The sequence below is a fragment of the Nomascus leucogenys genome, unplaced genomic scaffold, assembly GCF_006542625.1.
Source record: "Nomascus leucogenys isolate Asia unplaced genomic scaffold, Asia_NLE_v1 000680F_127822_qpd_obj, whole genome shotgun sequence".
Taxonomy (NCBI): domain Eukaryota; kingdom Metazoa; phylum Chordata; class Mammalia; order Primates; family Hylobatidae; genus Nomascus; species Nomascus leucogenys.
In genome coordinates this window covers 6402-67349 of record NW_022096122.1, presented here as the reverse complement: position 1 = coordinate 67349, position 60948 = coordinate 6402, and the positions used below count along the sequence as shown (strand labels likewise).

General features: G+C 49.3%; 1 protein-coding gene across 1 annotated transcript; it reads right to left on the bottom strand.

The window, feature by feature from the left end:
- Positions 1-4269: 4269 nt before the first annotated feature.
- P2RY8 (P2Y receptor family member 8) lies at positions 4270-33126 on the bottom strand. Its single transcript, XM_030808649.1, has 2 exons — positions 32852-33126; positions 4270-5448 (listed from the first exon to the last, which is right to left on the bottom strand). The coding sequence occupies exons 1-2, from the start codon at positions 32876-32878 to the stop codon at positions 4342-4344; spliced, it is 1134 nt and encodes a 377-aa protein (XP_030664509.1). The 5' UTR covers positions 32879-33126; the 3' UTR covers positions 4270-4341.
- Positions 33127-60948: the final 27822 nt, after the last annotated feature.

Below are 60948 nucleotides of genomic sequence, written 5' to 3'. Positions count from 1 at the left end.
CTATCTATCTATCTATCTATCTATCTATCTATCTATCTATCTATCTATCTATCTATCTATCTATCTATCTATCTATCTATCTATCTAATCTATCTATCTATCTATCTATCTATCTATCTATCATCTATCTATCTATTTTATCTATCTATCTATTTATCTATCTATCTATCTATTATCTATCTATCTATCTATCTATTATCTATCTATCTATCTTTATCTATCTATCTATCTATCTATCTATATCTATCTATCTATCTATCTATCTATCATCTATCTATCTATCTATCTATCTATCTATCTATCTATCATCTATCTATCTATCTATCTATCTTATCTATTATCTATCTATCTATCTATCTATCTATCTATCTATCTATCTATCTATCATCTATCTATCTATATCTATCTATCTATCTATCTAATCTATCTATCTATCTATCTATCTATCTATCATCTATCTATCTATCTATCTATCTATCTATCTATCTATCTATCTATCTATCTATCTACTATCTATCTATCTATCTATCTATCTATCATCTATCTATCTATCTATCTATCTATTATCTATCTATCTATTCTATCTATCTATCTATCTTATCTATCTATCTATCTATCTATCATCTATCTATCTATCTATCTATCTATCATCTATCTATCTATCTATCTATCATCTATCTATCTATCTATCTATCTATATCTATCTATCTATCTATCTATCTATCTATCATCTATCTATCTATCTATCTATCTATCTATCTATCTATCTATCTATCTATCTATCATCTATCTATCTATCTATCATCTATCTATCTATCTATCTATCTATCTATCTATCTATCATCTATCTATCTATCTATCTATCTATCTATCTATCTATCTATCTATCTATCTATCTATCATCTATCTATCTATCTATCTATCTATCATCTATCTATCTATCTATCTATCTATCTATCTATCTATCTATCTATCTATCTATCTATCTATCTATCTATCTCTATCTTATCTATCTATCTATCTATCTTCTATCTAATCTATCTATCTATCTAATCTATCTATCATCTATCTTATCTATCTACTATCTGTCTATCTTTATCTATCTACTCTATCTATCTCTCTGTCTGTCTGTCTGTCTAATCTATCTACTATCAATCTATCTATCTAATCTATCTTCTATCTATCTAATCTGTCTATCTAATCTATCTACTATCTATCTATCTATGTAGCTATCCATTTATTTATCTGTCTATCCTATTAGTTCTGTCCCTCTAGAGATCTCTGAGTAATGCAATGGTGTTTGTTTGTTTGTTTGTTTGTTTCCAGCAGGATAAACAGACCAAGACAAGAAGCCTATGAAGAGGATAAGACATTGGATCCAGCATAAAATGTGATCTGTGTTTAAAATGCAAGTCCTGCAGAAATCAGAGACAGAAACACTTTTGCCCTGTGCACTGGGCAAAAATAGAAGCAGCATCAAAGCTCATGATTTTTTCTTACGTCTTATTTTTATTTTTTACAGAGATAGGGTCTCACTGTGTTGCCTAGGTTGGCCCTTGAACTCCCGAACTCAGTCAGTCCTCCCGCCTGAGCCTCCGAAAGTGCTGGGATTACCGGCATGAGCCGCCACGCCTTGATGGAGGCTGAGACTTTTTGGAATCCCTCCCTCTCTCCATGTCCTGCCAAGAACAGAAGAAAAGTTTTCCATCTTAAAACACGTGTGTGAGTCAATAGACCTGTGTTATCTTTTCACTCAAAGCTCAGCCGGTGAACAGACTGAGTCAGCTTCCAGGAAACATCCGCGGCTGTAAGAGGGGGTGTCGGCTGCCCTCCATAGCCAAGTGTCTGCAAAAATCATCATAATGACAAAAAAAAAAAAAATCGACGCATTTTGCCTGCTTGCAACGTCTTCATTTGCTGGGGGACGTCAGGGTTCTCGCACGTTGTCGAGGAAGGATATTGTCTCAGCTTCCTCTGACTCAAGCTCTCATTTTTGTTTACAAGGCAGTTCAGGGATCGTCCGTGCGTTACTGTGAAGGTGCTACTCTGAGGTTTTTCACAGTTTGTTTTTTTTTTTCCCTCATGAGACACACCCAAGGCCCACGCTCAGCACTTGCGGTGTGTGTTCCTGTGGGGTCTCTCGCTGACTGAGGACTTTCGGTCCTGGATGCTTCTGTATCAGCTTTGCTTTCTAGGGTTCAGCTTTCGGACAGTCTAGAGAAACCGGGGGTTAATTTTCCTCCTTCTGTGGAAGTTCTGGGTCTCTCACGCATCCTCCAGTTCCTTCTGGAGGCTCTAGGGGAGGATCCTTCTTGCCTCTCCCAGCTCCTGGGGGCTCCAGGCGTCCCTGGGCTTGTGGCCGCATCACTCCAGTCTCTGCCTCCACCTCCACGTGGCCTCCTGCTCCGTGTCTGTGTCTCCTCTTCTGTCTCTTAGAAGGACACCTGTCATTGGATTTAGGGCCCACCTTAATCCAGAATGATCCAATCTCAAGGTCCTTAGCTTAATCGCATCTGCAAAGACCCTATTTCCAAATAAGGTCTCACAGACTCCGAGCATTAGGATATGGACAAATGTTTCTGGGGGCCACTATTCAATCCACTACAATTGTATCCACTTCCTTCTGGGAGGCTCTAAGGGAGGGTCCTTCCTGCCTCTCCCAGCTCCTGGGGGCTCCAGGCATCCCTGGGCTTGTGGCAGCATCACTGCAGTCTCTGCCTCCATCTTTATGTGGCCTCCCCCTCTGTGTCTGTGTCTCCTCTTCCGTCTCTCACAGGGACACTGGAGGGGTTCACTGTAAATGCAGGATGGCCTCGCCTTACTTCATTACATTTGTAAAGACCCGATTTTCAAATACGGTCTCATCCTGATGTTCTGGGTGGACACGGGTTTTGGGAATGATAATTCATTACTAAACCATCTCTGTTTTCCCGCCACAGTGATGACGGCAGGAGAGAGGCACCAACAGAGGACCTCTGAACAGCAGCTTCAGCCTCCATCAGTGTCCCCAGTGCACAGAAAGGGAGGGGCTGGGCATCCGAGGCCACTCACTATGGAGACGCAGAGGCCCTGAACAGACAGGCAGCGTTCCCACTCCCACCTCCAGACTGGTCCTTCTCGCCCAAGAGAGCCTGGGATCCAATTGCACGTGATGTTCCGACGCCCCTGGGGAGTCAGAGCTCTTCTTTGCCCTGAACCAGCTCAGGTATTGGGGCTGGTACAGACACATCCCGTGTAGAAGACAGACAAAGACACGGCCTGCTCACCACCCACACAGCACGGAGGGGGCTCAGCGGCTGACACCCCTGTAGGTTCCTGGGGTCCACACCTGCACCTGCTGCTCGGTCTGCAAACGGTCTCATGGGCAGGCCAGTTGCCTGCTCCCCGGACTCCGGATGGACTTGCCGTGGCTGAGGCTGTCCGTGGGGGAAAAGGACGCAGAGAATGGGCAGGAGGTGGGGAACTCCCGAATGGAGCTGCACCCTTGGGTTGGCGTGGCCTGGGGGCCCGTCTCACGGAGCCTCCTTTCCACACCTGGGCCTCCCGTGGTCCTTGTCCTGAGTCAGGGAGGCCTGAGTGCGTTCCAGGGACCTGATGGGACATCATTCCCTATCAGGGACTCACAGAAGCAGAATAGGGGTGGGGTCCCACCAAGCCGGGTCAGAACAACTGTGCCAAAAATCACGGTGGTCAGCTCCAGGGTGGGGGGTGGGGGGAGTGGGACGTGGGGGCGCGTGGGGAAGTGGGGACACAGAGTAGCTGACTTGCAGGGGTCTCTGAGAGAAGAATTCCAAACACAGCAACCGCAGTGCTCCTGAGTGAAATAAACAGAAATTTCGGTGTGCACCAGGCTACGGAGACCAGAACCTCTCGGGGGAGGGTGGGGAAGGCCAGAACCACAGCTAAGCGACGGTGTCAGCAAGGAGAAGAGCTGGGAACGGGGCTCGCAGGTCGCCCCAGGAGGATATCCAGAAACGGAGTCGGGGAGGCAGTGGGGCTGGTGGAATATCCACGCTCGGGTAGGGACAGCTGTGAGAAGACGTGTCCAAGGAGCTCGGGGGTGACACCCCGGCCCTACTAAAAAAATACAAAAATTAGCCGGGCATGGTGGCACGCGCTGTCCCGTGGCACAGAGAGGCAGAGGCACCTTCTGCAGGATAACAAAGCGCCCTGTGCACCGCTGGGCCTCGCTTGTTTCTCTACCCTGAGTGAAGGCTGGAGACCCTTCCTCACCGGTGCCTCTGCAGTGCCTGGGAGCGAGATGCAGCTGTTCTCCCCGAACCTCTGGCACCGTGGCCTCTCCATGCGCCCCTGGATCTCCAAGCTGCTCCCCCCGGGGACTCAGAACACGCTCTCCTGCCTCTGGAGGCCGGGCCTGGGGGCCCCCTCCACCCCTTCGGGGTGCGCACCGGCCTCGGAGCGCACGGAGGTGGTCCTGGCGGAGAAGAGGCTCTCGCGACGCGTGTCCAGGGGGTCTCCGGGCACCCGGCGGTAGCCCAAATACTCCCACAGGCGCAGCTGGAATTCCCGGGACGCAAAGTAATAGACAAAGGGGTCCAGACAGTTGTTGAGGCAGCTGAGGCACAGGGTCAGCTTGTACACGTGATAGTAGCTCTTGCCATAGAACAGGCGGCCCACGATGTGCGCCAGGAGCACGAAGTTGTTGGGGGCGAAGCAGGTGACAAAGGCCAGCAGGACCACCGCGGCCAGGCCCACCGCGCGCCTCCGCTGCCCCCGGCCGCCGTGCGCCTCGTCCGTGCGTAAAAGCTTGAGGATGGTGGCCGTGTAACAAGCCACGGTGACCACGAACGGGATGAGGAACAGCAGGATGAAGATGGTGAAGAGGAACAGGGCCCACATGGCCACGCTGGGGAGCATCGTCCACTTGAGCACGTCGAAGCAGGTGACGATACCCAGGGCGCGCACCGGATAGGTGAGGTCGGTGCGCGCCAGCGGGGACAGGGCGGTGAGGAGCAGCAGCCAGGTCCCTGCGCACGCGGCCACCGCGTAACGACGACGGCGCCAGGGCTTGGAGCTGAGCGGGTACAGCACCCCCAGGAAGCGCTCCACGCTGATGCATGTCATGGTGAGGATGCTGGAATACATATTTGCGTAAAAGGCCACCGTCACCACGTTGCAAAGGAGCACCCCGAATACCCAGTGGTTGCGATTGCAGTGGTAATAGATTTGGAAAGGCAGCACGCTGGCCAGCATCAGGTCCGTGACGCTCAGGTTGATCATGAAGATGACAGAAGGGGATCTGGGCCCGATGCGCCGGCACAGCACCCACAGGGAGAAGAGGTTGCCCGGGATGCTCACCGCCGCCACCAGCGAGTACACCACGGGCAGGGCCACCGCGATCGCCGGGTTCCGAAGCATCTGCAGCGTCGCGTTGTCCGGGCCGGTGCTGTTGGGGACTTGCATCCTGGAGGGGTCCTCGCCCGGGCTCTGCAAGGGAAGAGGGTGCACGGGTCAGGGGTGCAGGGGAGGGTCAGGGGCGCAGGGGAGGAGGTGGCTGCCGGGAGGGCTCCTGAGTGCCGCAGGGTCTCCCGTCTCCTCCATGCCTCCCTCCCTTGCTTCCTCCTTCCCTCTCCTCCTTCCCTCCCTCCCTCTCTGCTTCCTTTCTTCACCCTCTGTCGTTCTTTTCTTCTTTCCTCTCTTCTTCCCTTTCTGCTTCCTTCCTGCTCTCTCCTTCCTTCTCTCCTTCCCTCCTACCTTCTCTTCTTCCCTCCTTCCTTCCTTCCCTCCCTCGTTCCCTTCCTTTCTCCTCTCTCCCTCCCTTCTTCCCATCCTTCCTTCCCTCACTCCCTCCCTCCCTTCTCTTCTTTCTTCCTTCCTTCCCTCCTTTCTTCCTTCCCTCCTTCCTTCTTTCCCTCCCTTCCTCCCTTTCCCCTTTCCTTCCTACCTTCCTCCTGTCTTTCCTCTTTCTCCTCTCCCCTTCCTTCCCTCCTTCCGTCTCTTCCCCCTTCCTCCCTTCCTTCCTCCCTCCCTCCTTTCCCTCCTTCCTTCCTCCCATCCTTCCTTCTCTTCTCTCCCTCCCTCCTTTGTTCCTTCCCTCCCTCCCTCTTTCCTCCCTTCCTTCCTCCCTCCCTCCCTTCCTTCTCTTCCCTCCCTCCCATCCTTCCTTCTCTTCTCTCCCTCCCTCCTTTGTTCCTTCCCTCCCTCCCTCTCTCTTTCCTCCCTTCCTTACTCCCTCTCTCCTTCCTTTCCTTCCTTCCTTCCTCCCTCCCTCCCTCCCTTGCTTCCTTCCTTCCTTCCTCCCTTCCTTCCTTCCCTCCCCGCCCTCCCTCCCTCCCCTGCTTCCTTGGATCAGGGAGGTCACTGGAGACCTCAGCCCATGTCAGAGGCTGAGACTCAGAAGATCCACAGTGGGGCTTGTGGCTCCCCTGGGCAGGTTGAACGCGTTGTCATACAAACCCTCACCACTCACTCAGTGTCCCCCATGGATGGAAACCACAAAGCCACCGTCAGCCCCCAGGGTGGTCTTAATGGGAATTCTTGACACCCCAGGAGCATTAGTATGGGTGTTAGTCCTTTCATCTCAGGGACATCCGCCCACAAAGCATCTATCAGCAGAAAACACACAATCCGAGTGCCAGGAGACCAACCCACAGCCTCCAAAGTCTTTCTAGCTTTTAACACCCATCTCAACCCACGGCTCCTCCCTGCTCTTTCTTCCTCCAGAGGAGACCTGTGACTTCTTACCAACTGCTGTACAAACAGCTTCCTCAGACTGGTTTTAAAATGGCCCAGAGTTTTCGTTTCAGTTTCAGGGAGAAGTTTTCTGCCCCTCCGGTACGTGTCCAGGTGTGAAAGCTACGGTTATGCATGTGTCAGCACCGCCCCCCACGGCCAGCTGGGCACCTCCAGCCACCTATGGCTTCCGGAGGAAAAGCAGACCCTTCCTTCTTGGGGTTCCGCTTGGTGTGGCTGTGGGGGACGTCTGGAAGGAGAGACGCTTTAGCCGTGAACTGGAGATGAAAAAGTGCCTGTCAAAGGGACACTATTTTTATTTTGAGAATGTAAAGTGAACAGAGCTGGAAACAGGGGTGCCCTGGAATTGCTCTCCCGTTTTTGTTTGTTTTATAGAGATGGGATCTTGCTTTGCTGCCCAGGCTGGAGGGCAGTGGTGCAAACGTAATTCAGTGCAGCCTCCAACGCCTGGCCTCAAGCAATCCTCCTGCCTCAGCCTCCTGAGTAGCTGGGACTACAGGTGAGAGTACTACCATGCCCAGCTAATATTTTTATTTTTTTCAGACTTGGAGTTTTGCTATGTTGCCCAGGCTGGTCTCAAACTCCTGGCTTCAAGCAATCCTCCTGCCTCAGCCTCCCAAAGCGTTGGGATTACAGGCGTGAGCCACCACACGTGGGCTGGAATTTGCTGCTTTAACTCACCAGGTAGGCAGCTGTGCCTGGCACACATTTAAACACCATGTGCTGTTGAAAGTCCTAAATGGTGGCCTCACCCAGCCACCCTCATGTCTGTACCTGTGTGGTCTGAGGATCCAGCAGGCAGCCTCTTCACAGCTACATCTGTTGCAATTTCGAGTCTGTCCCCTGTGGCCACCGGACAGCCCCCAGGGCAGACAGACAGACAGGACTGCTGAGCAACACGGATGATTAATCAAGAAATTACCTCTAACTGATGCCAGCTGCCCTGACACAGGAGGCACTGCCTTGCGGTTTGGGCCCCGCCGAGGCTCAAGGGGCAGGATGGAAATTTTAGAAAATCAGCACAATGTTCGTTCTTGGCGGTGTCTGGCCTGCAGAGGCGGCTCTCCAGAAATATCTGGGCACTGAATTGTCTGAAGCAACAGACCGACCACAGGTGGGCACTCACGGGCTCTAGGTGGGACCCTCCTCTCCCCTCCCCTCCCCTCTCTCCTCTCTCCCCTCCCCTCTCCCTCTCTCCTCTCTCCTCTCTCCTCTCTCTCCTCTCTCCTCTCTCTCCTCTCTCCCCTCTCCCCTCCCCTCTCTCCTCTCTCTCCCCTCCCCTCTCTCCTCTCTCCTCCTCTCTCCTCTCTCTCCTCTCTCCCCTCTCCTCTCCCCTCTCTCTCCCCTCCCCCTCTCTCCTCTCTCCCCTCCCCTCTCTCCTCTCTCCCCTCCCCTCTCTCCTCTCTCCCCTCTCCTCTCTCCTCCCTCCCCTCTCTCCTCTCTCTCCTCCCCTCCCCTCTCTCTCCTCCCCTCTCTCCCCTCCCCTCTCTCTCCTCTCTCCTCTCTCCCCTCCCTCTCTCTCCTCCCCTCTCTCTCCTCCCCTCTCTCCTCCCCTCTCTCTCGCCTCTCCTCTCTCCCCTCCCCTCTCTCTCTTCTCTCCTCTGTCCTCTCTCCCCTCCCCTCTCTCCTCTCTCCCCTCCCCTTTCTCCTCTCTCCCCTCCCCTCTCTCCTCTCTCCCCTCCCCTCTCTCTCTTTCTCCTCTCTCCTCTCTCCCCTCCCCTTTCTCCTCTCTCCCCTCCCTCTCTCCTCTCTCCCCTCCTCTCTCTCCTTTCTCCCCTCCCCTCTCTCCTTTCTCCCCTCCCCTCTCTCCTTTCTCCCCTCCCCTCTCTCCTTTCTCCCCTCCCCTCTCTCCTTTCTCCCCTCCCCTCTCTCCTTTCTCCCCTCCCCTCTCTCCTTTCTCCCCTCCCCTCTCTCCTTTCTCCCCTCCCCTCTCTCCTTTCTCCCCTCCCCTCTCTCCTTTCTCCTCTCTCCTCTCTCCCCTCTTCCCTCTCCCCTCTCTGCTCTCCCCTCTCCCCTCTCCCCTCTCCTTTTTTCTTTTCGCAGTCTGTCATCCAGGCTGGAGTGCGATGGCACAATCTCGGCTCACTGCAACCTCTGCCTCCTGGGTTCAAGCGATTCTCCTGCCTCAGCCTCCCGAGTAGCTGGGATTACAGGCATGCGCCACCACACCTGGCTGATTTTTGTATTTTGAGTAGAGACGGGGTTTCACCGTGTTGGCCAGGCTGGTCTTGAATTCCTGACCTCAGGTGATCCACCAGCCCTGGCCTCCCAAAGTGCTGGGATGACAGGCGTGAGCCACTGCACCTGGCCAGGTTGGACCCTTTTTCTTATGCTTTGCAGGAAAATGCACTCCTGTCTGGCAGCAATGCATCCAGCAATGTTTCTCACCTGTTGAGGGTCTGTGTGTATTTCCCCCAGCCCTCTCACTTATTTCTTCTTAAAACAGCTTTACTGGCTTGGTGCAGTGGCTCACACCTGTAATCCCAGCACTTTGGGAGGCCGAGGTGGGTGGATCACCTGAGGTCAGGAGATCAAGACCATCCTGGCTAACACGGTGAAACCCCGTCTCTACTAAAAACAAACAAACAGAAAAACAAAAAAAATTAGCCGGGCGTGGTGGCGGGCGCCTGTAGTCCCAGCTACTCGGGAGGCTGAGGCAGGAGAATGGCATGAACCCGGGAGGCGGAGCTTGCAGTGAGCCGAGATCGCGCCACTGTACTCCATCCAGCCTGGGCAACAGAGTGAGACTCTGTCTCAAAACAAAACAAAAAAAAACAGACACAGAAAAAAACAGCTTTACCAAAATGTGAGTTACATACCATAAGCTTTCACTCATTCATACAGTTCAATGGTATTTAATATATTCACAGATGTGCAAACAACACCATAATGCAATTACAGAACGATTTTCCTCCCTAAACAAAACTCAGAACCTGGCTGGGCATCATGGCTCACACCCGTAATCCCAGCACTCTGGGAGGCCGAGGCGGGTGCATCACCTGAGGTCAGGAGTTCGAGAGCAGCCTGGCCAACATGGTGAAACCCTGGTTTCTACTAAAATTACAAAAAAAAAAAAAAAAAAAAAAAAATGGGCCAGGCAAGGTGGCTCACGTCCGTAATCTCATCACTTTGGGAGGCCAAGGTGGGCAGATCACCTGAGGTCAGGAGTTCGAGACCAGCCTGCCCAACATGATGAAACCCTGTCTCTACTAAAAATACAAAAAAAATTAGCCAGGTGTGGTGGCTCATGCCTGTAATCCCAGCTACTCCAGAGGCTGAGGCAGGAGAATCGCTTGAACCTGGGTGGGAGGCAGAGGTTGCAGTGAGCCAAGATCATGCCATTGCACTCCAGCCTGGGCAACAAAAGCAAAACTCCATCTCAAAACAAAACAAAACAAAACAAAAACCCTTCAGAACCCCACAACTGCTAATGCTGTTCTTTCCCATTCCCAGCCCCTGTCAACCTCAAATCTGCTTCCTTTGTCTGTAGATTTGCCTATTCTAGACATTTCATAAGAATAAAATTCTACAATATGTGGTCTTTCGTGTCTAGCTTCTGTCACTGAGCCAGGGGTCTTCAAAGTCCATCCACACTGCAGCCTGTGTCAGAGCTTGAGTCCTTTTAGTGGGTGCATAATTGTCCACTGTATGGATAGACCACATTCTGTTTATTCATTCCCCTGTGGATGGACATTCTGATTTTTTCTGAGTTTTTTTTTTTTTTTTTGAGATGGAGTCTTGCTCTGTTGCCGAGTCTGGAGTGCAGTAACACAATCTCGGCTCCCTGCAACCTCCACCTCCTGGGTTCAAGCAATTCTCCTGCCTCAGCCTCTGGAGTAGCTGGGGCTACAGGAACCTGCCACCACGCCTGGCTAATTTTTTTGGTAATTTTTTTTTTTTGAGAGGGAGTTTCGCTCTTTTTGCCCAGGCTGGAGTGCAATGGTGTGATCTCGGCTCACGGCAACCTCCACTTCCCGAGTTCAAGCAATTTTCCTGCCTCAGCCTCTGGAGTAGCTGGGACTGCAGGCACGCACCACCGCACCCAGTTAATTTTTGTATTTTTAGTAGAGACAGGGTTTCACCATGTTGGCCAGGCTGGTTGTGAACTGCTGACCTCAGGTGATCCACCCTGCTCGGCCTCCCAAAGTGCTGGGATTACAGACATGAGCCATCACGCCCAGCCCATTTTTTTTTTTTTTTTTTTTTTTTTTTTTTTTTGTAATTTTAGTAGCCACAAGATTTCATCATGTTGGCCAGGCTGGCCTCAAACTCCTGACCTCCCGTGATCCGCCCACCTTGGCCTCCCAAAGTGCTAGGATGACAGGTGTGAGCCATCACGCCCAGCCCTTTTTTTTTTTTTTTTTTGTAATTTTAGTAGCCACAAGGTTTCATCATGTTGGCCAGGCTGGCCTCAAACTCCTGACATCCCGTGATCCGCCCACCTTGGCTTCCCAAAGTGCTAGGATGACAGGTGTGAGCCATCACGCCCAGCCCATTTTTTTTTTTTTTTTTTTTTTTTGTAATTTTAGTAGCCACAAGGTTTCATCATGTTGGCCAGGCTGGTCTCAAACTCCTGACCTCCGTGATCCGCCCACCTTGGCCTCCCAAAGTGCTAGGATGACAGGTGTGAGCCATCACGCCCAGCCCATTTTTTTTTTTTTTTTTGTAATTTTAGTAGCCACAAGGTTTCATCATGTTGGCCAGGCTGGCCTCAAACTCCTGACCTCCCGTGATCTGCCCACCTTGGCCTCCCAAAGTGCTGGGATGACAGGTGTGAGCCACCATCCCTGGCATGTTCCTGATTCTTGGCTATTGTGAATAAAGCTGCTCTCCCCTCATTCCCAGCCCTGGGAACCCCTTTCTAAAGGGTTCAGATGCTGAGTGCAGCGATCCTACAGTCTTGTTGGGGGGTGGACCTTACAGGGTTGGGATGAGAAAGAGAAAAAAGGCGTCTCCTCGTGGGCAGCAGGGATTGCATGCCGCTGACAGACACTTTTTTTGCCAGCTATTGTTTTCTGGCTATAACCACCCCTCTTTCCTGAGTGCTGGGGGCCGTCCCAGCTGTTGAACACACCGGGGAGTGAGAACCCAGCCCTAAGGAAAAACAAGCCAGCCCCGTGCTTGTCATCTGCTCTCCTTTCTGGTTTTCTGGGGGTGTTTGCACCACCCAGTTTGTGGTTCTTTTGATAGGGCTGTCTCAGGAGGCCCCCAACCCCAAAGGCAGCAAATGGCACTCTGTTGGAGCTGTGGTGCTGGAAGACAATCAAAACAGACGCTGGCTTCAATTACCTACTTTGATTACATAGGAGGAAGTTGTCGTGGGCCACACCCTGGCTGATACTCTTGTTATTATGGCCATTTCTTACTTAGAAATAGGGTCTGCGTCTATGTCATTAGTGAAGTCACAATGTGGTCATAATAGAGTAGGGAGAGGCCCTAATAAAATTCACCGGTGTCCTTAGGAGAAAGAAATTTAAGCACAGACACAGAGAGAAGGCATGGGAAGATGAAGACAGAGACGAGAGTGGATGGATGGGTAGATGGGTGAATAAATGGATGGATGGGTGGGTAGATGGATGGGTAGATGCATAGATGGGTGGATGAATGGGTACATGGGTGGGTGGATGGATGGATGAATGGATGGATGGGTGGGTGAGTGGATGAGTGCATGGGTGGACAGATGGATGGGTGGGTGGATGGATGGATGGATGGATGGATGGATGGATGGATGGATGGATTGAGTGGATAGATGGGTGGGTGGGTGGGAGGGTGGATGTGTGGATGAATAGTGGGTGGGTAGGTGGGTGGACAGGTGGATGGATCAGTGTTTAGGTGAATGGATGTGTGGGTGGATGAATCGATGGATTGATGGGTAGATGGATGAGTGGATGTATAGATGTATAGATGAGTAGGTGGATGGTTGGGTGGATGGATGGGTGGATAGATGGATGACTAGGTGGATGGGTGGGTGGATGGATGGATGGGGATGGGTAGATGGACAGGTGGGTGGAAGGGTGGATGAATGGTGGGTGGGTTTGTGAATGGGTGAGTGAGTGGGTGGGTGGGTGGATGGGTGGATGGATGGATCAGTGTTTACATGAATGGAAGTGTGGGTGGATGAATTGATGGGTTGATGGGTGGATGTATAGATGAGTAGGTGGATAGGTGGGTGGATGGATGGGTTGATAGATGGATGAGTGGGTGGATGGATGATGAATAGATGGTGATGGGTAGATGGATGGGTGGGTGGAAGGGTGGAGGAATGGTGGGTGGGTGTGTGAATGGGTGGGTGGGTGGGTAGATGGGTGGATGGATGGATCAGTGTTTATATAGGTGGATGTGTGGGTGGATGAATTGATGGGTTGATGGGTAGATGGATGGGTGGATGTATGGGTGGTGGATGTATAGATGAGTAGGTAGATTGGTGGGTGGATGGATGGGTGAATAGATGGATGAGTGGGTGGATGGGTGGATGGATGGATGATGAATGGATGGGGATGGGTAGATGGATTGGTGGGTGGATGAATGGTGAGTGGGTTTGTGAATGGGTGAGTGGGTGGGTGGATGGGTGGATGGATGGATAAGTGTTTAGATAGGTGGATGTGTGGGTGGATGAATTATGGTTGATGGGTAGATGGATGGGTGGATGTATAGATGAGTAGGTGGATGGGTGGGTGGATCGATGGGTGGATAGATGGATGAGTGGGTGGATGGATGGATGCATGGATGAGTGGATGGATGGGTGGGTGGATGGGAGGGTGGATGGGTGGATGAATGGCAGGTGGGTTTGTGAATGGGTGGGTAGGTAGGTGGGTGAATGGGTGGATGGATGGATCAGTGTTTAGATAGGTGGATGTGTGGGTGGATGAATGGATGGGTTGATGGGTAGATGGATGGATGGATGGATGGATGAGTGGGTGGATGGATGGATGGATGGATGAGTGGGTGGATGGGTGGGTGGATGGGTAGGTGGATGGATGGGTGGATGGATGGATGAGTGGGTAGATGGGTGGGTGGGTAGATGGGTGGATGGATGAATAGATGATGCATGGATGGATGCTTCTATCCACGATGAAATGCCAATTGTTTCCAGAAAATCACCAGAAGCTGGAGCAAAGCTTGGAACAGATTTTCCCTCAGATCCCTAATGAGGAACCAACCCTGCCAATACCTTCATCTCAGACTTCTGGTCTCCAGGATGGGGAGAGAATGCATTGCTGTTATTTAAGCCACCACATTAATGGTAATTAGTTACGGCAGCTGTCGCAAACCAACACACCGAGAAAAGAGAGGAAAAGCTTTAACCAACAGACGTCAAAGAAATTAGAGAAAGCGTCATCATACCAAACAAAAGAGAGGAAGAACCTTAAAAGAAAGATAAAGCATGAAAAGCACAAGATTATAGGATAAGAGAAAGAAATGAGGAACAAGCCAATGGGCCTCAGAAACTCAATGGAAGACCAGGATATCAAGACGTGAAGACATAAAGATGGCACTGCAAAGCAATAACAACAACGTGTATTCATGCAGTCCCCCTTTCTTTGGTTGACTTACTGTTGAGAAATGTCCAACACTAGCAGAATGGACCATATAGATTATCATGTGATTTGCCAAAGCCTAGGAGGAATGGCCGCATAGGACCCTCTCCTCACCTGCCATGGTAGCATTGAACCACTAGGGTAGGGAAGGAAGCAAGGCTCAGAGCTCCCTGGTCAAGCATCTTCCCTGCAGGGGCCAAGACATCTTCTTGACCTTTGATATGTGGAACTATGGCACAGGGGCTGCCCAGAGCTCTCCATGACCCGGACATCAGACCCCTTCCAGCTCCAGGAGGGAGGAGGTACAGGCGTACACCTGGTGCTGACCTACAAGAGTCATGGGAAGAATACAGCTTTGGGACACCTCCTATGACCAGGTTGTTCAAGATTTTACAATGTGGTCTCAGGGTCACTGTTTACTGCACCCAGACGTGTTTGAGCAAGAGTCCTTGATATCGATTTAGAAATATAATGGGTTGGCCAGGCGGGCGCGGTGGCTCATGCCTGTAATCCCAGCACTTTGGGAGGCTGAGGCAGGCGGATCACGAGGTCAGGAGATCGAGACCATCCTGGCTAACATGGTGAAACCCCGTCTCTACTAAAAATACAAAAAAAAAAAAAAAAAAAAAATTAGCCCAGCGTGGTGGTGGGTGCCTGTAGTCCCAGCTACTCAGGAGGCTGAGGCAGGAGAATGGCATGAACCCGGGAGGTGGAGCTTGCAGTAAGCTGAGATTGCACCACTGCACTCCAGCCTGGGTGACAAAGTGAGACTCTGTCTCAGAAAAAAAAAAAAAAAAAAAAGGAAAGAAATATAATGGGTCATGTAGATGTTTGAGAGGTAGGCAAGGGTGGCTGATGCCAGGTCTAGAAGAACAAGGGTCACCTAGAAGGCTTCCCCTACCCTCAAGAATAGTTGGAAATGTAGGCGACATCCCTGGTTGTCACAATTTAAGGAAGGATGCTACTGGGATCTGGTGGGTGGAGCCCAGGGATGGTGCTCAACACTCTACCGTGCACGGGAGGGTCCCCACCACAGAGAAGCATCCAGCCTCAAATATCTACAGTGCTGAGGTTGACAACCTGGCCTGAGCATAAGAAATTCGGTGGCTCACGCCTGTAATCTCACAACTTTGGGAGGCCGAGGTGAGTGGATCACCTGAGGTCAGGAGTTTGAGACCAACTTGGCCAACATGGTGAAGCCCTGTCTCTACTCAAAATACAAAAATTAGCCAGGTGTGGTGGCGGGCGCCTCTAATCCCAGCTACTTGGGAGGCTGAGGCAGGAGAATCACTTGAACCCGGGAGGTGGAGGTTGCAGTGAGCTGAGATCGTGCCACTGCATTCCAGCCTGGGTGACAGAGCAAGACTCCATTTCAAAGAAAAAAAAAAAAAAGAAATTCACAATCTGTCTATCCATGAATCCATTTGTTGATCTATCCCCTGTCATCTGTCCATCATCTATCATCTATCATCTATCTATATCAATCATCTATCAGTCAGACAATCGTCTTGCAACTCTTGATCTATCATCTATCTATATCAATTATCTATCAATCAATCATCTGCCTATCAGTCTTCTCTCTATCAATGACTTATCTATCTAGCAATCATATCTATCATCTATCAATTATGAATCAATCATCTTTCTATGGATCTGTCATCTATTCATATCAATTACCTACCAATCAATTATCTGTTAATTACATCTATCATCTGTGAATCAGTTATCTAACAATCACATATACGTGTTCATCAATCATCTATCAATTATTTATCTATGCATCAGTTGTTTATCCATTCAATGGTTTGCAAATGTGAAGGATTCAGGTATCATAATTGAGAAGATGCTCCTGGCATCTGGTGGGTATAGATCCCAGGGACACTGCTCAACACCCAACAGTACACAGGATGGCCCCACCACAGAAGATCATCTAGTGTGAAATGTCAGCAGTGCTGAGGCTGAGAAACCTGCCCTCAAGCAACTGTGTGACAAGAGCAGCCTTCAACAAACACACAGAGCTCAGGAGTACTTTCCAAAGAATGTCTGCAAGAGGCTTTCAGGGAGAGAAAAGACCCCAGGCAGATGTTCCTAGCAAGGAGCTGGTGTCATGGAAAGGGACAATGGTCTCATCATGGTTAGTGACCAGCTGTGGATGAAGAGCGATTCCTTAAAATGCCTGCACGTGCCCCTCATTGCCTTGCCATCATGGACCTCCCACCCCATCATAGAGGAGGAGACCTGGTCTTCAGGAAGACAGATGGAACATGAGCTAAAGCATCTCTTGGGCCCCTGAGCTGGGGTGGGGTCAGACGTCAGAGCTCTGGCCAGAAGCGATGACAAAGAGAAGTTCTTGACTCATGTGGAACCTTCCACTGGTATCTCCTGTGTCCAATCTTAAGCATTTCTCTGTATGATGGACACCAATGCTTTTAAAATGAAAAATGGTGCTGGCAGGCGTGTGTGTGTGTGTGTGTGTGTGTGTGTGTGTGTGTGTGTGTGTGTGTGTGTGCGCCCACAGCAGGGAAGCAGAAATTATTACCAACATCTCTTTTGCAAACAGGGATCATATAAACTAGAGAGATTGCAGAAGGCAGACTGTAGATACGAGATTGCAGAGAGGTTGTAGGGTGACAGGTCCCCTCGGGAGGGGGAAAGTAGGAAGAGAATTGGAGGTTTTCAGTATGGGAAGCTGAAGTGGCACAGGTATCTTTTATTTATTTATTTATTTTTTTTGAGAAAGAGTCTCGCTCTGCTGTCCAGGCTGGAGTGAAGTGGTGCGATCTCAGCTCACTGCAACCTCCACCTCCCGGGTTCAAGCGATTCTCTTGTCTCAGCCTCCTGAGTAGCTGGGACTACAGGCGCCTGCCACCACGCCCGGCTAATTTTTTTTTGTATTTTTAGTAGAGATGGGGTTTCAGCATGTTGGCCAGGCTGGTCTCGAACTCCTGACCTTATGATCCGCCCACCTCGGCCTCCCAAAGTGGTGGGATTGCAGGTGTGAGCCACTGCGTCCGGCACAGATATCTTTATGTGACCATAGATAGCAGGGACTGGGAAAACAGAGAGGCTAGATGGTGGGCTCAGGGTGCAAAGACTATCATGGAACATACCAGAAGCCTCCCGCCCCCTGCTGTCTGCCTTTCTGGTGGTCCCTCCCCACTGAACTGCAACTTGTCCTAATAAAATCAGGGTTGATACCACCACTTCCAGGATCCCAAGTTCCAAGTCCCTTCAGCTGCAGAAGCAGATGCAATCTCTTCTGAACTTCCAGACACCATTGAGTTTTCAACTTTGGTTTAATTTTTAGACCTTCCAATTACAGAACACACACACACACTTGTTATGAGTAAAAGAATAAAGAAAAATAGAGAGTTCTGTATTCGTGTTTGTCTTCGTATCTTTCCCCTCCAGGTCCCACTTCCCTTCAGAAGTAACCTCTGGGAGTCCCTTTGCTCCGGAACCTCCTTTCAGACACAGGTAAGTTTTATTTTGCATAGTAGGACATACACCCGTCACCACCTTTGTGAATGTCTTGTGGTGTCTCTAACCATATGCCCCACAGTGAGGGGATGTGGATGGATCAACTCTGCTTCAGCCTGTGCTTACACACACTCCTCTGTAAGTATTTTTGTGCATGCCTGTGAGAACATTTTCTAGGATCGATTTCTAGGAGAAGAACTGGTGATTTGAAGGGTGTGCATATTTTAAATGGAATGCATGTATTAGAAAGGAAGTAAGATCTAAAATCAATAATTTAAGTTTCCACCTCCAGAAACTAGAAAAAGAAGAGCAAATTAAATCTAATGGGAGAAGAAAGAAATAAATCACAAATATTAGATTAGAGGAGAAATCAGTGGATTTGAAAATAGGAAATCCATAGAGGACAGAAATCAGTGGAATTGAAAACAGCAAGTCAACAGACAAAAATCAACAAAACCACAGGCTTGTTCTTTGAAATAACAATCAATGAGACTAATAAGCTTCTAGCCATACTGTAAAGGAAAGAGGTGACATCACTACAGATCCCACGGACATTAAAAAGATCATAAAGAAATATTATAAATTCTGTGCCCATAAAATTGATCACCTATAGACGAAAAGAACAAAAGGATAAAATCTGACAACTCACACAAGAAGAAATAGCCAATCTGAGTGAGCCTATATCTCTTAAAGAAATTGAATTGATAATTTAATAACCTTCCCTAACAAAAGGCTCCAGGCCCAGATGGGTTTACTGATGAATTTTCCCCAACATTTAAGGAAGAAGTTATATTGATTCTCTACAATTCCTTCCAGAAGATAGAAACAGAGGGAATATCACCAAATATCCACCCAATAAATTTCACCAATATGTGCTTACACCTAATAGAGAAGGGTAACAATTATTCTCATACCATCATCAATAAGGGTGACAGCAACTTGCCTGAAGGGTGAGAGGTTTCAACTCATATTTTCATCACAGCAACAGAGGTTGACATGTTTCTTTCTTTTCTTTCTTTCTTTTTTTTATTGGCTGAGTCAGACTTTCCCTCTGTCACCCAGGCTGGACTGCAGTGGCACGACCTTGGCTCACTGCAGCTTGCACCTCCCAGGTTCAAACAATGCTCCCACCTCAGCCTCCCGAGTAGCTGGGATTACAGGTGTCCTCCACCACATCAGCTAATTCTTGTAATTTTTTTTTTTTTTTTCGAGATGGAGACTCACTGTGTCACCCAAGCTGGAGTGCAGTGGCACGATCTGGGCTCACTGCAAGCTCCGCCTCCCGGGTTCACGCTATTCTCCTGCCTCAGTCCCCCGAGTAGCTGGGACTACAGACGCCCGCCACCACGCCCCGCTAATTTTTTGTATTTTTAGTACAGATGGGGTTTCACCATGTTAGCCAGGATGGTCTCGATCTCCTGACCTTGTGATCTGCCCACCTCGGCCTCCCAAAGTGCTGGGATTACAGGCGTGAGCCACCACACCTGGCCGTAAATATTTGTATGTCACAGGAACTGATTATATTTGTGTGGTTTTATTTCTAGGCTCTGTATGCTTAAATCTATGTGTCTTTTAGCCAATACTCCACTGTCCTTTTTTTGGTTGTTGAGACAGAGTTTCACACTGTCACCCAGGCTGGAGTGCAGTGGTGCCATCTCACCTGGGCTCAAGTGATCCACCCACCTTGGCCTCTCAAAGGGTTGGGATTACGGGTATCAGCTAACAGACCTGAACAGAACATGCAAAACTATAAAACTTCTAGAAGATAGTAGAGAAGAGAATCTAATTCATCTCAGATTTGGTGATGACTTTTTAGACACCAGAGCAAAGGCATCATCGGGAAAGAAATAATTGAAAAGTTGGACTTTGTTCGGGTTAAAAATGTTTGGTCTGAGCTGGGTGCAGTGGCTCACGCCTGTCATCCTAGCACTCTGGGAGGCTGAGGTAGGTGGATCACCTGAGGTCCGGAGTTCAAGACCAGCCTAACCAACGTGGCGAAACCACGTCTCTACTAAAAATATAAAAATTAGCCAGGCGTAGTGGCAGGTGCCTGTAGTCCCAGCTACTTGGGAGGCTGAGGCAGGAGAATCGCTTGAACCCTGGAGGTGGGGGTTGCAGTGAACCGAGATTGTGCCACTGTACTCCAGCCTGAGCAACAGAGTGAGACTCTGTCTCAATAATAATAATAATAATAATAATAATAATAATAATAATAAAACCAAAAACGTCTGGTCTGTGGTAACCTGGTAACCAGTATGTGGCCAGGTGCAGAGTAGCTCATGCCTATAATCCCAGCACTTTGGGAGGCCAAGGTGGGTGGATCACCTGAGGTCAGGAGTTTGAGACCAGTTTGGTCAACATGGAGAAACCTCGTCTCTATTAAAAATACAAAATTTAGCCAGGCACAGTGGCTCATGCCTATAATCCCAGCACTTTGGGAGGCCAAGGCGGGCCTGAGGTCAGGAGTTCGACACCAGCCTGGCCAACATGGTGAAACCCCATCTCTATTAAAAATACAAAATGAGCTGGGCATGGTGGCGCATGCCTGTAATCCCAGCTACTCAGGAGGCTGAGGCAGTAGAATTGCTTGAACCCAGGAGGCAGAGGTTGCAGTGAGCTGAGATCACACTGCTGCACTCCAGCCTGGGTGACAGTGAGATTCCATCTGAAGAAAAAATAAAAGGGGAGAGCTTGTCTATATGAACAATTTTAAAATATTAGCTGGGCATAGTGGCGCATGCCTGGAGTCCCAGCTACACAGGAGGCTGAAACAAGGATCTCTTGAGGCCACGAGTTCAAGGCTGCAGTGAGTGGTCATTGCACCACTGCCCCCAGCTTGGTTGACAGAGCAAGACCCTGTCTCAAAAAAAAAAAAAAAAGGATGAGTTCATGTCCTTTGCAGGGACATGGATGAAGCTGGAAGCCATCGTTGTCAGAAACTAACAGAGGAACAGAAAACCAAACACTGCATGTTCTCACTCATAAGTGGGAGTTAAACAATGAGAACACATGGACACAGGGAGGGGAGCATCACACACCAGGGCCTGTCGGGGGGTGGGGGGCAAGGGGAGGGAGAGCATGAGGAGAAATACCTAATGTAGATGATGGGTTGATGGGTGCAGCAAACCACCATGGCACATGGATACCTATGTAACAAACTTGCACGTTCTGCACATGTACCCCAGAACTTAAAGTAGAATAATAACAAAAAAAGAGAAAATAACTTTTTTTAAAACAAAGAACCAGTATGCAAAATGTGCCAAAGAAAACTCTTAAGACTCAACCACTGGAAAAAAAAAAAACCCCATTTAAACATGGGCCGCCTCACCAAAGATGCTTTGCAGGTGGCAAATTCACCTACGAAAAATCACTGCACGTGGTAGCTCGTCAGGGGGTTGCAAATTAATACCGCTGAGACATGCCAGCCAACAGGTCTCGGGGTGACTAAGATCTAGAGATACCAACAGATGAAGTACCGGAACTGTTATTGAATGCTGGTCACAAGAAGAGGGTCCCTGCACCCTCTGACCTTCAGGTCACTCTGCAGCCTGCAATACATTTTTTTTTTTCTTGAGGCTGAGTCTTCCTCTGTGGTCCAGGCTGGAGTGCAATGGCGCAATTTTGGCTCCCTGCCACCTCCGCCTCCTGGGTTCAAGCCATTCTCCTGCCTCAGCCTCCAGAGTAGCTGACAGGCACCTGCCAGCACGCCTGGCTGTTTTGTGTTTTTAGCAGAGATGGGATTTCACTATGTTAGCCAGGCTGGTCTCGAACTCCCGACCTCAGGTGATCCACCTGCCTCAACCTCCTAAAGTGCTGGGATTACAGGCGTGAGCCACTGTGCCCGGCCATATAGTCACATTTTCTTCAAGCTTTGGGTTTAGGGATCCCAGCTTTGGGTTTAGGAGAGTCCAGCTTTGGGTTTAGTGGAGCTCAGCTTCCATCCCTCGCACCCTCAAAGTTCCCCATCTTTGTAGACCCGGTGACCCCTGTTTCTGTGATAACACCTGCCTCTGAACGAACTCTGTGTTCTACTGACTTCAAAGTGACCCACCAGCCCCAGTGAACTGGCAGCTGGCAGGCGTCGGGGGATAGAGGACCTGCCGGCATCGGCCTCAGATCACAAGGCAAGAATCCTCGTAGGTAAGCACAAAAATGCGTAGGAAATGCTCTGAACTCTGTCTCTCTGTGTTGATTTTCCTCTATTGCATCACCCAACCAAGCAGACCGTTTGCCCAGCGAGATTTGCATGCCATCCTCCACGGACGACCTGTGTAGATTTTGATCTGTGTTTTCTGCAAAGGCAGTGGCTGAATTTCTCTGATTTCTGTATCTCATTCTCAGAGTGTATAGCACAGGGCTTCATCACTGGCCAGAGAGCAGATTCTGAGAAACATAAGAAGCCCCTTTTTAAAACAAAATTAATTTGTTTGTGTGTGTGTGCATGGGTGGGGATGTGTGCACGGCAGCTGCAAAATCAGCCTCGCTCTGGAAGGCAGGAAGCCACTGTACGTGGAATTAAGCTAATTAACATGAAATGCCATTCGGTGAAAAAAAAAAAAAACCCCAAAGTGATTGAGTGTGTGAGCCCTGCCCTGCTGCAAAAGAAGAGTGTGGAAATAGCCGATATGCTGAAATTTAAGCACTTCTGCTGTTACTGAGCCAAAGTGCCAACGGTTTTAGCGGGTTATGGCAGACAGATTCGTTTAACAGATGAGAGAGAGGTGAGAGGAAGGTTTCCAGGCTTGACCTCCTAACAGCTGTTCTCTGTTTAAAGATTGTTTCTCTAGACACGAAGTCCTTGCCCATATCTATGTCCTGAATGGTATTGCCTAAGTTTTCTTCTAGGGTTTTTATGGTTTTAGGTCTAACATTTAAGTCTTTAATCCATCTTGAATTAATTTAATATAAGGTGTAAGGAAGGGATCCAGTTTCAGCTTTCTACATATGGCTAGCCAGTTTTCCCAGCACCATTTATGAAAATTCGGCACATGTACACCATGGAATACTATGCAGCCATAAAAAATGACGAGTTCATGTCCTTTGTAGGGACATGGATGAAGCTGGAAACCATCATTCTCAGCAAACTATCGCAAGGACAAAAAACCACACACCACATGTTCTCACTCATAGGTGGGAATTGAACAATGAGAACTCATGGACACAGGAAGGGGAACATCACACACAGGGGGCCTGTTGTGGGGTGAGGAGGGGGGAGGGACAGCATTAGGAGATATACCTAATGCTAAATGACGAGTTAATGGGTGCAGCACACCAACATGGCACATGGATACATATGTAACAAACCTGCACGTTGTGCACATGTACCCTAGAACTTAAAGTATAATAAAAAAAGATAAAATCAATTATTTTAATTTAAATAAATAAATAAATAAAGATCGTTGCTCTGGGTGAGTTTGATGCTGACTTGCCTTAGGATAGTTTAACTGTGATTGGGTGGATTCTACTCATCCTGTTTCCAGCCACGTGCTCAGCAAAGCAGTCAAAGAGAAAGATCGCTGGAGAAGAAACAGAGACAGCTTCAACTACCTTGTTTCTGTCCGAAGTCAAAGCCGGACTCCCTTAGACCCAAAGCGAGGTTTCCTTAAAACCCAAACAGGAGCCAGGTGCGGTGGCTCACGCCTGTAATCCCAGCACTTTGGGAGGCTGAGGTGGGTGGATCACCTGAGGCTGGGAGTTCGAGACCAGCCCGACCAATATGGAGAAACCCCATCTCTACTAAAAATACAAAATTAGCTGGGCTTGGAGGCGCACGCCTGTAATCCCAGCTACTCGGAAGGCTGAGGCAGGAGAATTGCTTGAACCCGGGAGGCAGAGGTCGCGGTGAGCCGAGATTGAGCCGTTGCACTCCAGCCTGGGCAACAAGAGCAAAACTTTGTCTAAAGAAAAAAAAAAAAAAAAAAAAAGAAACAACCCAAACAGGAACTCCATTAAAACCTAAAGCTGCCCTCCCTTAGACTCAAAAAGAGGCTTCCTTAAAACCCAAAGAGGGGCTGCGTTAGACCCAAAGCTGAGCTCCCCCAAACCCAATGCTGACCTCTTTTAAACCCGAAGCTGAGCTCCCTTAGACCAAAAGCTGGGCTCCCCTAAGCCCAAAGCTGGGCCCTCATAGACCTAAAGCTGGGTTCCCCTAAGCCCAAAGCTGGGCTCCCCTAAACCCAGGGAAGATTTTCATCTTTGAACACAAAGGAGTGTGTTTTTCTCTTGCTCCCTGGACCCAAACCCGCAGTGACAGGAACCCCCAGATGTGACAAGCCTCCAGTATATGTATTTCCCCACGTGCGAGCCAGTTTCAATCTCTCTCCTGTGAAAGATGAAAGGATCCCGGGGTAGCAGTGATCATAGACAGAGAGTCATTTCTTTGTTCTCTTTGTGACCTAAGGGAGGTTCTCAGGCCAACAGAAGAGGATATTTTAAAAGATTTCAAAGCAGTATGCATCCTAGGCTACCACTCAGCACAAGAAATTAACATTACAGGCCGGGCGCGGTGGCTCACGCCAGTCATCTCAGCACTTTGGAAGGCTGAGGCGGGCGGATCACGAGGTCGGGAGTTCGAGACCAGCCTGGTCAACATTGCAAAACCTCGTCTTTACTAAAAATACAAAAAAACATTAGCCGAGTGTTGTGGCAGGTGCCTGTCATTCCAGCTACTCGGGAGGCTGAGACGGGAGAATTGCTGGAACCCGGGAGGCAGAGGTTGCAGTGAGCTGAGATCGCACCACTGCACTCCAGCCTGCGCAACAGAGCAAAACCCTGTCAAAAAAAAAAAAAAAAAAAAAAAAGAAGAGGCAGCTGGGGCACCTTCCTGAGCAAAAACTAGAATCCTCCGTGTCCCATTCAAGTCCTGCGTGTTTGCAAATTGACTCCAAAAATCACCTGGTGGGTCCTCAAATAGTTAACCATGTCATGCACCAATTCCCCTCCTAGGTAAAAGCTGGAGACAAATAAAGACAGGTGGAGAATTTGTTAAGCAAACATCTGATTCCTTAATGAGGTAATAATGTCTTTTTTTTTTTTTTAGAGACAGGATTGCACTCTGTTGCTCAGGCTGCTCTCCAACTCCTAGATTGAAGAAATCCTCCTCCCTCAGCCTCCAAAAGTGTTGAGATTACAGTCTGAGCCACTGCACCCGGCTCTTAATAATGTCTTTTTTCTTCTTTTGAAGGCGGATTCTCACTCGGTCGTCCAGGCTGGAGTGCAGTGGCTTCATGGCGGCTCCCTGCAACCTTCTCCTCTGGGGTTCAAGCAATTCTCATGCCTCAGCCTCCCGAGTAGCTGGAACTACAGGTGTGCGCCACCATGCCCAGCTACATTTTTGTATTTTAGTAAAGGTGGGCGTTTTACCATGTTGCCCAGGCTGGTCTCAAATTCCTGAGGTCAGGCAATCCACTTGCCTTGGCCGCCCAAACTGCTAGGATTACAGGCATGAGCCACTGAGCCCAGCCCCTTAATGATGTCTTACTGTAAATTATAGCTAAATGTGTACACATTAAATTAAATATTACCTTATTAACATTTTATTTACTTTTGTCTCTTTTATATTGTAATTAAGGCTATATGGATATGTAAATTTAATAATATGTAAATAATATACATAATCATATAAAGTAATGTAATATATATTATTGTATATTACATATGTTATTTATATATGATATAATTTTTATATAATAACTTATTTACAAGTTATTATATAATAAATTAAACATGTTATATAGTATGTATATTTAATAATTATATACAATATATTGTATAGTATCATTTATATGTTATATATAATTTGTGTATCATATGTAACATATTGAACATAGCATATATAAAATTATATACAACATATTTTATAGATCACATTATGTGTATATGTGATATATATATGTATAATACATTATTTCTGCATGTCATTTTGGTAAGTGAGGGTAACATTAGAAAATATATAAAAAGGGGTGTGGCCAGGCGTGGTGGCTCACACCTATAATCGCAGCACTTTGGGAGGCTGAGACGGGTGGATCACCTGAGGCCGGTGGATCACCTGACGCCAGAAGTTCGAGACCAGCCTGGCCAACATGGTGAAACCCTGTCTTTACTGAAAATACAAAATGAGCTGGGCATGGTGGCAGGCACCTGTTATCCCAGCTACTTGGGAGGCCGAGGCAGGAGAATTGCTTGAACCCAGGAGGTGGAGGTTGCAGTGAGCGGAGATCGTGCCACTGCACTCCAGCCTGGGTGAAAAGAGTGAAACTCTGTCTCAGCAACAACAAAAAATGGTTGCACCAATAAAAACTTGCATATGAACGTTCCCTGCAGCACTGTTCACAACAGCCAAAAGGTGGAAACAGCCCAAGTGTCCGTCAACAGACGGACAGACAAACACAACGTGGCCCCCCCATGCACACAGTGGAATAGTATACAGCTATGAAAAGGAACAAGGCTCTGACCCTGGCTACACTGTGGATGAATCTTGAAGACATCACACTCAGGGACAGAAGCCAGACACAGAAGGCCACATGGTGTAGGATTCCATTTCAATAAAATGCCCAGAACAGGCCTTTTGGGGGAATGACAAAGTGGTGGAAATAGACAGAGGTGGCCGTTGCCCAGCACTGTGAATGTCCTAAATGTCCCCCAGTTATTTGCTTTAAAACGGTGAGTTGATGTAAAGCATAATCTCAACAAGAAACAATTGTCTCTTGAAGCAGGAAGGACACTCCTCAGGTTTCTGTTTTACTTCCTGCATCCGAGCCGGCCTTCCCCACACCCTCCTGGCTGACTCCCTTCCCCCACACCCTCCTGGCTGACTCCCTTCCCCCACACCCTCCTGGCTGAGTCCTGAATGCTCCTGCATTCTTAATGCTGCACTGCTTGTTGCTTGGGTCTTCCTGTCCCCCAGGGAGCCCCGGCCGTGGCCACGGTGACCCTTTTTCCCCAGGACAGGGCAGCCCCAGGGCCGAGCTTCTGCTTTTGGGGGATGCAGCAGTCACTGGGGCTGTAGTCAGCCTGGCCTCCTCATCCCTCAGGTCCCCACCGGGGTGTTTGGAGCCGGCTGCGCAAGCCTTCCCTGCCTGTGGTCACTATGGCCGAGTTGACCTTGGCTGGGCATGAGTGGAGGGGAAGCAGTGGCCACCACTGTGTGAACCAGTGACCTCATGCTCTCCGTCAGGAAGCCACAGTGAAAGGCATCCAAGTTCTCAAGTCCAGCATTGTTTCAACTTCCTCCTCCTCTTCCCTGGCCACACAGAGCTTCCTTCCTAGCTACCTGGAGATGACAGGGAAGGAGAAGGTCAAGTGTGCTTGAGTCCTCGGGTGACATCGCCTGTTTCTGGAGCAGGCGTCACATTGAATGCGTGCAAACGTTTTCTTGTGCACCCATCCTAGGAAGATGCGCTTATCATCTTTGCTTTACATATAGGGACACTGAGGTGCAGAGGGCATAAGGAACCTGAGCCATGAGTGACAAGGACGTGGTGACTGAGACCCAGGCCCTAGGTTTTCTGGGCATGTAGAAGATGCCACACTCTGCTTTGCAATAATCTCCAGATACACGCATCTGAGCGGAAACACACCTGCACCTCTGAGCCTGAACTCTGCACCTGTCTCCGGCTGCCTGTTTCATCCTCCTTGCCCTCCCAAAGGGATTTCAGGGACCATACTGCATACCGAGAACTCCCCAAGGAGAAGAGACCTGAAGTGTATCATCCTGGTGCTCCCTGAGGCTGGAGCAGAGTCCTGGCCTGCTGGGCAGGTGCATTTGCACCTGCTCTTCACAGGGGTTGGGAACAAGTCAGAATACAGGTAAAAAAGAGGAGGCCGGGTGCAGTGGCTCACGCCTGTAATCCCAGCACTTTGGGAGGCTGAGGCGGGTGGATCACGAAGTCAGGAGATCGAGACCATCCTGGCTAACACGGTTAAAGCCCGTCTCTACTAAAAATATAAAAAATTAGCCAGGCGTGGTGGCGGGCGCCTGTAGTCCCAGCTACTTGGGAGGCTGAGGCAGGAGAATGGCGTGAACCCAGGAGGCGGAGCTTGCAGTCAGTCAAGATCGTGCCACTGCGCTCCAGCCTGGGCGACAGAGCGAGACGCCGTCTCAAAAAAAAAAAAAAGAAAAAAGAGGAAGCTGGGCACAGTGACTCACACTTGTAATCCCAGCACTTTGGGATGCTGAGGCGGGTGGATCACCTGAGGTTGGGAGTTCAAGACCAGCCTGACAAACATGGAGAAATCCCATCTCTACTAAAAATTAGCCGGGTGTGGTGGCGCATGCCTGCAATCCCAGCTACTCGGGAGGCTGAGGCAGGAGAATTGCTTGAACCCGGGAGGTGGAGGTTGCAGTGAGCCAAGATCGCACCACTGCCCTCCAGCCTGGGCAACAAGGGTGAAACTCTGTCTCAAAAAAAAAAAAAAAAAAAAACAAGAGAAGTGGGTCTCAACAGGGTCCCCAGTGTATCACTAACAGCTGAGCCCCCCCAGGAGCCCCGCAGCCTGCCTGAGTTATTACTGGAGAGGCAGAACGAGCCGAGGAATCTCACTTCCTGGTTCTGCTCTAAACCACCCTCCTGGGAAGGGGTGAATGCAAAGCTACGACGTGACTACAACTCAAAGGCTGGGGTGCTGTTTCCCCTGCTCGCTCTCAGGCACAGATGATGTGCTCATGCCAGCTTCCTTGGTATGGTGGTCTACCTGGCCCTGCAGAAGGCTGTGTCCCCACAGCAGTGGGACCAACTCATACATATCTCCTTACCCTTGCTCCTGTAGGTCCTCTGCCCCTGCAGCTCCTTATGCCTGTCTGCACCCAGCACGGTGTCTTGAGTGACACCTTCAACCCTCCTTCTTGGGGCATCAGCCCACCATAGACCTGCCAGAGCCTCTTGGAAATCTGCATTTCTTTCCAGCCCATGGGTGCCAGCTCCTGCCTCCATGAAGACCCTCTGCTGTCCTTAGCTTAGAGCTCTGCACCCAGGATGGTCTTGGTAAATGCAGAGGGTGTGTGTGTGTGTGTGTGTGTGTGACACAGGACATTCCCAATGACTGTGGAGGGAATGAATGGGTGCCTGTATGAATAACACTCAGAGCATCCACACAAATGTGGAGAGAATGGATGAATGACATACAGGATTCAGTCACGCAAATGTGGAGGGAATGAATGAATGATACCCAGGGTTCACTCCCACAAATGTGGAGGAAATGAATGAATGATACCCAAGGATTCACTCCCACAAATGTGGAGGAAATGAATGAATGACACCCAGAGATTCATTCCCACAAATGTGCAGAGAAAGAATGAATGACACCCAGGATTCACTTCCGCAAATGTAGAGAGAATGAATGAATGATATCCAGGATTCACTTCCACAAATGTAGAGAGAATGAATGAGTGATACCCAGGATTCACTTCCACAAATGTAGAGAGAATGAATGAATGATACCCAGGGATTCCCCACAAATGTGAAGGGAATGAATGAATGATATCCAGGATTCACTTCCGCAAATGTAGAGAGAATGAATGAATGACACCCAGGATGCACTTCCGCAAATGTAGAGAGAATGAATGAATGATATCCAGGATTCACTTCCGCAAATGTAAAGAGAGTGAATGAATGATACCCAGGGATTCCCCACAAATGTGGAGGGAATGAATGAATGATATTCAGGGATTCCTCACAAATGTGAAGGGAATGAATGAATGATACCCAGGATTCACTTCCCCAAATGTAGAGAGAATGAATGAATGATATCCAGGATTCACTTCCGCAAATGTAGAGAGAATGAATGAATGACACCCAGGATTCACTTCCGCAAATGTAGAGAGAATGAATGAATGATATCCAGGATTCACTTCCGCAAATGTAGAGAGAGTGAATGAATGATACCCAGGGATTCCCCACAAATGTGGAGGGAATGAATGAATGATATTCAGGGATTCCTCACGAATGTGGAGGGAATAAATGAATGACACCTAAGGATTCCTCACAAATGTGAAGGGAATGAATGAATGGCACCCAGGATTCACTTCTGCAAATGTAGAGAGAATGAATGAATGATACCCAGAGATTCCCCACAATTGTGGAGGGAATGAATGACTGACACGTAAGGATTCTCCACAAATGTAGAGGGAATGAATAACACTCAAAGATTTACTCCTGCAACTGTGGAGAGAATGAATGAATGAATGACACCTAAGGATTCCTCACAAATGTGGAGGTAATGAATGAATGACACCCAGGATTCACTTCTGCAAATGTAGAGAGAATGATTTAATGATACCCAGATATTCCCCGCAAATGTGGAGGGAACGAATGAATGACATCCAGGGATTCCCTGCAAATGTGGAGGGAATGAATGAATGACACCTAAGGATTCCCCACAAATGTGGAGGGAATGAACGAATGAGTTGCACACAGGCCTTGCTTGATAAACGAATGGGTGAATGCATAAATGAATGACGTGCAGGGTTTTCTCCCTAAACGTGGAGTGAATAAATGAAAGAGTGAATGCATGATGCCCGCTAGTTCCTGACAAGTGTAGAGCAAATGAGTAAATGAGTGAATGAATGAATGCCACTCTGAGCATGCAGAGCAAATGAGTGATGTAATGTGTGGAGCAAATCAGTAAATGAATGAATGAATGAATGAATGCCACTCTGAGAATGCAGAGTGAATGAGTGATGGAATGTGTGGAGCAAATGAGTGAATGAATGAATGAATGAATGCCACTCTGACAATGCAGAGTGAATGAGTGATGGAATGTGTGGAGCAAATGAGTAAATGAATGAATGAATGAATGCCACTCTGAGCACGCAGAGTGAATGAGTGATGGAATGGACAGAAGGTGGCAGGGGCAGTGTGGACATTGGCCCCACCGCCTCCCTCTGGCCCACTTTGGTCCAGCTTGCTACTGGCCCTGACCTCTTTGCTGCGTCCATGGAAACTGTAGGCCCAGCACCCCTCACCCCTGGGGTCACTCCCTCTCTGGGCTGTGTGGTTCTCCAGGACTGCCAATCAATGAGGAGAGGGGTGTGGTCCAAGCCTTTCAATCACTGAGGATAAGGGGGTGTGGTCCAAGCCTGTCAATCACTGAAGATGGGGGTGTGTGGCCCAAGCCTGTCAATCACCCAAGAGAGGGGTGTGGCCCAAGCCTGGCCAGTTAGGGGTCCCCCTCACCCTGTTCGTAAAAATTATCTCAAGCAGTGGTCATTTGTTTCTGACATGGCTGGTCGGAACCCTTCAGGAGGTGTGACTTGTGGGTGCCAGGAGAGAGAGGGTGTCTCTTTTCCCATTTGATTCTGCTCTGAAAAGATGGGGACCCCAGGCTACCACAGACCCTCTTTCCATCGCAATAGAGAAAGTGGTCTTCCTCCAGTGATTCCACACCCTGCAGCTGAGGGAGGCAGAAAAAGGTGGGGCTGAAACGTGGGAAGAGAGAAAGAGAAAGAGGAGAAACTGATGACCATTTAAGCTCCTGGATCCAGCCATGCCTGAAGTCCCCATAGAAATCCTAATTATCCAATTTGACGATTTCCACCTTGACTTCAGCTAGCTCGACTCAAGTTTCTATTGCTGGCCATAGAAGACAGTTATGCCTCAAGCACTAGGGGTAGGCAGGCTGGGCTCCCAGTTGAGGGACAGAATGGTCCTAGTTTCAGAGAGAGGGCCCAGGGAGCCTATGCCCCCTGCCCTGGGCTGAGACATGGTTGTTCCAAAGACAGTCACGCATCATTCATCACTAATTCCCCAGCACAGTGGTTCAAGGCTAATAAGCAGCACTCAGCGCCCACCTCTGCCTCTTTCTGGTTGTAGGTCTTGAACACACCCCCACCTCCATGTCTGCCTCAGTTGCCATTACTGGTAAAACAGGGATGATCATAGTAGCACCTGTCCCACGAAGTTTTGAAAATCCCAGAGGTCAGGCTGGGTGTGCGGTGGCTCACACCTGTAATCCCAGCACTTTGGGAGGCCAAGGCGGGTGGATCATGAGGTCAGGAGTTTGAGACCAGCCTGACCAACATAGTGAAACCCCATCTCTACTAAAAAATACAAAAAATTAGCCAGGCGTGGTGGTGGGCACCTGTAATCCCAGCTACGTGGGAGGCTGAGGCAGGAGAATCACTTGAACCCGGCAGGTGGAGGTTGCAGTGAGCTGAGATCGTGCCACTGCACTCCAGCCTGGGCAACAATGCGAGACAAGAAAGGAAAGAAAGGAGGGGGGAGGGGAGGGGAGAGGAAGGGGAAAGGGGAAGGAGGAAGGAGGAAGGAGGAAGGAGGAGGAAGGAGGAAAGAGGAAGGAGGAGGAAGGAGGAAGGAGGAAAGAGGAAGGAGGAAGGAGGAAAGAGGAAGGAGGAAAGAGGAAGGAGGAAGGAGGGAGGAAGGAGGAAAGAGGAAAGAGGAAGGATGGAGGGAGGGAAGGAGGAAGGAGGAAGGAGGGAGGGGAGGAGGAAGGAGGAGGAAGGAGGAAGGAGGGAGGAAGGAGGAAACAGGAAGGAGGAAGGAGGGAGGGAAGGAAGGAAGGAAAAGATCCCAGAGATAAAAGCCTTGTAAAAGCAGCTGCTGCTTCCTCGTCACTCAATCGATGTCAACTATTTTTATTAGCGAAAAACCAAAAACAACCTCTCCTCCCCACAAAACAGAAGCAAAATAAAAGCCAAAGACAGGTGTTAAGAAGATTTCTGGGAGAGCACATTTTAAAGAAGGTGGACTTTCTTCATCTCGAGAGCGACCCAACCCAGCATCTCGGCGTCCTGTACCCCTCGTCAAAGGAACAATTGACTTGAAAACTGGGAATCTCTGTTAAAACGGACAAGATGATTTTGCTATTTTCTTGTGGCAACGTCTGAAGATGTGCAAGAAAGGGGTATTTTTTAGGCCAACCTCAGCCCTCTCTGCAACCCTCGACAGCTTGTGCAAATTGCACAGCTCCTATGTGGAGGCTGTGTGTCGTTTTGCAGGACTCTGGTGAGCCCGGGTTAAAAATCACACACCCCAAAGGGAGGCTGAGCTGAGGGTCTTCTCTGCCATTCAACAGCGTCTCTGGCCCGGATATGCCCTGCTAGCTGGGGTATTTCTGCAGGGCAGCCTCTCCTACCCCAACACCCCCAGGTCCCCGTGACTTACAACGGTGGCTGCAGGGAGGGCAGACATCCTGGGTGATGCTGGTCTGGTGGTGCTTGTCTGAGCAGCTGTCAAGCTAGGCAGGGGGTCCTCGGGGACCCTCCTCCTGGTCCAGAGGCAGCTGCCCTACGGGAGTGAGCACTGCACAGGAGCAGGAGTGGAGGGCCAGCTGTCTGCTCTGCTGGGGAAAAAATCCCACAGGCTGTGCCTGCGGCACACACTGAGGCAGACACCAGCAGCCTCCGTAGACCCAGAGAGCTGCTCTTAGCTGCGATCTGTCATCTGCAGACTGAGATTGGTGCACGGTGGTTATGAAACCGGCCAGACCAACAATAGATGGAAAAGGTTCCTCTTTTTTGGCCCTGGGCCCCAGGGAGTGACGTCAGGTAATCAGAGGGGGATTTTATGTGTTTTTCTCCTAATGCGATATTTTTCAATATGAATTTTTTTTTTTTTTTTTTTTAGTGAGTTTGGCCTCCACATATGCGGGACCATTGCCTCAGAAGGGTTAGTTTAGGATTAGAAAATGGGTTAAAGTTAAGGACAGCTTCTCTTGCATATATTGGATATTACTTTATGCTTTATGTGAAAATACTAACCTTTTCTTTTAAGACTGAATCTCGCTCTGCCTCCCAAACCGGAGTGCAATGGCACAGTCTCGGCTCACCGTGGCTTCCTCCTCCCAGGTTCAAATGATTCTGCCTCAGCCTCCCAAGTAGCTGGGAAGACAGGCATACATCACCACACCCGGCTAATTTTTTTGTTGTTGTTGTATTTTTTTTTTTTAGTAGAGACAGGATTTCATCATGTTGGTCAGGCTGGTCTCGAACTCCTGACCTCAGGTGATCCACCCGCCTCAGCCTCCCAAAGTGCTGGGATTATGGGCGTGAGCCACCGCGCCTGGCTGCGTATTCACTATTTAAAAGCAGTCAGTACTCATTGGATGATGCTAAGACAGTTTTTTATTTGGAAGCTAGAGGCTGCAGTGAGCTGAACTGCACTGTACACTCACTGTTCTGAACTGAATTGAACTCACACCACTGCACTCCAGCCTGGGTGACAGAGCAGGACCCTGTCTTAAAAATTAAAGGGAGGGCCCTTTATTACAAACAGCGAGGTCCGTATATATTTTCTGAGTTTCGTATCTGTTACAGGCTGAATTGTACCCTCCCAAATTCATACGTTAAAGTCCTAACCCCTGGGACCACACAGTGTGGCTGTATTTGGAGATTACTTCTTTAAAGAGTTCACTGCAGTAAAATGAGGTCACCAGGACTGGGCCCTGATCCAATAGGACTGGTGTCCTCATAAGAAGAGCATATGAGGACACAGACACGCACAGAGGGACGACCCTGTGAGGACACAGGGAGAAGACGGCGTCTACAAGCCCAGGAGAGCGACCTCAGGAGGAACCAGCCCTGCCTATACCTGGATCTCAGACTTCCAGCCTCCAGGACTGTGGGAGAATCAATGCCTGTTGCTTATAAGCCACCCAGTCTATGGTATTCTGGGATAGTAGTTCGAAATGGACAAACACGGCTCATAAGAAGAGGAGACGAGGACACAGACACGCACAGAGGGACGACCCTGTGAGGACACAGGGAGAAGACGGCGTCTACAAGCCCAGGAGAGAGGCCTAAGGAGGAACCAGCCCTGTCCACACCTGGATCTCGGACCTCCAGCCTCCAGGACTGTGGGAGAATCAGTGTCTGTTGTTCAGAATCACCCCGTTTGCAGTGTTTTATTATGGCGGCCGAGCTGACTACCCTTTCCCTGTGAAGCAGGCAGGAGAAGGCAGACGTCAGAGATGCTGCCGAGACCTAGGCTGAATGGAGGTGAATTGGAGGCTGCCGAGATCTAGGCTGATGGAGTGAAATTCGGATGCTGCCGAGACCTAGGCTGAGTGGAGTGAAATTCGGATGCTGCGAGACTAGGCTGAGTGGACGTGAATTCGGATGCTGCGAGACCTAGGCTGAATGGACGTGAAATTCGGATGCTGCCGAGACCTATAGGCTGAATGGAGGTGAACTTGGGAGGCTGCCGAGACCTAGGCTGAATGGACGTGAACTTGGGATGCTGCCGAGACCTAGGCTGAATGGACGTGAATTGGAGCTGCCGAGATCTAGGCTGAATGGAGTGAACTTGGGAGGCTGCCGAGATCTAGGCTGAATGGACGTGAACTTGGGAGGCTGCCGAGATCTAGGCTGAATGGAGTTGAACTTGGGAGGCTGCCGAGATCTAGGCTGAATGGAGTTGAACTTGGGAGGCTGCCGAGATCTAGGCTGAATGGAGTTGAACTTGGGAGGCTGCCGAGATCTAGGCTGAATGGAGTTGAACTTGGGAGGCTGCCGAGATCTAGGCTGAATGGAGTTGAACTTGGGAGGCTGCCGAGATCTAGGCTGAATGGAGTGAACTTGGGAGGCTGCCGAGACCTAGGCTGAATGGACGTGAACTTGGGAGGCTGCCGAGATCTAGGCTGAATGGAGGTGAACTTGGGAGGCTGCTGAGACCGAGGCTGAATGGACGTGAACTTGGGAGGCTGCCGAGACCGAGGCTGAATGGAGTTGAACTTGGGAGGCTGCCGAGACCTATAGGCTGAATGGACGTGAAATTCGGAGGCTGCCGAGACCGAGGCTGAATGCACGTGAAATTCGGAGGCTGCCGAGACCGAGGCTGAATGGACGTGAACTTGGGTACCACCGGCTTGTCCCTGCTGTCAAATCCCAAAGACCAAAGATCTTGAGGCCATCTGCACTCATGCTCCCCCTGCACCCCCGGCTTCTCAGTAGAGACAGCACGTTACAGGGTGGGAAATGGTGGTTCCCTGCCTTGGCACTGGGGAGCCACATGAGAAGCTCAGAGCCACAGCCACAGCCCTCCCGGGTACGACTCCCCGGGATTCCACCCTCTGCCCTTACAGAGGGTATCTCTCTCTCTCCGCTCAGTTCGCAGGAAGCAGCTGGTCTGCAGTTCCCAAATCTACTTCTTGGAGCCTGTGTCCTCTACTATTTTCCTGGAGGGAACAGGATGGGAAGGAGGGTGGTGTCCCCTTAAAACATTCAGTCAGCCGCCGCCTCAGACGGAACAGTCATGTGTAGATAACTAGGACAGGGGGTCATATTCAACACTGCTTCCCGTGAGTTTTCTTTCTTTCTTTCTTTATTCCTTTCTTTTTTATGAGACGGAGTCTCGTTCTGTCTCCCAGGTGGGAGTGCAATAGCGCGATCTTGGCTCACTGCAACCTCCGCCACCCTGGTTCAAGCAATTCTCCTGCCTCAGCCTCCCCAGTAGCTGGGACTACAGGTGCCCGCCACCATGCCCGGCTAATTTTTGTATTTTTAGTAGAGACGGGGTTTCACCGTGTTGGCCAGGGTGGTCTCGATCTCTTAACCTCGTGATCCACCCGCCTCGGCCTCCCAAAGTGCTGGGATTACAGGCGTGAGCCACTACACCTGGCCAAGTATTTTTAATATAAGTATTTTTAATATTAGTATTTTAGAAACTCAGTCACTCCACTAGTAAACCAGCACGGATAGAAACGCAAACATCAGGCCGGGCGTGGTGGCTCACGCGTGTAATCCCAGCGCTTTGTAAGGCCAAGGCAGGTGAATCACTGGAGGTCAGGAGTTTGAGACCAGTCTGATCAACATGGTGAAACCCCGTCTCTATTTAAAATACAAAAATTAGCCGGGCGTGGTGGTGGGTGCCTGTAATCCCACCTACTCAGGAGACTGAGGCAGGAGAATCACTTGAACCCAGGAGACGGAGGTTGCAGTGAGCCAAGATTGCACCATTGCACTGTAGCCTGGGGGACAGAGTGAGACTCTGTCTCAAAACAAAACAAAAAAAGAAACTCAAACATCACAGAGAGAGATCAATTTTTTTTTTAAATAGCATGTTAATTAGGGTTTTCTGGGTTTTTTTTCAAGACAAGGTCTCATTCTGTGGCCCAAGCTGGAGTGTAGGCCGGGCACGGTGGCTCACACCTGTAATCCCAGCATTCTGGGAGGCCGAGGTGGGCAGATCGCCTGAGGTCAGGAGTTTGAGACAAGCCTGGCCAAGATGGTGAAACCCTGTGTCTACTAAAAATACAAAAATTAGCCGGGCATGGTGGCGGGCACCTGTAATCCCAGCTACTCGGGAGGCTGAGGCAGGAGAATCGCTTGAACCCGGGAGGCGGAGTTTGCGGTGAGCTGAGATCGCCCCACCCATCCTGGGTGAGAGTCTCAAAAAAGAAAAAAATTAGCTGGGCAGTGTAATCCAGTTTGGAGGCTGAGGAGAGTCGCTTGAACCCGGGAGGCGGAGGTTGCGGTGAGCTGAGATGGCGCCACGGCACTCCAGCCTGGGTGACAACAGTAAATTCTGTCTCCAAATAAATAAATAGTATGCTGACAAGCAAATATGGCTTTTTCTGTTTGTTATTATGGCTGGCATCTCCAAGAAGGTAACGGACTTGCTGCGGTGTGGAGTGACATCCAGGCTGGTGAGAGATGGTTGGTTTGGGGGGCAGTGGGGCGGCGAGGGGCTTGTTGGGACCGGCTTGGAGGCCTGTGGGTGTCAGGCATGCAGCGTAGCGGGTCCTTGCCATCCAGGAAGCTGTGAGTATTTGGTTTGGGGCAGCTGAACCCAGGAAGCAGGACTGAGGAGGTAAGAAGCAGAGAGGGATGGGCAGCAACCCCACTGGATGCCAGCCAGCAGACACGGATAGCATGAAGGATAAAAATAAAAGACCAACTGCTCCCTGCGAGCTGATTCCTGGTTTGCCCTGGAGACTCAAGCTGCTCCTGAACTTTAAACAGCAACCACAGTGTTAGAAAACTGTTGACGAGGCCGGGCGCGGTGGCTCACGCCTGTCATCCCAGCACTCTGGGAGGCCGAGGCGGGTGGATCACGAGGTCAGGAGATCGAGACCATCCTGGCTAACACGGTGAAACCTCGTCTCTACTAAAAAATACAAAAAATTAGCAAGGCATGGTGGCAGGTGCCTGTAGTCCCAGCTCCTCAGGAGGCTGAGGCAGGAGAATGGCGTGAACTCAGGAGGCAGAGCTTGCAGTGAGCCGAGTTTGCGCAACTGCACTCCAGCCTGGGTGACAGAGTGAGACTCCGTCTCAAAAAAAAAAAAAAAAACTTGAAGAGGGCCAGCCCATCTTGGTTACAGCCCCCAAGAGGTGACCTTCCAACACCATGGGACAGCCAACTCTGTATTTTTTTTTCAGACAGAGTTTTCCTCTTGTCACCCACGCTGGAGTGCAATGGCGTGATCTTGGCTCACTGCAACCTCTGCCTCCCGGGTTCAAGCGATTCTCCTGCCTCAGCTTCCTGAGTAGCTGGGATTACAGGCACCTGCCACCAAGCCCGGCTAATTTTTGTATTTTTAGTAGAGATGGAGTTTCACCATGTTGCCCAGGCTGGTCTTGAACTCCTGATCTCATGATCCGCCCTCCTCAGCCTCACAAAGTGCTTGGATGACAGGTGTGAGCCACCGCGCCCGGCCCTCTGTTATTTTTTGAGATGGAGTCTCGCTCTTGTCACCCAGGCTGGAGTGCGGTGGCACGATCTTGGCTCACTGCAACTTCCGCCTCCTGAGTTCAAGTGATTCTCCTGCCTCAGCCTCCTGAGTAGCTGGGATTACAGGTGCGCGCCATCGTGCCTGGCTAATTTTTTGTATTTTTAGTAAAGACAGGGTTTCACCATGTTGCCCAGGCTGATCTTGAACTCCTGACTTCGTGATCCACCCGCCTCAGCCTTCCAAAGTGCTGGGATTACAGGCGTGAGTCCCTGTACCCGACCCTCTGTTTTTTTTTTTTTTCTTTCTTTTTTTTTTTTTTTGAGACAGAGTTTCGCTCTTGTCCCCCAGGCTGGAGTGCAATGGCACGATCTCGGCTCACTGAAACCTCCGCCTCCCAGGTTCAAGCGATTTTCCTGCCTCAGCCTCCTGAGTAGCTGGGATTACACGAGGTGTGTGCCACCACGTCCGGCCAATTTTTGTATTTTTAGTAGAGATAGGGGTTTCACCATGTTGGCCAGGCTGGTCTCGAACTCCTGACCTCAGGTGATCCTCCTGCCTTGGCCCCCAAAATGCTGGGATTACAGACGTGAGCCACCATGTCTGGTGGCCCTGGCGTTTTCTTACACACGAGATAATGCTTGCCACAGTTACTGGCTATGTCCCTGCAAACTATCACCAGATCGCCTCTTACGCCCAAACTTTAATACAATGTTTCATGTCCTATGTGTTCACTGCCTATATTAAAACTATAACTTATGGGAAATGTGTCATTAGGTGAAACGTATGAATAAGGAAAGAAAAGAAATAAAAACAAAACAAAAAAAAACCCCTGTAATTTAAAATACTACATTCAAACAACCTGACCAAAACTCTCTAAACAATTTCTCCAAAACAGAGCCGTAAGTAACTTGGGAACCAGACAAGGGGCAACCTGAGATGTCTTTCTATTTATTTATATCTCTAATTTTTTAAATCTGGTTTTTTTTTTTTTTTTTTTTTTTTCTTTTTGAGACAGAGTCTCGCTCTGTGGCCCAGGCTGGAGTGCAGTGGCGCGATCTCGGCTCACTGCAAGCTCCACCTCCCGGGTTCACGCCATTCTCCTGCCTCAGCCTCCCGAGTAGCTGGGACCACAAGCACCTGCCACCACGCCTGGCTAATTTTTGTATTTTTAGTAGAGACGGAGTTTCACCGTGTTAGCCAGGATGGTCTCGATCTCCTGACCTCATGATCCGCCTGCCTTGGCCTCCCAAAGTGCTGGGATTACAGGCGTGAGCCACTGCACCCGGCCTGTTTTTGTTTTTTTTTTTAGTTTTCAGTGTACAAATCTACTTTCATGATTAATTTCTAAGTGTTTTATTCTTTTTGGTGTTATTGCTAGTGTAATGGTTTTCTTATTCTCTTCTTTATGTACATATTTTGAGGTAGGGTCTCACTCTGTCACCCAGGCTGGAGTGCAGTGGTGTGATCTCAGCTCACTGCAACCTCTGCCTCCCGAGTTCAAGTGATTCTCCTGCCTCAGCCTCCCGAGTAGCTGGGATTCCAGGTACACACCACCACACCCAGCTAATTTTTGTATTTTTAGTAGAGACGGGGTTTCTATTAAATGTTGTCCAGGCTGGTCTTGAACTCCTGACCTCAGGTGATCGGCCCACCTTGCCCTCCCGAAGTCTTGGGATTACAGGCGGGAGGCCCTGCGCCCGGCCACGTTAATTCTTTACAAGTCAACAGAGGCCCGTTGCTCTGAGCTGCCGCCACCCCCGGCCCTGTTTGTGACGACCAATGGGCTTCCGTGGATGTGGGATTTTGGGTGCTAAAACCAGGAAAGCCCCCAGCAGCACCCAGGCTCTGAGGCTCTGAGGCTCTGGGAGATGGAATCTGAGAGACACAGCCTCCCCACCAGAGGGAAATGACCCATTACAATCCCCTGGGTGGTTTTCCAGGCCAAGCAGCTGGGGCCGCCTGTCTGGCCCAGGGTGACCTGAATCTCTCGGTTCTGTCCTGGGAGAGGTGGGGATTTTAAGCCTGACCTTTTAACTTTACCACAGGGCTGCTATCCAGCCTTCCTTCCTGTGACAGTCTCTACGCCCATCTTCCAAAGCTCACAGAGCTGGCCGGAGAGTCCCGGGACCCTCCTGGAAGGAGGTGGCTGCGTCTTCTCAGATACCACGTCCAGGCTTACGTCTGAATCTTTTTGGTTTGACTCCAAGCGACGTAAATGTCAGACCCCTGGAAGTGCTCTGTGCATCCCTGTGATGGTGCTTTGCAGACTTTTGGCCTGTGTTTGACTTTCTGATGCGTTTTCATTTTCATTTTCGTTTTTATGTATTTATTTATGGAGACATAAGGTCTTGCTCTGTTGCCTCAGGCTGGAGTGCCGTGGTGACATTGTATAGCTCACTGCAACCTCAACCTCCTGGGCTCCAGCGATCCTCCCACCTCAGCCTCCTGAGCAGCTGGGACCACAGGTGCACGCCACCACAGCTGGCTAATTATTTATTTTCGTAGAGTTGGGGTCTCACTCCATTGCCCCGTCTTAGTTTTCATTTTTATTGTTTATTATTATTATTATTTGGGACAAAGTTTCACTCTGTCACCCAGGCTGGAGTGCAGTGGTGCAATCTCGGCTCAGTGCAACCTCTGCCTCCCAGGTTGAAATGATTCTCCTGCCTCAGCCTCCCGAGTAGCTGGGATTACAGGCATTTGCCACCACGCCCAGCTAAGTTTTTGTATTTTTAGTAGAGATGGGGTTTCACTGTGTTAGCCAGGATGGTCTCGATCTCCTGACCTCATGATCCACCCACCTTGGCCTCCCAAAGTGCTGGGATTACAGGCGTGAGCCACCATGCCCGGTGAGTTTTCATTTTTATTTATTATTATTGTTATTTTTTGAGATGAAATCTCGCTCTGTCACCCAGGTTGGAGTGCAGTGCTGTGATCTTGCCTCACTGCAACCTCCGCCTCCCGGGTTCAAACGATTCTCGTGCCTCAGCCTCTCGAATATCTGGAACCACAGGCATGTGCCACCACGCCCGGCTAATTTTTGTATTATTAGTAGACACAGGGTTTCTCCATGTTGGCCAGGCTGGGCTCGAACTCCTGACCTCAGGTGATCCGCCCGCCTCAGCCTCTCAAAGTGCTGGGATGACAGACGTGAGCCACCAAGCCCGGCCTCATTTTTCTGTTTGGGATTTGCTTATCTCTGTTTTGGTCACGTCCTCCCGGGAGGGTGGCGGGGGGCGGGGGTGGCAAACCTCCTCCCCTCCCTCCCCCACTTCGAACACAGAGTGAGTGTTGGTGACACTCAGCCAGGGACAGGGCCCCACTGCGAGCCAGGTTCCTCTTTCCACTGACTCTCTGGGGACCCTGTTTGCCTCCCTGCAACACGCTTTGCCGAAGAGCCTCCGTGCTGGCTGCCGCGTGAGCTGCCCCTGTCCCCAGCCTTCCCCACCTGCAAACCCAAATCGAGGGCCTCCCAGCTGGGTTGGATGGTGGCCCCCAGAGATACGTCCATGTCCCCAGCCCTGCTATCTGGGGAGGGGCTTCATTTGGAAAAGAGGGTCTTTGCAGATTCATTCCGTTGTGGATCTTGAGAGAAAATAATCCTGCATTGTCTGGGTGGGCCCTAAATGCAATGACAGGTGTCCTTCTAGAGACAGAAGAGGAGACACAGACACAGAGGAGAAGGCCACGTGGAGATGGAGGCAGAGACTGGAGTGACGCGGCCACAAGCCCAGGGATGCCTGGAGCCCCCAGGAGCTGGAAGAAGCAGCGAGGACCCTCCCTTAGAGCTCCTTGAGGGAGCACGGACCTGAGACATTTTGATCTCAGACTTCTGGCCCCCGGAACTGTGAGAAAGTAAATGTCTGTTATTGAAGTTCCCAGTTTGCCGCATTTTTTTTTGTCAGCTTCAGGGTACTCACAGAAATGGCTTTGTCTCTGCACGCCTAATATCATTTTAATGTTGCTACCGAACAAGTTTGAAAGATGCAGGCAGTTTCTGATGTGCCACGAGCTTAGTTACTTAAAATACAACTGCCAGCCGGGCGCAGTGGTTCACGCCTGTCATCCCAGCACTTTGGGAGGTCGAGGCGGGCGGATCATCTGAGGTCAGGAGTTCGAGACCAGCCTGGCCAACATGGTAAAACCCCGTCTCGACTAAAAATACAAAAATTAGCCAGGTGTGGTGGTTCACACCTGTAATCCCAGCACTTTGGGAGGCCAAGGCGGGTGGATCACCTGAGGTCAGGAGTTTGAGAACAGCTTGGCCAACATGGCGAAACCCCATCTCAGCCAAAAATACAAAAATGAACTGGGCGTGGTGGCGGACACGTGTAGTCCCAGCTAATCAGGAGGCTGAGGCAGGAGAGTCACTTGAACCCGGGAGGTGGAGGTTGCCGTGAGACAAGATTGCACCACTGCACTCCAGCCTGGGCAACAAAGTGACACTCCATCTCAAAAACAAACAAACAAACAAAACAAAACAAAACAATAAAACTGCCTGCGGGGCACAGTGGCTCACGCCCATAATCCCAGCAGTTCGGGAGGCCGAGGCGGGTGGATCATCTGAGGTCGGGAGTTCGAGACCAGCCTGGCCAACATGGTGAAACCCCGTCTCTACTAAAAATACAAAAATTAGCTGGGCATGGTGGCAGACACCTGTAGTTCCAGCTACTCGGGAGGCTGAGGCAGGAGAATCGCTGGAACCCGGGAGGTGGAGCTTGCAGTGAGCCGAGATGGCACCGTTGCACTCCAGCCTGGGCAACAGACCAAGACTCTGTCTCAAAAAAAAAAAAAAAAAAAAAGATTTAGGAATTCCATATGCTTCTTTGCCCTTCTTGAAGCTTCTATTTCAATCTAATTGCCTCCTGATGTCATGTAGACCTGGATTTGAAAGCCTTTTAGTGCTGACCCTGTCCATCTCATGACAGCAAAACAGTTTATGTGTTGAAATTTAACCATGGGTTTCACTTCCAGGTACCATAAGGATCCCACGTGCTGGAAACTTTCTTCTGTTGAAATGTTCTCTGTGGTCAAAACTGATCAGGCTGGGTGCGGTGGCTCGTGCCTGTAATCCCAGCATTTTGGCAGTCTGAGGCGGGCGGATCACTTGAGGTCAGGAGTCTGAGACCAGCCCGGCCAACATGGTGAAACTCCATGTCTACTAAAAATACAAAATCAGGCTGGGCGCAGTGGCTCACGCCTGTAATCTCAGCACTTTGGGAGGCCAAGGCGGGCAGATCATGAGGTCAGGAGATCGAGACCATCCTGGCTAACACAGTGAAACCCCGTCTCTATTAAAAGTACAAAAAATTTGCCAGGCGTGGTGGCAGGCGCCTGTAGTCCCAGCTACTGGGGAGGCTGAGGCAGGAGAATGGCGTGAACCTGGGAGGCAGAGCTTGCAGTGAGCCGAGATAGCGCCACTGCACTCCAGCCTGGGCAACAGAGCAAGACTCTGTCCCCCCCCAAAAAAAAATACATAAAAAATAAAAACAAAACAAAATTAGCCGGGTGTGGTGGCGCACGCCTGTAATCCCAGCTACTCGGGAGGCTGAGGCAGGAGAATTGCTTCAACCTGGGAAATGGAGGGAGTATTGCCTGAGCCAAGGAGTTTGAGACTAGCCTGGGTAGACCCTATTTCTATAAAACAATAATAATAATTGGCTGGGCATGGTGGTATGTGCCTATGGCCCTAGCAACAGGAGGCTGAGGGAGGAGGGTCACTTGAACCCAGGCACGTGGGGCTACGGTGAGCCATGACTGTGCCATTGCACTCTAGCCTGGGTGACAGAGCAAGACCCTAGGTCTCAAAAGACAAACAAAAACACCCCATAACTAAAAAGTGATCAAAGCAACATAAATGTATCATACACCTTGACACACAATGATTAAACATGAAAGTAAAATTGTTTTGGAAATTAATTTCTGAATGAGATGAATCTTTTTTTTTTGAGACGGAGTCTCGCTCTGTCGCCCAGGCTGGAGGGCAGTGGTGCCATCTCGGCTCACTGCAAGCTCTGCCTCCCGGGTTCACGCCACTCTCCTGCCTCAGCCTCCTGAGTAGCTGGGACTACAGGCGCCTGCCACCACACCCCGCTAATTTTTTGTACTTTTAGTAGAGATGGGGTTTCACCGTGTTAGCCAGGATGGGAGATGAATCCTTATCACGGTTTTCCTATGCATTTAATGAAGGACCTTTATCCAACTCACACATCAGTCCTGCTGCTAGCGTCTTATTTGAGCTCCTGTTAATGGGTCTTCAATGTCTTGTATATTTGATGAGTTTGTATGTGAAGGGCACTCAATCAGAACAAACAGATCATGTTAAGCTGGGCATGGTGGCTCACACCTGCAATCTCAGCACTTTGGGAGGCCGAGGAGGGCAGATCACTTGAGGTCAGGAGTTCAAGACCAGCCTGGCCAACATGGCGAAACCCCGTCTCTACTAAAAATATAAGAATTACCTGGGGTGGTGGGGGCCTGTAATCCCAGCTACTTGGGAGGCTGAGGCAGGAGAATGGCATGAACCCGGGAGGCAGAGGTTACAGCGAACCCAGATTGCGCCACTGCACTCCAGCCTGGGTGACAGAGTGAGACCTCATCAAAAAAAAAAAAAAAAAAAAAAAAGGAGAAAAAAAAAGATTTGCTAAAACAAGTTATTACTGACCTGTAGAGTAACACAAAGCAGATTCAGAGGACATTGCGCAAAAGCCTGATGCCAGGGATTTACCAGTGAATCTTGAAAAATGTCAGGAGTCCTTAAAATCCATTAAGTTGGGCCATAGGCCAAGGCAGGAAGATTGCTTCGGGCCAGGAGTTTGAGACCAGCCTGGGCAACATAGCTACATCCCATCTCTAAAAAATCCCCCCAAAAAACTAAAAAAAAAAAAAAAAAAAAAAATTAGCCAGCTATGGTGTGCACGGCAGTGGCTCACTCCTGTAATCCCAGCACTTTGAGAGACTGAGGCAGGCGGATCACCTGAGTTCAGGAGTTCAAGACCAGCCTGGGCAACATGCTGAAACCCGGTCTCTACTAATACAAAAATTAACCGGGCATTGGCCACGTGCAGTGGCTCACGCCTGTAATCCCAGCACTTTGGGAGGCCAAGGCGGGCGGATCACGAGGTCAGGAGATAGAGACCATCCTGGCTAACATGGTGAAACCCCGTCTCTACTAAAAATACAAAAAATTAGCCAGGCGTGGTGGCGGGCGCCTGTAGTCCCAGCTACTCAGGAGACTGAGGCGGGAGAATGGCGTGAACCCGGGAGACAGAGCTTGCAGTGAGCCAAGATCGTGCCACTGCACTCCAGCCTGGGCAACAGAGCGAGACACCGTCTCCAAAACAAACAAACAAAAAAAATTAGACGGGCATGGTGGTGCGTGACTGTAATCCCAGCTACTCGGGAGGCTGAGGCAGGAGAATTCATTTGAACCCGGGAGGCGGAGTTGCAGTGAGCCAAGATCGTGTCGTTGCACTGCAGCCTGGGCAATAAGAGCTAAACTCCATCTCAAAAAAAAAAAGCCCTATCTATCAGCTTGGAAAAAAAATCAGTGTCTCCAGCCCAGAGTTCTAAGTGTTTTGACAAGGCTGGAAGAAGCAGCAGGGTGATTAGCTGAACCTGTGAGTATTTCTGTAGCTGTGCTGGGCTGACCATCAGAGTTCACAGCTTTCCCTCATCCACCTGTTCCAGAAAAGTCAGCAGCTAAAAGCGAATGTGGATACAATGAGTTCCTGCTGACCACGATCTCTAGGCTAGGTCTAATTACAGAAGCCAGGGAAGCTGTAGACAGAAGGAGTCCCTCGCTGCTCAATGCAGTTGTTCTGTAGTCTGCGGGAGCTGGCCACTATTTTTGACAGACAGAAGATTAGGGTTAGGATTAGAAGATCAGGTCGCCATTTCGGAGAGCCGGAAGATTAGAGAAGAAGACTGCAATAATTGGTATCTTTTTTTGTTTCTGTTTTTGTTTTTTGAGACAGAGTCTCACTCTGTCACCCAGGCTGGAGTGCAGTGGTGCGATCTTGGCTCATTGCAACCTCCGCCTCCTGGATTCACACCATTCTCCTGCCTCAGCCCCCCGAGTAGCTGGGACTACAGGCACCTGTCACCATGCCTGGCTTACTTTTGTATTTTTAGTAGAGACAGGGTTTCACTATGTTGGTCAGGCTGGTCTTGAACTCCTGACCTCGTGATCCACCCGCCTCGGCCTCTGAAAGTGCTGGGATTGCAGGCGTGAGCCACCGTGCTCAGCAGGTGTCATATCTTAATGCTGTGTAGAAAAGTACCCAGTCTGTATTAGTTATCTTGGGCTTCTGTAACAAAGTCCCACAGGCAAAAGGCAGCTTAAACAACAGACACTGATTCTCCCACAATCCTGGAGGGTGGAAGTCCGAGATCAAGCTGCAGGCAGGGCTGGTTCCTCCTGCGGCTTCTCTCCTGGGCTTGGAGACGCCATCTTCCCCCTGTGTCCTCATGTGGTTGTCCCTCTGTGTGTGTCTGTGTCCTAATCCCTTCTTATAAAGACGCCGCCAGTCCTGTTGGATCAGAGCCTGCCCACAGACTCGTTGAACCTCAATCACCTCTTCAAAGACTCTACGTCGAAATGCAGTCACATTCGAAGGCTCTGGGCATTGGGGATTGTCATCTATGAATTTAAGGGAGACACGGCTTGGCCCATATCAAAGTCCTGTGTCTAAATCCCTGATTCTGTGACGTCCGCACATCAACCCAGTGCCTCTGTGACTGGGTATCTCCTTATTCTATTGGATTCCTATTTAATGAGCCGCCTAAAACCTCTCCAAGTGCAGAATCTCTGTGTGTTTGCATATGCTGTGCTGCAGGCTGTTGATGGCTTAGTGCTTCTGCAGACAGAAAATCTCATGCACTGGCTGGGCACGGTGGCTCACGACTGTCATCCCAGCACTTTGGGAGGCCGAGGCAGGCGGATCACAAGGTCAGGACATTGAGACCATCCTGGCTAACACGGTGAGACCCTGTCTCTACTAAAAAAAAAAACAACAATAAATTAGCCGGGCATGGTGGCAGGTGCCTGTAGTCCCAGCTACTCGGAGAGGCTGAGGTAGGAGAATGGCGTGAACCCGGGAGGCGGAGCTTGCAGTGAGCCGAGATCACGCCACTGCCCTCCAGCCTGGGCGACAGAGCGAGACTCCATCTCAAAAAAAAAAAAAGAAAGAAAAAATCTCATGCTCAACCTCAAATTGGAAACGTGAATCAGGGCGTCTCAGAAGACCTGAGCTGAGTTTCTGTGACTGACGTGGTGCTCTGGCCGCTTGCCCATCGCAAAAACGGATGAGACTGTGGAGAGCAGATCTTTATCTTTCTGAGAAGGAAGCAACAGAGGGCTTCGTCACCGGCCTTTCCGTTGGCCTTGGTGTCTTAATGACCACAGATAGTGTCCATGGAATGAGTTTCCTCGTGTCCAGCAAGGACAGGGCTGAAAAATGGAACCACTCCACACAGAGGCACTGGATGAGTGTTTGCAGACAACTGAAGATAAAGCTTGGTGTCTCATCAACAATTTCGGAATATTATCCACTAGCTTAAGAAGATACAAAAGGCCTTCTGGGAGGCCAAGGTGGGTGGATCACCTGAGGTCAGGAGTTGGAGACCAGCCTGGCCAACATGGTGAAACTCCATCTCTACTCAAAATACAAAACTTAGCTGGGTGTGGTGGCAGGCGCCTGTCATCCCAGCTACTCAGGAGGCTGAGGCAGAAGAATCGCTTGAACCCGGGAGGCGGAGGTTGCAGTGAGCCGAGATTGCACCACTGCACTCCAGCCTGGGCGGCAGAGCAAGACTGCGTCTCAAAAACAAACAAACAATAAAACACAAAAAACAAAAAACAAAAAAATCCAGGAGGAGGACTTATAAATAGAGTAATTCTTCCATTTCTATCCCTGTGTAAAATTCCTTGAGTATTGCATTTTTTAAAATCATTTCCCATTTCTAAACTTGGTAACAAAAGAATATCTTTTTTGCATTGAACGAAGCATCTTGATTTCCTTCTGTTTTTTTTTTTGACACAGAGTCTCACTCCATCAATTCTCCTGCCTCAGCCTCCCAAGTAGCTGGGATGACAGGCACCCACCACCACACCTGGTTAATTTTTGTATTTTTAGTAGAGACGGGGTTTTGCCATGTTGGCCAGGCTGGTCTCGAACTCCTGACCTTAGACAACCCGCCTGCCTGAGCCTCTCAAAGTGCTGGGATGACAGGTGTGAGCCACCATGCCTGGTGCTTAATTTCCTTCTTAAAACATGCTCCCCTGTGCCCTTCCCATTCTAAGATGAGCCAGAAGGCTAACTGGGTAGACAAAAAAAGACAGAAGTTTGTCTCTTTCTAGAGAGAACTGGTGTGGCCCACAAGGCTATAGATAGAGATGTCTCTCCTGGGAGAAGACTGCCTGTTGGTCCCTTCCACTGAGAAACTAGCTCCTTTTCAGCCCTGAGCTGGGGGCATCAGGAGTCCAGGAAAGAAAGAAGGCAGAGGAGAGAGAGTTGTTTGGATGTAAAGATGTGTCTACTACGTTGACCAGAATCTTGACGACGTCACCATGAGCTTGGTGACTCAGAGGGACCCTGGACATTTTGGACGTTTGTCACTTGCTGGCCACTTTTTCATTTTCTTTTTTTTTGAGACGGAGTCTTGCTCTGTCGCCCAGGCTGGAGTGCAGTGGCGCAATCTTGGCTCACTGCAAGCTCCGCCTCCTGGGTTCAAGCGATTCTCCTGCCTCAGCCTCCCGAGTAGCTGGGACTACAGGCGTCCACCACCATGCCTGGCTAATTTTTTGTATTTTTAGTAGAGATGGGGTTTCACCGTGTTAGCCAGGATGGTCTCGATCTCCTGACCTCGTGATCCACCCGCCTCGGCCTCCCAAAGTGCTGGGATGACAGGTGTGAGCCACCGCGCCTGGCCACTTTCTGGCCACTTTCATTTCTGTAGGCAATGGATGGGTCATAGGAGTCCCCAGGGCTACAATTAAGATGCAATGTAGTTGGAAGTGACATTGATTCAGGGGTCCTAGGTGCTGACAAGGCCACCAAGAATAACTCAGACCTGGTCAAGTTTCAAGGCATCAGGTCCCTCTTTGTTCAAATCGGGTCCAAAAGTTCCATGCTCTACTGTTTCCAACAGGCTCCTGGAGACCTTGCATACAGGCAACCCCCCAGCTGCCTCTGAGCCAAGCAAGGAGGGTCTAAATTCAGAGGCATGATCAGGGCAGGCATCCTCACTTGCTCTGTGTGTGTCCAAGATGAAGTACCCTAGATTTCACTGGACGAGATGAGACCTGACATTCCACATTGTCCTTGAACCCCTGGCAGTCAGCACCCACTACTTTCTGAGTCCTGGAAAAAATCAACCTCATGTCCCCTTGGATGAGTTGTCCTGGGAGACACGCCAGGACCCCACCCAAGCCTTCCCAGCTGAAAATCATCAGTGAGCCAGAAAAACTGTCACTCATATCGCCGGTGACCGCCGACGGTGGTTGGGAGCTGGGATGGCTCATGAGTCCCTGCAGTACTGGCGACATTCCTGTTGTGTGGATTGTTAAACTGAGGCTCGGGGCCTCACAGCACCCAGCAGACTCCCCACGTGCCGGCCCCTCCTGTTGGCGATGTGCGATTTCCAACCCCCACCTGACTTCCCTCGTCTCCATGCCACATTCATGAGTAGCTTCATGCTGAGTTTCAGCCTGTTTCTGGGTACACCACCCCTGTGGTGAGGGGAGGGAAAGTAAAGGTTTTTCTCATCTGACAGAAGAGGAAATTGAGGTTAGCTATTAGGTCATGGCATGGCCGTGGTCAGACCCATGGCTGATAACATTTAAAGGCGCGCCTGAATCAAGCCAGCCCTGTCTGGCAATCAACACACACCCCACATCTTTGCAGCCGGGCAGGACCAGGTGGGACCCACGCCGCCATCCCTCAGGTTGGCATCCCTGCTGCCTCCCCCACCTCTTCCACCCCATATGGCGTGTGCCTGATGGCCTCTTATCACTAAGCCCCTGCCCCCCCCACCACGACGCCCTGTGGGTTTAGGGGAAAAATCCAGCAATGGCCTAGGTCAGGTCACATAAGATTCCTCACAACAGACTCTGATGTTCTGGCAGTATTGCTGAGTGTCTCTAAAACCATGGAAAGCCCCAGGGGCCGGCAGAGCTGCAGGCAGTCAGCTGGGGAGGTGGCCTTCATACTGCCATTAACCAGGCTGAGTGTTGATCAAAGGTTTTCAACTGGGGCCATTGCGGTCCCCAGGGGGCGCTGGGCAGCAGCGACATCGCTGGCTGTCATGACAGGGTGGAGGAGCTCCTGGCATCTGGTGGGTGCAGCCCAGGGACACGGCTCAACGCACCACAGTGCACAGGACGGCTCCGCCACAGAGAGTCATGCAGCCCCAAAATGTCAGCAGTGCTGAGGCTGAGAGACTCTGCATATCAGCTATCCCCACATGAGAGACTTTGTATATTGGTTATCTATGTATCCATCTATGTATCTACCTGTCTAGCCATCCATCTATTTATCTCTCTACCATCTATGTATCTGTCTAACTGTCTAGCCATCTATCTATCTATCCATCTATCATCTATGTGTCTATCCATCTATTCATCCATCTATCTATCCTATATGTATTCATCCATCCATCCATCCATCCGTCCATCCGTCCATCCATCCATTCTATCTATCTATCTATCTATCTATCTATCTATCATCTATCTATCTATCAATCATCTATATATCCATCCATTCTATCTATCTGTCTGTCTGTCTGTCTGTCTATCTATCATCTACATATCCATCCTATCTATCTATCTATCTATCTATCTATCTATATCTATATATCATCCATTCTATCTATCTGTCTGTCTGTCTGTCTGTCTGTCTATCTATCATCTACATATCCATCTATCTATCTATCTATCTATCTATCTATCTATTTTTTTTTTTTTTTTTTTTTTATCTATCTATCTATCTATCTATCTATCTATTATCTATCTATCTATCTATTATCTTATCTATCTATTTTTTTTTTTTTTTTTTTTTTTTTTTTTTTTTTTTTTTTTTTTTATTATCTATCTTCTATCTATCTATCTATCTATCTATCTATATATCTATTCTATCTATCATCTATCTATTATCTATCTATCTATCTATCTATCTATCTATCTATCATCTATATATCCATCCTATCTATCTATCTATCTATCTATCATCTATATATCATCCTATCTATCTTTATCATCTATATATCCTATTCTATCTATCTATCTATCTATCATCTATTTATTATCTATCATCTATATATCCATCCTATCTATCTATCTATCATCTATCTATCTATCTATCTATCTATCTATCATCTATATATCCATTCTATCATCTATCTATCTATCTATCTATCATCTATATATCCATCCATTCTATCATCTATCTATCTATCTATCTATCTATCTATCATCTATATATCTATTCTATATCTATCTATCTATCTATCTATCTATCTATCTATCTATCATCTATATATCATCCATTCTATCATCTATCTATCTATCTATCTCTATTATCTATCTATCATCTATGTATCTATGTATCTATCCATTCATTGTATCTACCATGTTCTAACTATCTTCTATCTATCTATCATCTGTCTCATCTATCATCTGTATACATCTATCATCTACCACCTATCTGTCTCAATATCTGTCAATCTATCATCTATATCTATGTATTACGTATCAATCTCAATAGTTAGCTATCAATCATCTATCATCTAATCTATTCATCCATCTATCTCAATATCTATCAATCATCAAATAGTTATATCTATTCATCTATCTGTCTACACCTGGCTTAGAGCCTGATGGGCTCACTACTCTGGGAGAGTAGCTGCAAGGAACACCACCAAGTGTCCTCACTGATACAAGCTTTTTGTTTTTCTCTAGCAGCTGAACAAGCCCTGGCTTGGAGATGAGCAACATGAAAATTGGTGAACCTCGTCCAGCTCACAGATGCTCACTCACGGACCCCCTGCTCCACCAGCCATAACCACAGCTTCGATTGCACAAGAGATTAATTTCAGCCACTTTCTCCTGGTAAGAGACTCCAACAATGGGCTGGTTCTGGATGGTTGACAGAGGCTGCATACTCAGTGCCTCTGTGTCCTGGAAGCCCCTTTGACAGACGGGCACAGTGGCTCATGCCTGTAATACCAGCACTTTGGGAGGCTGAGATGGGTGGATCACTTGACGTCAGGAGTTCAAGACCAGCCTGGCAACCACGGTGAAACCTATCTCTACTAAAAACACAAAAATTAGCCAGTCACGGTGGCGTGAACCTGTAATCCAAGCTACTCAGTAGGCTGAGGCAGGAGAATTGCTGGAACCTGTGAGGCGGAGGTTGCAGTGAGCCGTGATCATGTCACTGAACTACAGCCTGGGCAACAGAGTGAGACTCCGTCTCAAAAAGAAAAAGAAAAGAGGCCAGGCGCAGCGGCTCACGCCTGTAATCTCAACACTTTGGGAGGCCAAGGCGGGCAGATCACGGGGTTAGGAGATTGAGACCATCCTGGCTAACATCGTGAAACCCCATCTCTACTAAAAAATACAAAAAAATTAGCCGGCTGTGGTGGCAGGTGCCTGTAGTCCCAGCTACTCAGAAGGCTGAGGCAGGAGAATGGCATGAACCTGGGAGGCGGAGGTTGCAGTGAGCCGAGATCACACCACTGCACTCCAGCCTGGGTGACAGAGTGAGACTCTGTCTCAAAAAGAAAAAGGAAAGAAAAAAAGAAAACACCTTTTGATATAGACAGCCTCATTGTGATGCATTAAAATGTTGAAAGTCTCCACCCACAAGTGAACATGGAACTTCTGTCACACGCATGTTTGTCCTGTATCCGCATGTCAGGACGCCCTTCATTAAAATTCATAGCTCCTCCTGTAACCCGTTGAATACAAGTAGGCTTGGTCATCTCATACAACATAAATTCCCATCTCTGTCTTTTCTCCTTTGAAATGTCTACTTTTAGTCTCTGCCAGAGGCTACATTTCCCAGCCTGTTAGGCTATACAAATCAAGCTCTCCTCTCCAAATGTGTACATCTTGTCATTTTTTTTCTTTTAGCAACAAGATCTTGGTCTGTCACCCAGGCTGGAATGCAGTGGTGTGATCACAGCCCACTGCAGCCTCCAACTCCTGGGCTCAAACCATCCTCCCACTTCAACCTCCCAAAGCACTGAGGTGAAAGAGAGGAGCCACCTTGCCCAACCAATCTCATGATTTTAAGTTGACACCTTCCATTCTCTTGATGGCACTGAGCACTTGCCTTCAACAGCATGTCTATGGATGGCCAGCTAGGTCCCTTCCAGGGCTCCAGACACGATTCTCTTAGCTGTCTGTTGTCTGAGAGTTCTCCCTGATTGAAACATGGCCTCCTGCCTTATAACTTACCCCACCTGAGTCCTCTCGTCTGTCCCACATCACTCCCTGACAACACCCACGATGGCCAGGTGCATCCTTCTGGAATTCCAGGTGAGCAAGTGTTCTGCCTTCAGTGATATGGGGGCCCACCTGCTCCTCTGCCTTTTTTCCTAGCTCCTTTGTCCAGGGCTCATTGTACCAGATACATAAGCAAAGAGAAGAGGCTCCCAGGCTAGGGGGGTCTCCTGTCCAGGGTTTCCTCCTGTGTAAGAGTGTCCTGGGGGTATAGTAAACAATGACCCCACACTAGGGGTACTTAACAGAAATTCATCATCTCCCAGTCCTGGAGGTGAAGAGTCTGAGATTAAGGTGCAGGCAGGCCCACGGTAATAGTCTGTTCTCATGCTGCTAATAAAGACATACCTGGTCGGGCGCAGTGGCTCAAGCCTGGAATCCCAGCACATTGGGAGGCTGAGGCGGGCGGATCACCTGAGGTCAGGTGTTCGAGATCATCCTGGCCAAGATGGTGAAACCCCATCTCTACTAAAAATACAAAAATTAGCCAGACGTGGTGGTGGGTGCCTGTCATCCCAGCTACTCGGGAGGCTGAGGCAGGAGAATCGCTTGAACCTGGGAGGTGGAGGTTGCAGTGGGCTGAGATCATGCCACTGCACTCCAGCCTGGGTGACAGAGCAAGACTCCATCTCCAAAAAAAAAAAAACCAAAAAAAGACATCCCCAAGACTGGGTAATTTATAAAGGAAAGAGGTTTAATGGGCTCACAGTTCCACATGGCTGGGGAGACCTCACAATTATGGCGGAAGGCAAAGAAGAAGCAAAGTCACATCTTACATGGTGGCAAGCAAGAGAACAGGGGAAATTCCCCTTTGTGAAACCATAAGATCTCCTGAGACTTATTTACTATCACAAGAACAGTATGGGGCAAAACTGCCCCTAAGGTTCAATTATCTCTGCCTGGTCCTGCCCTCGACATGTGGAAATTATTATTATTATTATTATTTAATTTTACTGTAAGTTCTGAGATATATGTACAGAACGTGCAGGTTTGTTGCATAGGTATCCATGTGCCATGGTGGTTTGCTGCACCTGTCAACCCATTATCTAGGTTTTAAGCCCGACATGCATTGAGTATTTGTCCTAATGCTCTCCGTCCCCTTGCCCCCACCCCCCGACAGGCCCCAGTGTGTGATGTTCCCCTCCCTGTGTCCGTGTGTTCTCATTGTTCAACTCCCACTTATGAGTGAGAACATGCGGCATTTCATTTTCTGTTCCTGTGTTAGTTTGCTGAGAGTGACTGTTTCCAGCTTTATTCATGTCCCTGCAAAGGACAAGAACTCATCCTTTTTTATGGCTGCGTAGTATTCCATGGTGTCTATGTGCCAGATTTTTTTTTTATCCAGTCTATCATTGATGGGCGTTTCTGTTGGTCCCAAGTCTTTGCTATTGTAAATAGTGCTGCAATAAAGATAGACTCGTGAAGATTATTACAATTCGAGGTGAGATTTTGATGGGGATATAGTCAAACCATATCAACCATCCTCCCTCTGGAGGTTCTAGGGGAGGATCCCTCCTGCCTCTCCAAGCTCCTGGGGGCTCCAGGCATCCCTGGGCTTGTGGCCACATCACTCCAGTCTCTGCCTCCATCTCCACGTGGCCTTCCTCCTCTGTGTCTGTGTCTTCTCTTCTGTCTCTTAGGATGACACCTGTCATTGGATTTTGGGCCCACCCTACTCCAGGATGATCTCATGCCAAACCCTTAAATCACATCTTCAAAGACTTTTTCAGCAAAGAAAGGCCCATTTCCAGGTTCCAGGGGGTTAGGACATGGCCCTATCTTTTGCGGGTATGCACCATTGAATCCACTACACATAGACTAACAACTTGTGCCCATTTTCATTTACTTGTCACACTTTTAGCCCTGAGGTTCTTGTGTCCTGAAAATACCTTATAAATCCAGGGCAAACCAAGATGGATTATCTTCCCATACCCAACACCTGCACAGGTAAATACAGTTCTGTTTAATCCTGATGTCTGCTCAGGCTGACTCTTCTCTCTGCCTACCACAGCTGGGTTCTGTGCTTGGTAGGGACACCTGCCCCTTTCCTTTCCTTTTCCTTTTCCTTTCCCTTCCCTCCCCTCCCCTCCTTCCTTCCCTTCCCTTCCCTTCCTTCCCTCCCCTTCCCTTCCCTCCTCCCTCCCTCCCTTCCTTCCCTTCTCTTCCTTCCCATTTCTTTCCCTTCCCTCCCTTTCCCCTTTCCCTCCCCCCCTCCCCCCTCCTTTCCCCTCCCCTCCCTCCCTCCCCTCCCTCCCTTCCCCCCTTCCCCTCCCCCTCCCCCTCTCCTCCCCTCTCCTCCTCTCCCCTCCTCTCCCCTCCCCCCTCCCCCTCCCCTTCCCTTCCCCATTTCTTTCCCTTCCCCTCCCTTTCCCTTTCCCTCCCCCTCCCCTCCCCTCCTCCCCTCCCCCTCCCCTCCCCTCCCTCTCCTCTCTCCCCCTCCTCTCCCCTCCTCTCCCCTTCCCCTCTTCCCTTCCCTTCCTTTGACAGAGACTTGCTCTGTTGCCCAGGCTGGAGTGCAATGGCACAATCTCAGCTCACCGTAACCTCAGCCTCCCTGGTTCAAGCAATTCTCCTGCCTCAGCCTCCTGAGTAGCTGAGATTACAGGCAGGCACCACCACACCCAACTAATTTTTGTATTTTTAGTAGAGACGGGATTTCACCATGCTGCCCAGGCAGGTCTCGAACTCCTAACCTCAAACAATCCACCCACCTCAGCTCCCAAAGTGCTGGATTACAGGCGTGAGCCACCGCGCCCAACCTGCCTTTTTCTTTTCTTTTATTATTATTATTTTTTAAAGATAAAAACAATTTGTAGAGATAGAATTCCTACAGCATGCAATTCACCCATCTACAGTTCATTGCGTTTAGAACATTGCGTTGTGCAAACACCTCCACAGTCTATTTTAGGATGTTTTCTTGCTCTTTTTATTTTTTTTGAGACCGTTTTGCTCTTGTTGCCCAGGCTAGAGTGCAATGGCGCAATCTCTCCTTACTGCAACCTTCGCCTCCCAGGTTCAAGTGATTTCCCTGCCTCAGCTTTCCGAGTAGCTGGGACTACAGGTGCCTGCCATCACACCTGGCTAATTTTGTATTTTTAGAAGAGATGGGATTTATCCATGTTGCCCAGGCTGGTCTCCAACTCCCGACCTCATGTGATCTGCCCGCCTTGGCCCCCCAAAGTGCTGGGATTACAGGTGTGAGCTACTGTACCCGGCCATTTAGGATATTTTCATCACCCCAAAAAGAAATCCTATACCCTCTAGCTCTTACTGCCTGCTATCGTCTGAAGGTTTATGTCACCCCAAAATATATAGGTTTCAACCCTAAGCCTCAGGATGCTGTCAGGAGGTGAGAGCTTCGGGGGAGATTAGGGTGAGATGAGTTTCAGCAGAGATGCTCCATGATGAGACAAGTTTCCTTATAAGAACAGGAAGAGGGCCAGGCATGGTGGCTCATGCCTGTAATCCCAGCAGTTTGGGAGGCTGGGGGGGGGGGGGGCGGATCACTTGAGGTCAGGAGTTCGAGACCAGCCTGGCCAATATGGCGAAACCCTGTCTCTACTAAAAAAAAAAAAAAAAAAAAAAAATCCTAAAAATTAGCCAGGTGTGGTGGCAGGCACCTGTAATCCCACCTACTCGGGAGGCTGAGGCAGGAGAATTGCTGGAACCTGGGAGGCGGAAGTTGCAGTGAGCCAAGATCGCACCATTGCACTCCAGCCTGGGCAACAAGAGCGAAACTCCATCTCAAAAAAAAAAAAAAAGAACAGGAAAAGACTGCAGAGCATCCAAGTACTCCCTCCTTCTCTCCCTCCCTCCATTCATCCCTTCTTCATCCCTCTCCCACAAATATAAGCACAGAGAACAACCCTGTGGGGACACAGGGAGAAGACGGCGTCTCCAAGCCCAGGAGAGAGGCCTCAGGAGGAACCAGCCCAGTCCACACCTGGATCTCCGACTTCCAGCCTCCAGGACTGCGGGAGAATCAATGTCTGTTGTATAAGCCACCCAGTCTATGGTATTCTGTGATAGCAGCCTGAGATGGACTAAGACAGCTCATAAGAAGAGGAGAAGAGGACACAGACACACACAGAGGGACGACCCTGTGAGGACACAGGGAGATGACGGCGTCTACAAGCCCAGGAGAGAGGCCTCAGGAAGAACCAGCCCTGTCCACACTTTGATCTTGGACGTTCAGCCCCCGCCCCATCCCACAAACACCCCCAGCCTTGTCTGCCTGTGTGTGCCTTGTGGGCAGCCACCAGTACATGGCCCGAGACTGACGTTCCGCCCTCCGGAGTCTCAGGATGAACTGGAAGGTATTAAGGAAGTCATCTGAGCGCTCTGAGCAAAATGGAAACCAATTTCACTGGGAAAAGAGGATCTGCGGTGAGTCTGTTGAGCTTAGGCAGAGAAGAAGCCTGGTGTTCGGGTCCTTCTGCCTGGGCCTGCGGGGCCAGGTAATGTTAACAGGAAACATACTCAGACCCAAGCCAGGTCTCAGAAGATTTAAGGGAAGTTCAATCTTCACACGTGTCTCTGGTTTCCAGTAATATCTGGCCCCCAATATTCTGCCTGGTCCCCAATATTTTCTGGTTCTTAGTAATCTCTTGGCCGCACGTGGTGGCTCATGCCTGTAATCCCAGCACTTTGGGAGGCCGAGATGGGCAGACCACCTGAGGTCAGGAGTTCCAGACCAGCCTGGCCAACATGGTGAAACCCCGTCTCTACTAAAAATACAAAAATTAGCCAGGCGTGGTGGCACGCACCTGTAATCCTAGCTACTCAAGGAGGCTGAGGCAGGAGAATCGCTTGCACCCAGGAGGTGGAGGTTGCAGTGAGCCAAGATTGCACCATTGCACTCCAGCCTGGGTGACAATCAGCAAAACTCTGTCTCGAAAAAAATAAAAAATAAATAAAATAATCTTGGCTGGGCACGGTGGCTCACGCCCGTCATCTCAGCACTTTGGGAGGCTGAGATAGGCAGATAACCTGAGGTCAGGAGTTTGAGACCAGCCTGGCCAACATGGTGAAACACCGTCTCTACTAAAAATACAAAAATTAGTCAGGCATGGTGGCAGGTGCATGTAATCCCAGCTACCCGGAAGGCTAAGGCAGGAGAATGGCGTGAACCCAGGAGGCGGAGCTTGCAGTGAGCTGAGATCGCACCACTGCACTCCAGCCTGGGCGACTGGTCCCCAATCATCTCTCTGTTCTCTAATAATCTCCCTGTTCCCCAATATTCTCTCTGATCTCCAATTATCTCCTCTGTCCGTAACAATCTCTCTGGTCCCCAATCATCTTTCTGGTCCCCAATAATCTCTCTGATCCCAATATTCTATCTGGTCCCCAGTCATCTCTCTCTGGTCCCCAATAATCTCCCTGTTCCCCAATATTATCCCTGATCTTCAATTATCACCTTGGTCCCTAATAATCTCTCTGGTCCCCAATCATCTTTCTGACCCCAATATTCCCTCTGCTCCCCAATCATCTCTCTCTGGTCCCAAATAATCTCTGTGGTCCCCAGTATTCTCTCTGATCCTCAATTATCTCCTTGGTCCCTAATAATCTCTCTGGTCCCCAATCATCTCCTCTGTCTCTAATAATCTCTCTGGTCTCCAATAATTTCTCTGATCCCCAATATTCTCTCTGTTCCCCAATCATCTTGACCTCTAATAATCTCTCTGATCCCTAATATTCTCTCTGGTCCCCAATCATCTCTGATGCCCAATAATCTCTCTGATCCCCAATATTCTCTCTGATCCTCAGTTATCTCCTTGGCCCCTAATAATTTCTCTGGTCCCCAATCCTCTCCCTGATCCCTAATAATCTCTCTGATCCCAATATTCTCTCTGATCCTCAGTCATCTCTTTGTTCTTTAATAATCTCCCTTGTACCCAATATTCTCTCTGATTTCTAATATTATCTCTGGTCTTCAATCATCTTCTTGGCTCCCAATAATCTCCCTGATCCCCAATAATCTCCCTGGTCCCCAATATTTTCTCTGATTTCTAATATTGTCTCTGGTCCCAATAATCTCTGTAGTACCCCAAACGTCCCTGGTTCCCAATAATCTCCCTGGTCCCCAATAATCTCTTGATCCCCATCATCTCCTTGGTGCCTAATTGTCTCCCTGGTCCCCAATATCCTCTCTGATTTTTCTTTTCTTTTTGCTTTTTTTTTTTGAGACAGAGTCTCACACTGTCACCAGGCTGGACTGCAGCAGTGCGATCTCGGCTCACTGCAAACTCCGACTCCCTGGTTCAAGGGATTCTCCTACCTTAGCCTCCTGAGTAGCTGGGATTACAGCGCTGGGCTTACAGGCACGCACCAGCACGCCCAGCTAATTTTTGTATTTTAGTAGAGACGGAGTTTCACTATATTGGCCAGGATGGTCTCCATCTCCTGACCTCGTGATCCACCCGCCTTGGCCTCCCAAAGTGCTGGGATTACAGGCGTGAGCCACTGCACGCGGCCAATGCCAGGTTAATTTTTGTATTAGTAGAGACCGGGTTTCAGCATTTATCCTCTCTGATTTCTAATATTCTCTCTGTCCCCAATAATCTTTCTGGTCCCCAATAATCTCTCTGGTCGCCAATATTCTCTCTGATCCCCCATCGCCCCTCTCTTATGGTCCACTGTAATCCTTATGGTGCACCTTAATCCATCCCAATATGGACAAACCGTAAGATCATTGAGTACCCTGCATGGAACACGGGTTGCAACCACTGACACCCTGGCATCAGCAGGAACCTTGGCATCAAAGTCACAGGCCGGAGGACACTCTGCATTTGTCTGCAGGAAGTCAGTGCACTTGGACCCTGCCTGCAGGAATGTGGACCGTCAGTCATTTGCATGAGTGCTTAGAAACGGCAAATGAAAGTGTGTTTATTTAGAAGCGAGTTGCATGGGGTGAAGGAAGCCAGTCAGCCGCGCCTCAGCTGGGTATTTGGTGGTGGAGGTTTCAGAAACTCCCCTTCCTTTGCTTCCTGTGAGCGTGACAGACAACCTCCTAATTCCCATGCAGCTCGAAAAGGGTCCCGCAAAGAGTGTTTATAGCCCAGAATGAGGAAGTGAGACAAGGGGTAT

Bases quoted from the DNA above. Each gene is read 5' to 3' on its own strand.
- P2RY8 (XM_030808649.1), bottom strand. From the start codon at position 32,878: ATGTCTGCCCTCCCTGCAGCCACCGTT. The intron at 5,449-32,851 runs GTAAGTCACGGG...CTTCCCTTGCAG, and splicing joins CCCTCCCTGCAGCCACCGTT to AGCCCGGGCGAGGACCCCTC.